The sequence below is a fragment of the Chamaea fasciata genome, unplaced genomic scaffold (assembly GCF_029207755.1).
Source record: "Chamaea fasciata isolate MVZ Bird 193981 ecotype frontalis unplaced genomic scaffold, bChaFas1.0.hap1 SCAF_7, whole genome shotgun sequence".
Lineage (NCBI taxonomy): Eukaryota > Metazoa > Chordata > Aves > Passeriformes > Sylviidae > Chamaea > Chamaea fasciata.
Window position 1 is genome coordinate 38,053,397 of NW_027094092.1, and position 72,089 is coordinate 38,125,485.

The 72,089-nt window shown below is 38.9% G+C and overlaps 1 protein-coding gene across 1 annotated transcript; it reads right to left on the reverse strand.

Annotated features, from left to right (window-relative positions):
• Nucleotides 1–23,820: 23,820 nt before the first annotated feature.
• On the reverse strand, nt 23,821–24,408 carry LOC136291891 (octapeptide-repeat protein T2-like). Its single transcript, XM_066186983.1, has one exon. It carries the CDS (start codon nt 24,406–24,408, stop codon nt 23,821–23,823), a length of 588 nt encoding a protein of 195 aa, XP_066043080.1.
• Nucleotides 24,409–72,089: the final 47,681 nt, after the last annotated feature.

The following is a 72,089-nucleotide window of genomic DNA, read 5'->3' on the forward strand; positions in this document are numbered from 1 at the left end:
GGGGAAGAAATGGAAGAAGAAGGTGCTGCTTCTTTGGATGTTCTGTTTTATATTTAAAGTATCTCTAAACACAGTTGCAGAGCTTAGGTCATGAATTCTGCAATTGGGTGCAAATATAAATGAGAATTGCGATTTACTGAGTGAGCAGAAATAAACATTCTTCATAAGATTGGTTGAAAACTTCTGCCGCAAAATTTCTTCAACATCAGATAAGGCAGACAATGATTAATTTATGTCTTTTTCCCCCCTTTTCATAATTTAGGCTTTCCTTAACAATGTTGAGATTTCTAACCCACATGAGGAATTTGAAAGAGGTGCTTTTTTAGTGATTGAAGTTGTTGAGGCTGGAGTTGAACAAAACTCCAAAATAAGTTGAAGGTTGTAGCTTTGGTTGAACAAAAACCGTAGCTTACTACCAAAATTATACACCCAATAATTCCCACCTGGAAATTGTGGTTTGTTTGTCTACTTTTCTCTCTGAGCTGGATTCCAGTACCTGGATGACTTTCGTAGGGCACACATTTATCAAGGCTGGCAATGATGAATAAGTTGGAAAGGAAACCACCTTGTGCTGAGCTTGGGAAGGTTTGTCCACCGTTGTGGGTGTTTGGAGCAGCTATCCAGCTAGCTCTTTCACCAAACTCGCATGTAAGGGTACAGCTTGGTACCTTTCTGATTTTGTGGATCCTGGCCTCAGGCAGAAGCGTGGCGTCGGCATGGAAGAAAGGAGGACTTCACGTGGGTACAACAGGGTTTTACTTGACTCAGAGGGTCGTCCATGTAGAAGTGAGGTTTTTTTCCTCTGGGTCTCAGTTTAGGTACAGGGGGTGTGGAAAGGGGTAGGGGGCAATCTAGAACCAATTCCAGAAAGGGGGGGCGTGACCCAGAACAAAGGAGTAATCAGTAGAACAGTTCTACACATAAAAAAGAGAAGGGAACAGAGACCCTGCCGAATCACCCCACAGCCTCACCAGAACTTTCCAGGCTCCCGGACGGGATTGCAGAGTGATGGACAGGACTCATAACTCGGGAAAGACCAAAGGGTTTATCATGGGGGTACAGGGAGGAACCATTTTAAAGCAAGGAACAACAGCATACAGAACTTGGCAAAACCCAAAATACACCACAACGCACCATGGTGAGTGGCAACGCAAGTCAGAGGCAAAATATCCAAAACCAAATTTTCTGTATTTAGCCAAAAGTCTTTCACCAAAGTTTCTTCTAACTCTTCCACTGAAATTGAAAAAGTGCTCTGGGGAAAATACAGTTATACAAGTCTCTTTTTCTCATTCCAGTGTTCTACTGGATCTTCCTGCTTCCCAGTCTCTATCAAGATTTCTGTATTTCTTACAGATAAAATGTCTGTGGTCTTCTATTAAAATGTAGAGAAATGTGTAGAAACACTAAAAAAGTGGTTGTGATGTACTCTGCTCTGGCTGCAGGCTGCTGCTGCTATCTGCCAGTTGCCTGGGAGCTGTGGGACCAGCAGGATGCTGCAGCTGGGACCAGCATGTACCACTGACCCAGAGCAAGGTTCCACAACCTGAGAGCTGCTCTATTGTAGCACCAGAAAAAAAGACATAGAACTGCAGAGAAATCTTGGAGAATCTAGCTTATACAATTGTATTTCTCAAAGGAAAGTCTTTCTGCTTACACTGTTTTTGAGGGCTGTTTCTGCTCTTTTTTCTGAACACCAGCCCAACTTTGTGGAAGGATCAACTCCTCCTTGGATCTGGGAGTGTCGTTTAGTGAGAACACCTTTTCTCATCCTCCAAACATCAGTGCAGGATTGCTCTCTTCTGCTTGAGGATACCTTTAGCCATGTGATCCTTTGGTATTTTGCTTGACTTTATCTATTGTGATTTGTTGATTTATGTGTGTTAAGTTTACAAATTGTATTAATTCCATATAAAATATACATAGTGTGGGAAGGGCTAAACTTCCAGTCTATGTTGTGATGTAGGAAAGGAGTATTTTGCCTCTCAGATGACTGATTATGTTCAGAGGGTTCAGTTGTAAATAGGGACAGAGACATGTAATAGGAGAAGGATAATGAAGATGTGATTTTGAATGAACACACATGCTCGCATGTTTCATGATTTAAATAGAGACCGTGTGGTCTGATGCCATAAGACTGGTGGAATATTTTTGTTGTTTTGAATTTCTTTTTCCCATCATTCTGACAGTGACTTACTATATGCTCTTGGGTAAGTCACTTTCTAAATTTCTTTCTCTTTCTACTTTGCATTTGCTATTTGGACTGCAGATTCACCAGGGAAATGGATCATCTCCCCTGACATATTTGTATAGCATTGAACTCAGCAGAACTGTGCTTTAATTAGAGTGCTCAAATATGGATGCAATGCAAATAATAATAATAATTAATTAGACATTTAATCATCACAGTATTTACATAACATTGCCAGCATTTCATGCAGATGTTTTATCCAAATATTTTGTGGGAGTTCACCCATGTATCCTTTTCACAATGCTTATACATCTTCATAAGAGAGAAACAATATTAATTTTTGCTTGTGGTCTAGGGTTATTCTCTCTCTCAACTCTAATGTAATAATGTCCTTTGCAGGTAATAAATTTTTTCCAACCATTAAAAAGACTCTCCTTGGTTGAAGGTTATTACGCATTACACAGTAACTAGTCTGCCCTCCATGACAGTCACTGTCTTCATGAAAGCTCTCTAAGCAACTTACCATGTAGATTTCCACAAAGAATGTCTTGCAGATGCTGAAATGAACAGATTTATTTAGTTGTTTTTTATATATTTTAATCAGCTGATTCTGTATAGCATGAACTTAGTTATAACAAGCTGAGTATGGTGTTATCCCAAAGTTTAATTTTTCCATACTGTTGTTAATTCTGATGAAAAGCCTCAAATTGCCAGATCTCAGGCTGGTGGTCAAACTTGAAAATTATTCCTATATATGGCATCTCTCTGAAAGAAAACAAACAAACAACTTAAAAGATGAAAAGAAATAATGCCTCTACCATAAATGGCAAAGCCTTGTGAAATACAAAGTTATTCATGGCATATTGCCAGGGCAGAAGCAGTTTTGACTATTGATCGAACACTGCTAACAGTATTACCATTCTGTGCCGTGTCCTGGGTCCTACACTACTAGGGGATAGCAAAACAAATTCTGTTTTTGCCAATACAACACAGAAGAAACACTGTTTCTGAACAAGGTTCAGAGGTTGGAAAAGCAACTGGTTTAATTGTTGTACTTTGAGTTTGAACCTAGAAGCTGCCTAGCTGCCCACCTGCTGGAGCAGCAGGGTGTGAGAGCACACACAGACCCACAGGCTTCTTTGCCCTCTCTGCAAATCTATGTGTGGCCTGTAGTTATTTCCCAACGCCTCAGGGTCAGGGGTCAAGGCCATCCTATCTGAAGGGCTAGATCAGGGACTCATATTAAAAACACTGGTTGGCAGAGATTGCTTTGGCCTTTGAGCTGCTCACTTCTGATAGAGGAGTCATTCTTAGCACTACTATCAGAACACATTGTTCTTCTCACTTGGAGCTAACACAGACTTGTGTTAGCAAAGTCTAGATGGAAATGTACAAAAGACAAATTTGCATAATATCAAATCAGGGTTTAATGAGATCGCATCTGCTGTTTGCTCTGTGATGGGAGGTATGTGATTGCATTTCCTACTTCATATGGTGGTTTGAGGGGTTGCTGAAAATGGTTATTTTCTTTAAATTTGGTTCACTTGTGCCTGTTCCTCAGAGTAGCAGTGGGGTAGTGCCTTCCTTTGTCTCTGCACCTGCCACACATTTTCTCCTTCTCTGCAGACCAAATCGATTCCCAGAGTAAAAGAACCTAGTCTTAGTCTTAGCACATTAGTTGTGGTTCCAACCAGTGCATAGGAGTGATATTAATGATGAAGAAGATCTCCTTACTGTTTGTTTTCCCTTTTTTTTTTTTTTAGGTAAGAAGCTGTTGAGAGTAAGCTTCATAGTGTTTCATCCTAGGCAGAGCTTCTCAAGCAATCTGGAAACATTTTAGTCACTAAAATATCATCCCTCACTAATTTTTCCAGCGCTTGCCAGCAGTTCCTTGGGAAACTTGGACAGAAATTTCTTCTTCCTCTGCAAAATCAGGATTCAGTTCTTGCAGGAGCATTGCACATGTTCTTGCAAATTCCTGTGCTTCTAGGTGGTCATGCTTTATCACAACATTTCGGTTAAAAAAAGTAATTTTACTTCATCTGTTAAGATAAGGAATAAATAATACGGGGTCTGTGACCATGGGGACAAATACAGAAGACAAGAGAACACAATTTTAGGTTGTTTTTAAAACAAGCTCTTTTTTGCTGTTGTTTTGTTGCTTCAGCATCTCAGCTACCTTGAAAGCTGGCTGTTAACTTCTCCATGCTACCCCAGAGGGGTGCTAAGCATTCCTAGGGCTATTTCCTCTCTACCGGGGCATCTCTTTGCCTTCCCCATGCCACATGATCTGACTTTCTAAACCCCTCATAACAAGATCACCAGTTACCAGTGGTGGATTGACCTTTTCTCTTCCTCAAGCTTGTTGAAGAAAAAGCTCAATTTGTACATCTTCCCTTGCTCAGCTGTCTTTTCTTGTTAAAAGTTTCTACAAGCAATTATAGAATTTCCTGCATTGTGTGTCTTGAAAAATATTGAGGTTTTAACACTTATTTTTGTTTCAAAAGCATCATTAGAACATGGAATAGGATTCAAGGCACAGTGTCATGTCTAGGAGGATATTTGGGGTAAGAAACAACTATGCACTGTTAGTTATGTGGGGATGAATCAGAGACATGTTCCACAAGAGATCTGTGTTCCATATTCCACTTGGACAATGGGCAGGTCTATGGCATTGAAAGGGATGGCTTCCAGCAAGCATATTTTTGCAATCATAGACAAGGTATTTGGCACTCTAGTTCTCTTAACTTCTGCTGAATAAAAGAAGGCAGTCAAGCGCCTTTATGAAAGCAAGCAAGGGAAAAAGAAACGTCTGTGTCCAAAGCAGAAAATAGCTAGAAATACGAAAGATTAAGGTGATGATTTTGAGGGGATGGTGGGAATTACCATTGTTCAGTAATGCAGAGCTCAGACAGTGGGTGGAACACAGCTGTGGATGCAGAAAAGCAAGAGGTCCAACAGGAGAGGCAGGAGAACTTGGAGCAGCATTTCCCCTTAGAAGAAGCCAAGACCAAGCTTCTTTTGAACAGATTGGTGTCTGAAAAGACAGGCTTGGAAGCATGCCCCAATGAACTATTTTTTTTCTGTTTTTGTTGGATTCTGGGAAGAAGAATTAAATGTACATTCTTTGTGTAAAAAAATAATTGTAGCAAAGAAACACCTGGCTCAGATCATAGGCTTCACCACATAATCAAAACAGTTCAGCAAATCTCAAACATTGTCTTATTACTGCTAGAAAGGGAAACAATAGAATAAACATATATATGGAGGTATGGATTTTCCATTGGAATAGTCCACTGCTTGAAAGGAAACAAAACTTCCTACAGAATTAGCTCCAAATTCATGATGAGTTAGAACAAAGAAAAGACTGAAAAGAAGTTGAAATTCTTTCAATATTTTAAAAAGTAAATAATTCAATATCTCATTTTAAAACTGACTTCAAAGTCAAGATGCTGAAGCTGGGAGTGGGTTTTAAAAATAGGCTTGAAGAGGCAGGTTTTTAAAAACAAAATGTAAAAACTTTCCCCCATGTTTCAGTTCAGCCCTTGAACTAGAAAACCACAATTCTTTTTGGTAGTCTGAATCTGGTTCTCCTGCCCCTGAAAACAATGTGAAACCTTAGCAGGCATTTTTTACCATCTGAAATATGAGTCTACCATGTTTAGGTATATAGCAGTTATTCCTTCTGACATTCACCCCTCTAAAATCAATAGCAAGGCTGTACCAACTTGGCACTCAGTCTCTGCCTTTTTCACCAGCCTGGCAGGAGATTAGCCAAAATAGGTGAGGTCTCATCAGTCTAGAGAGGAGGATAAGACTGAGAGGGGATTTCATTAATGCATGTAAGTATTTCAAAGATGGAAGTCAATAGGATGGTGCCAGACTCTTTTCAGTGGTGCCCAGCAACAGGATGAGAAGCCATGTCAGCAAATGCACAAGATGACCTCCAGAGGTACCTTCCAACCCTAACATCTCTGCGATTCATTTTCTCTGCTCCTGGCTGGTCATTGCCATGCCCAGACCACCCCAAGCCTGGACCGGGGACCCCTTCCTTGACCTGGTGTCTGCCTTCAGCTATGGCATGGGATCCTTTGATTTTCCCTGACCTATGGCTTCAGTTAAGGAAGTTTCCTCCAGCTCCTTTACTTAAAACAAAACTGAAGCTGCTTCTGATTCTGCTTCTTTAAGTGTTTTGCACTATTACAGGGACATATCCAGAACTATCTCGGTGATGTAAGCACTTTCTCTGGGGAGACAAGTGAAGTTAAATTAGGTCTCTTGTGTTATTCAAATTATAGATTTTGTTGTTTTGATGAGTCTAATCTTCTCATCTGCTGTTGAAAAAGCTGTAAGCAATTAAAAACTGATTCTACTAAAACCTCTTATATGCCTGTTAATGTTTTTATTTCAGAACCAGGTAAAAAGAACTTTGTGATAATGTATAGTTTTTATGCTTTTTGGTGTAAAGTGGGCTTTGCTAGTGGTGACAGTCTTTACTAATGACACTACCAGTCAATCATTATAGTCTGGAAGGATTAGTTTGTTCTAAAATGAACTAGAGATTACAAAAATCTCATTTTTTCCTAAAGGTTAATCTAAGATTTCGATCTGAGAAAAATCCATTTACAAGTAAGAGTCAGACTAGCTTTATCCACTGCATCAGAAGTGATCCCAGTGGTGATCATTAAGAAAAGATTGCAAAAAGCAGTAGAACTGGAAAAGATTTGGAGGAATTCTTGCAGAAAAGGAGGCAGACTTCATTCTGAGAGGTGTTAATGGGAGCTTGAGGTTATGGATGCGAGAGGTAAGTATTCCTGTTGAGTATTGTGTCCAGCTTTGGACATGGCACTTCCAGAACAAAGCAGGTCTCTGGAGAGAGAAGCCACAGGATTGTTTTGATAAAGAATTTGCTAAATATTTGCTAAACTGTGGGGAAAGCATGATGTGTCTATATCAATTTATGCTAAATGAAGGGAAATACAAAAGGGAAAAAGATACAATTTTTTCAGTATGTCACAAATGGTTATGAAGAGGATAATGATTCCTTATGTTCCCAGGAGGATAAGGAATTCAGTGGGTTTTCCTCAAATGGGTCAGTGATATCTGCATAAACTTAGAAGTCTGAAGCACAACCTGAGCACTATTTGCAATAGATTTACCTGCTTTTTTAGCTTGTGTGTTGTGTTAATCATGTTATTTTATAGTCTTACTGTTTAATCTTCCTTACTTTGGAAATAACAGTTTACTGATAATTTTGTCAAGTATTTGTACTGTTATTCATAGTATAAGTGTTTGTTCTCACCCAAAACGTGTTGAAAAATTTTCTTAGACTCATCCAGATAACTGACAACTGTGCCATCATTCTCATTTTGGGATGGCACTCATGGAGCTACAAAAACTGGCCATTACTACTGCATGGTGGATGGTGGTTTGTAACACACGATCCAGAGCTTCATGGAGCTATCATTCTCACTCCTTGTATTCAGCTGAGAAGAGGTGCATGCTCAACATCCTGTTGGGCAGAGCATGGGTGTTCAAGAGGTACAGAAGCACTGGTCCTAAATGTTGAGCAATGAGAAATTTGAGAAAAAAAATTTGAAATAAATCCATAGATTTTTGGGGACATCTATGGGACAAGGATTATAACCATTTATGCAAAAAGTAAGATTTTATGTACCTTTGTATTTTGTTAGAAGATAAATCATACATAACATTTCACAGAGTAACATTTTCCATCATAATTCCATGCATTATGGCCATCTTAATTAAAATGTAAAAGAAGAACATTTTATTCACAAAATTAATATGAGAAGGTTGAATTACCTGATATGCTAGAGGATTTTTTTTTTTTTGAGATGAATAATTCCGTGGGAGCAGGCAAAACATAGGCTGCACAAATAATACTGAATGTTAAAGAACTCAGTTAGAAAGGCTAGTATTTGTACAAAAAAACCACTGAAAAAATTGCACATGGCATAAAGCCCCTGGAACAAAAGTACTCCGTTTGTGTCAATGAAAATCTTGTCATTCACTTCAGTGAAGGCAGGTTTTATCTACCATTTCACCTCACATTATCTTATAATATGAAAATAAGATTCTGCTACTAATATAACTAGAGAATTAGAGTTCAAGATAATCTCCTCTGTAAAATGGCAGGCTTTTGTTCAAAATGTCTACAATCATTGGTTTTATCTGACTTATCATCTCTTTTCCTCTCTGATGAATGCAAACTGTTTGGGTAATTTGCTTTGACCAGATCTGTGTCTGGGAGATCTTAAGTGGAAAAACTATTTGCATACTTAAGAATCCTGAGAACAGAGAGTGGCATTATAGTTTGGGATTTGGTGGGGGGTTTTTATCCCCTGTGCTGGGCCAAGAGAGACACTTTACATTTATATGTAGCAATTACCATTCCTAATTTTTGTAATGAAACTGGCTTGTGAAAAATGTAACATTTAAAATGCAGGGTGCCAGGCTAAGCTTCCTGCTGTTTGCTTTCTTAATTTTTAACATACCAGCCCATTAAAGTTTTATCTCAGTTTCTCTCTTCTCTTCTCCTCTGACTGTTTTTACAAAGTATTGTCTCTCAAGAGATGTGGTCTGCAAAGAAAAGGTAGTTCACTGGAACTCCTATGCAGAAATACTAAGGGGTCGCTTCTATATATTGGTTTTTTTTTTTAATCAGTTAGAGAAATGAAGTGTTTCTCTCTCACACAAACACACACTATTGTAATAGAATAGAAATTGCAGCTGCTACCTGGTGCCATTTTTTGGTTGAAAATGTCAGCACCACTAAAGATGATCCCGGAAGAATTACTGCCAAAAAATACATCTACATAAAAATACATGTTGTAACAATACTTACTGAACTGGTTGTACATGTGTGTGTTTTTAACAAAATGCAGAAATCTACTTGCAGGCAGACCTTCATCCAATGGCAAGAGTGATGTGATGAATAAAGCTCACCACTTTGGCTGTATCAATACAGAGAAGTCCATGGAAAACAACTACCCTATCATTGCCTATGGAAAATTTTATTTTTAAAAAATCCAAACAAGCATGTGTTGTTTGCAATTTTTTTTCCTTTGCATTGAATAATCCAAGGGTAATTCAGAGGCTAAAAGAGCAGCAGTGCTAATTGGGAGTATTCTCCCTGCAAAAACTGCAGAGCAGAGAATAATAAACTCAAACTGGAAGTGGCAGAATGATTTCACTGCTAATACTCATGCACATTTCATTACCCTTTTGGACCCCTGGTCACTGGCACAGTGTAAAACCTATGATTAAAAATATAGATTTTTTTTAGCATTTAAAAAATTATTACTGATAAAAACTGAAACAGATGCATTAGCTTCCACTAGTAAGTTCTCAGTTTTTCACAGCACTGTAGTGTTGTTTAAAGAATACAGAAATAAGACACATATTTCTCTCTGTCTTCTAGGGTAGTACGTCTGATTATTTACAAATAGATATTTTAAATAATGTTCTGAACTTGTATTGCTAGTTTTACTGAGGAGTGAGATACTGTATTTCTAGGACTTCTACTTTAGGATGATTCAAAGCAAATGCCAAATTATTACATTTTAGACGATAATCTAGTTAGAAACTCATATAACATTTCCATGATGTGTCAATATTTATAATTAATTTCCATTTTCTGTTATGTAGCATGTGTAATGCCTAATGTGGATTTACGATTTTGACAGTTTTACAGATATTAACCTCCTTTCCTTCTGTGAATTTCAGTAGAAGTGCAGTATTATGCATAATTTTCAGGAGCATTAACTTTTTCGGGTTGCTCAGACTCACAGGAAATAATTTGCTAACTTATCCTATAAAATACAATGGCCTTTTTCAGTGAGAAAAGATCTTATGTCCAGATGCTTTATAATTTATATCTGTTTTTTCAAACTACTGAAGAAGTGCAGCCTGTGGGCAGAGAAGTCTCATTACTTAAAATCTATGCTTCAAGAGAATTTGAAGTTGTACAAATGGATTTTAAGTTTGATAGGAAAATTGATTGGAGATAGTACATTGTGAATACATTAGGTTTATAAAGACAAAACATGCATGAAGGGCAATTACTGCTAGTGTTGCTATATTAGTATGAATGTTAATAGCATGTTTGTTTTTGAAATGGGTTATGCATTCTGGTAAATGTCTGCTTGAATCTAGTCATCTGTGTATCACTTGTCTAAGTACTCTCATTTAAGATGCCATATCCCTTCTTGTAGCAATAAAGGGGTAAAGCAACATTAATATTAAATAATTAGAAAAACAAAAGGGGAATGATTAAACATATTTACATAATTGAAATAACACTGAGTCGCAGTGGGAAATCGGGACAATGTTGTCTCCTTTCAAAGTAATTCATAATTCAGATTTTTAATTATGGCATATTCATTCATTTAAAGATGATTCTGGATGAGAGGGCCACTAATGAAATACAATCATTAGCATCTAAACAAAGTAATTTAGAAAGTCTCCTTTCGGGGAAAAGATTTCTAGAACATCATCAATCACACAAGATATGCAAAAACAAGCAATTAAACCACACACAAGAACTACAACAACCTTATATATTAGTAATGTACACATGAAAACATAACTGATTACAATGATTAGAGTAGGGTAGTGTGGTTAATTTGTATGTTATGTAGTAATTTCATGGAAGAATGTACCAGGACAGACACATCTCACAAAAAATGAATGCCATACCATTGATATATATTTCAAATATATTAATGTCATTCTAGTCAGTGCCAAGTTATCAATAAAAATCCAGTCATGAAAATCTGGAATCATGTTCTTTGAAATGTACAAGTCCCTGACTATGAACCCTGGACTATGGTTTTGGTTTGGGGTTGATTTATTTTGTTTATTTATTTTTTCCTATTTGCATTGTATTTGGTTTTATCAAATTGACAAAATACAGGCTTAGGAAGGTATTTCATGAGAGAAGCAGGTGCTGCATTAGTTTCTCATTAACTACTCAAATCCTGCTCTGGGTTATAGCAACAAGGAGTTCATAGACATAAATGGGTCAGTGATTTACAGGGTCTTTCCATATACACAATTACAATTCATTAAACATGTGCCAGCATTAAATGGATGGAGTAATTCTGCACGATTTTGATGTCTGTGTGCAGTGTCCTGTTAAAGCAACACTAAAAGGCTGGATTTAAACACCTTCTTCTTTGAGTTAAATTATAATCTGGTTGTAAAGCCATACCATTTCTGCCTCTCATGTAAAGAAAAGGCAGAAACAGTGGTGTGTGTGTGCGAGGAGCATCCTGCCGTGGTGAGGCAGGAGCGGCTGGTGTAGCTGTGCTGCCTTTCATAACCACCAGGCTTAGAAGCCAAAATATGTTCTATTGGGTACTCAAAAGATAAAAATACTGGTTAATTTTCAACAGTGCTCCTTCATTTGACTTTACAATTTATAGCAGTGAACATTAATGCAAGAATAGCTTGGTTGAGGAGGAGTTTAAAATTAGAGCACCTCTTCTCATTAGCCCCAGCAGCCTGACCCAGGGTGAACTGAGAAGTAATTTGCTGCCAGATCCTCATTTTGCTTCTGTTATCACTCCTTGTAAATGAAGCGCAGCAATTTATTGTAGCACCTCAAGGAGTCAAGAACATAATGTGTAAAACACATACAAAAAAAATCTTTCTTCACATTCATTAACACCCAGCACATAGAGGCTGTTCACTTTTCACTCTAATGAAGGAGGGGGATCTTAAATATAAAGCTTTCCAGGCAGTGAAGAAGGCCTCTTCAGGTCATTAGACAGAAGCTGAGTTGGACAGAAGAAAGGTCATTGGCAAAAAAGGGAGAATGGCAATATGATGAAAAATAGAAAATGGATAAAAGAAAAGACTTTAGAAAGCTCAGAGAATGGAAAGTACATTTTTGGCATCAGTGATCAACCTTTCTTGTCTTTATGTTCATTTTCTGTTGTCAGTGAAGAAAATAATATCTGGCTTTTATTTAGCTGGGAATTGCTCTTGTGTTTGGTCAATTCTCATTTCATCATCCTTGATCTGACCTTGTGGGAAGCATTAATAGGTCTATTTTTAAGGAACCTTTGTCTGCTGGCTATAAATTCAGCCCTTCATTTTGCTCTTTTTTATTAAAAACATGCAGTTTACCAGATTTTAATGTATTCTGATTATGTAACTGACACTTTCCCCTTAGGGAGATTATTTGTCTCACTAGTCCTGATTAACACTTTGAGTTTATAGCTGTATATTAACACCACATTCAGGAATATTAGGGAACTCCTATATGCAAATTAATTTGTATTGGTAATAGAAACAGAGGAACTTAAAGAGGAGTTGGGGGCACTCCTTGAACATGTGCTGAATGCAGAACATGTGTACTTGGGGGTGGAAGGTACCTAAGCCAAGAGGCATAGAAACTCATGGAAACTACCCTCTTGTTATTTACCAGTGTCAAATGGCAGAATGGTTGAACTCTGCAGTTCTGTAACAGTCACCACTGATGATTTTTTTCTCATAAATTCATATAAACTTGCATTGATTTAACTAGCTTTTGACATGTATTTGGGGATAAAGATACAACAAAGTAGGGCGTTTTTTGTGTGTTACCATTTTTGTTGTTATGGACAAGCAAATATTCTTTCTCTCATAATATATTTTCTTATGTTTGTCCACATCCCATTGCTGGATCTTTGCTTGTACAAGGTAATCTCATAAATTAGAGTGTATATATTTTACAGTAAATGATTTCCCATTTAGTTAACAGCATGAGACCATTATCTTGTGACAAAACTCTGTTCCAGTGAAGACTCTTCATTAAATAAGTAATCACTCTTTACATACAATGAAATTAGTATATAAATATACCATGTTAAAAAGCCATCATTTGACAACAACATGACCTACATCAAATTAATGCTTAGTCTTCTAATCCTTCTGGAAACTGGTCTGCAGTTATTACCCTTGGATATTCATAGACCAAAAACCTCTGATAGAAATCAACTGTCAACATATTCAGTAAATCAAAGAAAAATTAGAGATTATTTTGGAACTCTATGAGGGTTTGGTTTTACTTTCCCGTAAGAAGCCTTATGAATTATGCATGTAAATAATGCTCCAAGACCATTTTATTTGCTGCTAAGCAGGAACAGCAGGTTGCCCTAAACTTCACCACTGTACTCCCAGTTCTGTCAGCTTTGTTGTTCAGCTGCTGTCTTGGTATTAAGTTGTGGTATTCTTTTTAACCCAGACAGCTTGGCAGACAGAGGTTAAGGAATGGTTAGATGAATGGTCAGAAAGGAAGATCATCTACTTTGTCAGCACTGAAAACCATGTTTATGTGAAGAAGGCAGACTTCCACCCCCAGTCCATTCACTAGCAGTTAAAACAATTTGTCTACTTGTTTAAGTGATTGATTTCACCTTACTGCTCATTAACAAGCAGAATATAATTAAAGGGAGAAGACATGGGGTCTTCCAAAATCCTTGAATGTTGAGTAGATTTAAATAAAGTTTCTCCTGAGTCCATGTTCATTTCCACACAGTTGTTAATTGACAGGAATAGCCTGATATTAGTTTGGCCAAAGCTTTCAGCAAAGTTATGTTCATGTACAAGTATTTTGTGGTGTCAGATAAAATACTCCAGAGGTACCGTTTGTTTTCTTCTTGAAAAAAACATATGCATTTTCCAGACAGTCTTGAAATTATAATTGTTACTGGAATTACAGTTTCCTATGGAAAGTCTTCTACATGCCTCTGCTTGTCTGGGACTCAGCTGAGCCCTTTTGTTGCGTTCAAAGGAGTGTGTCCTGGAGCACTGGAGGACAGAGCTCAGGTGGCTGGAGGGAAGAAAGGGAACATTATTTGTGTTGTACCTTAATGTCCAGGATAGCCAGCTGTAATTGGGAAACCATTGCTGTTCAAACCACTCTTTGTGTAGCTCTGGATGTTTACATCACATTCTCTAGGAAGAAAATGGTAACACAACAAGAAATGGTAACACAACAGCAGCAGTACTGATACCTGTTCAATGGTGCAATAGTACTTTTACAAGACATACAACACCCTCTTTTACAATGACATAGAGCCATTACAGACAAACCCAGGGATTTGTAGACCAAATTTGAAGCTGAGGTATTTAGTGAAATATGCACCTATTCAGTCCCTCATGCTGGCTAGCTAACATTTGGCCAGAAAAAAAAAGGTCTTCCCTCCACGACTTTTAGGTCCTGTTTACTCTGTGGTACCTTTGGGATAGAGTCGCACTGCACCTTCTTGCCAGCAGCCAGAAGGCATCACAAATGGATCTTACACTCTGAAGGGAAGGGCTCCTGCCTGATGTTGTGAACACCATGGCAAGTCTAAGTTATTGGAAGACTTTCTAAGTGAAAACCCCTCTTTTTTCTTTCCATCCTAAAATGTAAAAAAGTGAATTGTCATTAAATCAATTGAGTTTTCAAAAATACCCTACGAACAATATGATCTGCGACAACTTTAAAAGGATGGAATATTTATTCGTAACTCAGGCAAGACTGCAGCATTCTTTTATCTGGCATCCAAAACTCAACATTTTACTTCCTTCAACAACTTCCTACTTTTCTAAAGGATAAGACATCTCATGTAACTTTTACCTGAGATATACACTTCATTTCTATAGCTACAAGTATATTATTGAAGCTTAGACAATAATTAACAGTGTTGAATCAGGAACAGCAATATCTCACAGAATATTCACTTATTGAATAGTTCCTTAAAACCAAGGAAACAAAATGTTTGAAAAAGGAGGGACTGACTAGTTTCAAAGTCCTGAACCCTTTGTTCAACAGGTATCCAAATGAAAGATTTTCTCATTTTTTTGAGAATATTCTGAAAATGTCTCAAAATTTCATTTCTGAAATTCCTTGATTATGTTCTGGTCTTTCCTTTCCTGTCCATTTACTTGCAGTTGATGAAGAAAAAGGAAACGGGGAAAATAGAAGGCAAAAAGAAGACAAAACTTACCAACCATAGCCTCTCATTTCTCATAGTATGTTTATATAAAAAGATAACATTTCCAAAGCCCCCCCCCCTTTTTTTTTCTTATAAGAGGTTTGGTCTTTTTAAAGTTCAAAATGCTTGTTAATGAAAACTGCCAGTGAAGTTTTGGAGACAGATTTTTCTCTTATTATCAGTGTAAAAACAATTATTTTGACAGCGTGTTCCAGCCATGTGTATTGTATGTACAGTAAAGATGTGTCTATACACTTGCTTTCATTTTCTTGTACAATCCTTTCTAAGCCTTGCCTCCATTCAAACCTCCTCTTTCTCCACTCTTTTTTCATTCAGTTCAGTTCTTCTATATTTTTAACTCACCTTGAGGTTTAAAATAGTGAAGGCTGTCTTCTGTTTCTCACTGTAGCGTAGAATACAAAGAGCTTTTATGTTGATTGTCACTCTGCGTGGTGGGGAAGGAAGAACAAACTGGGAGAGGTGAGCAAACCAAGGCACAGAATGGGGAAATGGTCCGGCTCCTGCCCTCTGTAATTCGCAGACTATTCTAGACACTAAAATTGTGACAGCTTGATCTTGTGATAAAGATGTTAACAAGAAGAGAAAATGACATTAATTTAATCTATTCTTGCAGGTCATGCTGAAATGAGACTGTGATTATTATAATACAAAATTATAATAATAAATATGGAAGTAATTTCACAATTCTTTACAGATACTATTCACAATCCTTTCACATGCAAATGTCCTGTCCCGTCCTTCACAACAGTGATTTTTGGTGCCATCCAAGGCTCTAATTCAACATTTTCTAATAGTTGATTTCATAATTACTTTATATGGCAAGAACAATGTAAAATACTATTCCAGATTAAGATCTCAAGATGGCTTTACTTTTATATTATTATTTCCCCTGGGCCTTCCCCTCAGGACATTTCTGATTTAGACATTTTTCACATTTTAAGAAGCAAATTAGGCCATCAGTATTCTCAGCTCATAGTACATTAATAACCAAACAGTGTGCAAAAACAAAAGTGTTTTAAAATAAAATATTTAAAGATATTTTTGTATGAAGGAAAGTAGTGATTTAATTTGCTGGTATTTTCAGGAGCCAGACGAACCTGACACATTAATTCCCAAACCCTGAAAAGTTTGTGGGCAAATGGTTATTCAAATCTAAAAGGGATTTGGTATTTAAAAATCCAGCATTTTTAAAGGTTCCTCACTCAGTCGACAAAATACCAAAAATACAAAGAAATACTCTTCCAAGGAGCAATTCAAACGGCAGCATTAAAATGATGGAAAAAAATCTAATCTAATCTAAAATTTTAATTCTAGTCTTATTGTAAAAATGAGACTGTGTCATCACAATGTCTCCCTTTTTTCCAGTCTAGTTTATTTTAGAATGATTTTTACTAAGCAGTATGTGTGATTTACACAGGGAATGGCATAACCCTTACTGAACAAAAGATGCTGAGAGGCACCGGCCAGGCAGGAGTGTTCGTTTGCTGGGCAATGGGCCCTCATGGTGTAGCTTCAGCAGCAGCATCCCCAGCACGTTTTGTTGAGTTTGCACCTTCTGTGTAATCTGGTAGACACAGAGGGTGGAGCTCAGCCTCTGCATTCTGCTTAATAGCCTCAATTACAGGTGGAAAAGCATACAGTATGTAAATCAGTACACACTAGATGCGATATAATTGCAAGGTCAGTGTGGACAATGTTTTGCTGAAGTGCTGCTATAAGTGAATAATTTCAATGATGAAAGTGTATTTTTTCATATTTGAGAGCTAATGTACTGAACTGGTCTTTCAGAAACATTGCTCCAATTGCACTGTAATGTTAGACTGCAGAAAAATAGCCACAGACAGATATTCCCCAACTTCAGCATGAAGCACCCATCTTAGCAGGTAATGTGGCAAGTAGCTACCCATAATTGTACTAGGATTTGAAATACAGTGCATTCAGGGGAGTCATAGGAGAGGACACTGGAGAGATTTGACAGTTGTAAGCAAAGGACACTGAAAGCACTGCAGTAGAGCACTGAAGCACAGTTGGTGGGCACTGGTCTGAGTTCCTCCTTCAAGAGCAAAGTCTCAGGATGCTATATTCATTTTGGAAAGACAACTATGCTTTCCTTTTCTAACTATGCTTTGTTAATTTAAACAATTTAACTGATTTCAAGTAATAATATAAGTAATGTGTGATCCATTCGATTTAGCTTTCAGGTATTATCCGGATTTATTTCAGCTTACAACTTCCACTGACTTATCAATTAAGATCTCACCTGATGTATTAAGGCAGAAATTATTAAGATATTGAATTTAAAATGCTTTTAAACAATTTTTACAGGAGAGTTTCAGAAAGGTCCCCATTTTCCTTTGAAGCATCAATTATTCCTATAACACAATTAAGCAGCAATTTGTTCTTCCATGTCAGTATAAGCAGATGATTCAGTGAACAGTTGCTTACACACTCAAATGCAGAAGCACTAATGATTTTAGCAGGATTTCTTTTGTGAGAGAAATACATATAATGATGAAGAAATACATGTAATGATAGCAGTCAAGATAGAAAACAAAAATCTGGTAGAGTCATAAAAAAGGGGTAAACAAAGAACATTAACTGTATATAAATAAGCCTGTGATCATGTGGCATATTTGAAAGCAACACATCTCGTTATCTGTACCTATCTTCTTTATCATCATTGTTATTTGTGATGTGAAGACTCTGTTTAAATTAATTTACTCTGTTTTCACAGCTCTGATTTATAAAGATATGTTGAATGAAGCCAATTGCTACCCAATAATTTTTGCTGAACAGCAAAGTTACTTTTCCTTAACTTAATTTTTCTGTTCCACATAGACTATTTCCTGTTTCACATAGGTTATTTCTTCTTTATTATGAAATTCAAGAAAGTAAGTATCTGGTTAAAAAGGATGTTTATTGGCAAGGGCCTAATTTACAACACATAAGTACCATTATACATTATTACTCTCACAGTGCAAAAGACTTGAGTTAGCCTTTCAAGTAACACCATTTGTAACTAGATGGAAAAGGTCAGGAAAAAACACAACTCATTTTTTCTATTCAAATGAGGGGTATCTGGAACCATTCCTGCAGGGAAGCAGCAAGTGTGACTTGGGATGGTTATCTTTTTTCCTCTTCCTCCTCTCCATTTTCTTTTCATTCTATTGTAATGACTTTTGCTTATATTTAACTGGCCAGGAGGATGGCAGAGAACCAAGCTCTACAGAAAGGTCTATCAGATGTGTTACATACACTGTGATGAAATAAGTGAATTAAATCTCATAAAAGTAAAAAAAAAATAGGTTCAGTTATAAAAAGTGCGTGGAAAGTTTCTGCCGTTACAGCAAAAGGTGAGGGGGGATTTTTTTATTCTTTACTTTTATTTGTCTTCTTAAAGTAAAGCTCACTGGTTTTCAATACAAGACCAAAATTTTTTAATTTTAAAGAACAAACCCTTTAACCAAAAGAGAAAAATGTGCATAATGAATAGCCATTGTTGTCAGATTAGCTTCCTTTCTGTTTCAACTGTTTGGTCAAGAATAAGTTTATTATGCACTGTGATTACAAACATGAACAGTGACATTTAAGAAAGAAAAAGCTAATTGAGCAAGCTGGTTTTTACACTATGGTCCAAACACAGAAACCCCTTGAAAACATCCTGATGGCATCAATATTCCCCTCTGCATGACAGCAAGACTCTTCCCAGCTCAGGGAAGGTAGTGCTCAGCCTTAAACCCAAGCACCATATTTTGTGCTATTGATATTTTAGTGGCAATCATTTATGCAAAATAAAATTGATTTTTGTGATCTTTTAGAGGTAATGGGAATCACTGGAAGACACAGGGACACAGCTAGAGTCACCAGAAGCCCTGTGGTGGCCATTCAATAAGGAATGTTTCAAAATAGCCACTCGCATGCTGTTACTGCATTACAAAGAGGAAACATCTAAGTGCTCATTTTAGGAATCGATTTGGATGAACAAATGTCAAAAGATGTCTATTCCCTTGCTGATACCAGACTCTTCCAGACAGCAGAAAAGATCTTCTAAAATGACAGTATTATAACAAGAGCAAAACACATTTGCTGTATAAACAAAAGAAATATAATCAAATAGTGGAATTAACACGCTAAGAGGATTTCCGTGAGCAGGTGAATTCTGTGTATAATATAATCAAATTGTCAACATTTTTTCATCTAGTCCTACTTCTATTAATTTCCTGGAAATTTCCCAAGGAGGAATATCCAAGTACTAGGAGAAAGACACACCTCTTTTATAAAAAACTTTCCTTGTGAACATTGAATTTACTGATATCACTGAGTGAAAGTGAGGAATAGCTGGTAATGAAGAAAAGTTGATTCTGTTGTCCTTGTCCATCAGCTTTTGTCTTCTTCAAGTTCAGTGATCCTGTTTGGGGCCAGGGAATCTATTCATGTTCAATTAGGCCCAGCCCAGACATGGGAAAAGAACCAATTCTTGCAGGCATGGCAGGCAGCCAGTTGTGGTGAGGAGGGCAGAAACAAATATTGCAAAATGAGACAAAGAACATCTGTTTGCACAGGGTGGGCAGGCACGTGTAGCGCCTGCAGGATGAAAGCTACCCGCATCTGCATGGTAATTGTAAATGGACCCTGCAGTTCAGCAAGTTAAGTTAACTTTTTGCTGGAAATATTGTTCTTGGTCATTAACTGTCGTCTTACTTCTTGTCCAGATTTTTTTTTTCTTTTCAGATCTTAATCAAGCTTAAAGAATAGCCGTTCCAACTATGCAGCTGCTTTTTCTTTATCTTGCTGTATATTCACAGACTGGTCTTTACAATGTCTGCTACAAAGGGGATAGTAGGACACAATACATTTAACCTGATGTTCTGATAAAAGATGGCACTGGAAAAAAAATAATTCTTTGAAATGGAAGCTGATGAGGCAAAAATAATCTAAATAACATTGCTCCAAATGGTAGAGGTGGACAAACGATGCTAGAGTACATTATTCCACTCCACTGGATGAAGTGACTTTCAAGGACTGATTAGCTCCATGTCTGAGAGGGTTAGCCCCCTGCCTGTTATAACAAGCGCCTATGAAAGGGAGAGCTGATCCGACAGCTGGCTATGCCAACCGTGAAGTTATTTCAATACTTTCTCTTCTAGTGTATTGATTAATCCCATCATCATTTTGAAACCCTATTTTACACTGAATAAATAATTTTCTAATAAAGAGAAGTTAGAAGGCGTAAAACTTTCACATCTTCTCAGTGATGCTATCAGCCACTCTGCAGATTTCACCATTTCTGACTCTCTACAAGCTCTGTGTGCTGAAAATGATGCTTTATCATGACTGAAAAGCTTTATTTTTACAACGAAGCCTTTAATATCCTAGTGACAAACTCACGTCATGAATCATCCATGCTGAAGATGCACTAATTTTACTGTAAACACCAATGTTAAATGTCTGCATTATTTCTATCCTTTCTCCTCATTTTCCCTCTGCTACGACTATTAAGATAAATGTGATACAAATGACTGCTGTCTTTGGGATCACACGACAAATACACCACAATACACAAGGGAAAGCTCCAAAATAACATCTAGCAATTATAGTATCACCTAATTGTTTTGATCATAGAAGAAATTGTGAACAGCCAGTGAGGAAGAAAAAGAGCTCCCATTAGTTAGGGGAAGTTCTCACTTATGCACTTGGAAATGCAAAGATTTGGAAAATACAGAGTTTAATATTCACCGGAATTGCAATAAGGCAAATTATATAGATCACAAGCATTTTAGTTTTGTAGAGCAGTTCCTATTATGACATGTGAAAAACCCTCCTGAAAATGCAATTATCAGGTTACACAAGGGGTGGGGTGCAGCGCGAACCTTCTGTTTCTTCTGAGATATTCAGATGTGTAGGAAGATCTAAAGGTTCCCTGGTCTGGGGGGTGTAAGAATGGAGAGAAATAATGGCTCAGCCCAGTGCTTGGGATGTCCTCCGGCTAAAGATGGGCTTCCTAATTTTATCCCCTGGGTCAGGAGTGTTTCAGGATTTTACCCAGTGACTGTTTAATGTGTCCTTTGCATGTTGATGAAAACAATACTTGCTGCTGAAGGTTTTTTTTGTTTTGTTTTGTTTTGTTTTGTTTTAGTAACACTTTTAAATAAGAAAGCTGAAACTCCCTTCACTCTTCACAGGGAATCAGGGCCTGCTTCATACTGGTGACAGAGCAGGATTTGTATTAGAAATATAAAAGTTTCAACATTTGTAACAGACATTTAAATGCACACATTTTTGACTGACATACATAGTGCTTAGTTCTGTGAAAACTGTTTCATCTATTTAGAACACTTCAATTTGTTTCTTTCCAATTTTCTATGACATCACTAATGTAAAGTAAAACAACTCTTTCTTTGTTTGTATTAAATAAATTAATCATAACACTGAATACCAAAATAGTAGAACGCACTTAAAAGTGTTTCCAAGAAATTAAAATTACTCTTCAAATGTGGAAATTTTTTTCTTCTTCTAGAGAAATCTCTGTGTAGGGTATTTTAAACGTATTTGATTAGCTAAGCAAGATACTACTGACCTGAGACAATGAAAATTTATATGGTATGAGTGTAGAGACATTCCATTAAAGGCTATTTTGAATTTTTTAGATCTTATATTCTTAACTAGGCTTTTTTTGGGCATTAGACACCTAGCTAAATATATATTTTATTTTCTTTAAATTTAATTACAAACACGTTTCACTTGTCCTGTCTTGTACTTCTTAGACTAGAGGAAAGAAGCACTATCACAGTAATAGCCATGACTAGGAAAGAAGAAAAAAAGAGCTGAAAGTTCTAATCAAAACTGTAATCAGAAAGATGACAAATGGTGAAGACTATTAAATTTTCTTTGCTCCCTTGATGAATTTAATAAAGAACTAATCAAAGATCATTAGAGGGCTTTTGTGCTTGGTGTGCATTGTAGCTGGATTGCAATTGGAATTTACGTTTTAGTGGTTATCTACAGTTGAATTGGACCTTTAAATCCAGAAAGAGCTATTTTTAGCATTTTTCTTTGAAAATATTTATTTTAAAATGTCAAATCATTGTATGTTGCTTCTATGTCTTACATGGTAAAACACAGCCTATTTCATTGTGGTTAGAAATTTTAAAACTGATATCAGTGTCAGTGTTTAGTTTGAATTTTCTAGTGATCTTCCTTTTAATTTTTCAAGAAAATTAGAAAAGAGACATTTACTTCCCAGGCAGCTATGTAAGTAATCTGGTTGATAGGACTATTGACAACCTTTAGAATTACATAACAGTATGGAAATTCACCTTTTGCAAATCTTCAGGGTTAACTGAGTGCTCTTAAATTTTAAAGTGTGCTTCTTTGATCTTATTTTCATATTCCCTGTTTGGTGCTGGAATAATAACACTTTGTAGATGCAGAAGATGTTGTAGTCTAAGCCATCTATTTTTTTTCCTTCTGAGCCTCAATATCTGCAGTTTCAGGTTGAATGATGAAAGAGACATTGTACTTTCCTTTGGGTGAAATATAATCATAAGGATGGTTGAATATGCTGCAAGCATGCGTACACTTCGCATACTTAATTTGCAGATGGTGACAGTGATGATATGAAAAAAAATCTTCAAGCTCTTTTTAAAGTAACTCTTTGGAGGGTGCAGTTAGCTGGCAATTTATAGCCAACTGGTTGGTTATGACAGGGTAGAGAATCTGACTTCATGACTTTCATTTCCACACAACTCTTTGTGTCATCTGGGCTGTTCCTGTCTCATTAACTGGAAAGTGCTTACAACAGTGGGCTTACAATACCTGACCTCAACATCTGATCTATTTGGCTGCCACAGAATAGTTTTGTTCTTACTATTGCTGTGGCATTTAGGGAGATTTCTTGCAGTAATGTGAAAATATTACATTAATGAAATAATTAAGAATTGTGAATCTGGTACTACAGAATAGTGTGGGATCTAAAGTGGCTTAATATGACCCTTCAACATTTTTGTGGGAATAACATAGATATGTGAAGCAAAATTACTGTGATGGACACAGGAAGATTTAGTAGGGCACTTTGGCAAGAAATACCAGAAGGCTATAACGAAAGAGAGAAGCATGTTCGCTCCAATGGAATCTACCTCACATCTAGGCACTACATATCACCATATTAGAAATCCTTATTCTTATTAATGGAGTGCTACAGATTGAGTTTTTGGGTTGTGTCTGGAGTTTTTTCGGTTGATTGGTTGGTTGGCTGGGTTTTAAGGTAGAATTTAAAAATATCTGTATGTGAAACAGTTTGAGGAGCCAATTTAGTTTTGATTCAGCCATTTTAGTTTGCCTCAGCCTTGGGTGTCAGGACGGTCGGAGACATGACGGGGAGGGCGTGTACACGTGCCTCTGCAGGGGCAGCCTGGAGTGCGGAAGCCTCGTCTCTGGGGAGACTTCGCCTGCCAACACCTCACATGAAGCAGTCAGTAGGAGACAATACTGTGGAGGGGCTTCTCCCATTAGGTCGAGAAAAGGTCTCCACCGATGGGCGGCAAAGAAAGTTTGGACCGGAGCAGTGGTCTCCTGTCCGCGGGCAGGCTTTGGGAGGGGCCGGGGGTATGACTGCATCACGATTCAGCGCTGCTGCTCGCTGGGGCTCGCTGCCGCTCCTTGGCTGCCTCGCTCCCTCCTTTGCCCCGGGCCCAGCCTGCCTTCTGGCTCTCCTGCCCTCGCTGGTTCCTGCTCGCCCTTGCGCTTGTCTTGTCTCCCGGAGTCCCTGACCGCCTCCCTGCCACTTAGGCCCCGCGTCCTTGCCCGGGCTGCCCGCATTCGTCCCTGTCGATCCAGCCACCCTCGTCGCGACTCTGTCCAGGGTCCTGCACCTCCCTCACCCCGTGTCCGGCGTCGTCGCCGCGGGAGCCGCGCCTGTGAAGCCGCGCCGGCTCGTTCTGTGCCGGGCACGGCGGGCAGCCTGCGCATCCCCCGCCGCCTGCACGCCCACAGCGCTGCCCTGACTCGCTGGTGGTAGCGCCCTCCTTTCCCCTCTCTTTTCCCTCTGTCTCCCCTCTCCCCAGTCCTTTTCCATTTTCCTTCCTTCTTTTCTGTCTCTTCTAGCCCTCTTTCGTCTGGGCAACTCATTTTTCTTCTCATTTTCGTTACCAATAAACGGTTCTCAGATACAATGTTTGCCTCGTTTGGCTTAATTTCCACGTTCCCGGCCATCCATTATTAAAAGAACTCATCGCTGTTCCCCACACTGGAACGCAACAAACAATAATCTTAACAACCAATAATTTTGCTATGCACAAAAAAGAAAAAAAAAAGAGTTTTTAAGTCTTACGCTTACGTTGAAAGGAATGGGCGACTCTCTTTGATAGTGACGATGTCCACAAGATTCTTAATGTACATATTTTGACATGATTATAATTTTGGAATTACATGCAGTGAGACATACAGATATATATTTTTTTTAAAGTATAATTTGTTTAGGTTTTAAAATTTGTTATGGTTTTCCCATTCTGTGTTTAAACACAGGATACATTCCGTGTTTAAACAATAAATTATTAGATTTCTCAATCATAGTTGGTGATAAAACCAGCTTTAGGTGATGCACTGCAAGAAGGCTTTTTAGTTCCCTAGATTGGCAACTTCTAAATAAACTGGGGAACTCTCATAGTGCCTGGTATTTTGATATATTTCCAAGACATTCACTAAGTTATGGAGGTAACAGCACTTCATGAGTGGGTGTAAAATCTGATAAGGGAAGAACTTTATGCGTAACAAATGTCAGCCATCAACCATAATAACCAGGAAAGATCCTGCAAACCATTATGAAAATGGGAAAGGTGCCTGATGTCAGGGGCCTCAGAGGACATAGCAATGGTGAATGAAAATCATTACTTCTCCTATGCAGCAATACTTTATGCAAAGAAGTAAAATATTGACAGTGGGAAAATAATGCCAGGAGGACTGTGGATTCCAGGAACAGTACAAAATTCGGTACTCAAGCCGTGTCAGACACTGCATGTCTTCAGTGCCCCGAGCCAATGCCCATATGGGCATTGCGGCCCGGCCAGGCCTCGCTCTCTGCTGAGGCAGAGCCCCGCCCCCAGATGCTGACCTGTCCATCAATCACACACTGGGTGGGACTAACCCAGCATATGATTGGCAGGGCTGTCCATCAATCACACACTGGGTGGGACTAACCCAGCCCCTAATTGGTCAAGCAATCAGCAGTTCCACCTAGGGGCGGGACCACAAAGATCCAAGGGGCCTACATATATTATTCACTTTTATTTTCTTGGAGAGTTTTCTAAGTGCATCTGAATATGCAGATATTGTTGATGCCAGAACAGGTGTTAAATACACCCTGAATTTGAGATGTTAATAGATTTATTTTAGTTTAGTTTTTTTATAACTGTCATTACTTTTAACCTATTTGGTCTCCTTTTCTCTTCAAGAGGAGTGAAGGACATTACAACTCTCTGTAAAAAATTAAGGGTTTACACAGGAAACTAAGAGATACACCACATAAAAGAAAGTATGCTTATCTTGAAGCAGCAGGAGAGACTCGGTGTATTTGTGTGTGGGGTTTGCCCTCCTGAATCATGTGCATTGCTCCTATAGCAGTTCATCTACACTCCACTCATGTTCCCAGAGCTGTGCCAAGACAGAAGAATGGGGAATAGGAGCTAATGCCGGGAAAGAGGTAAGTCCTTGCAGCAGTGGAAAGGAAGAACAAAACCACAGTACTGGATCTGCATTCAGTGTCAGGTTTGCTTTTGATCTGTTGGAGGCAGAGGTTGAATGCTGCTTTGAGCTCAGGTGGCTGTGTGAAACCTGTCCTCTCAGTCGGGAGACATCCCTCTGGCACTGGGAAGCATCTCACATCCCAGTTGTGGTACCCCCACTGTTGTGTGGGACCCCTATCCTATTCTCACTGTTACATTAGGGCTTTCTCCTCCCTCAGTGAGAGATGGAAAATAGTCCTGTAGCAGAAACATTGCTGCTCCACTCATGCCTGACTTTATATTTCCATCTGGAAATCTCAGAGTGCCTTACCAGGGTCATCCTTACAGATCAAACCTAGATTTAACTGGCAGCAAAACCCCAGTTCTGCCTTACTGTTAGTTTTATGATTGATGATGTTTATTTAATTTTTCATCTGTTGCTGGCCTGGGATTGGATTGCAGTACTTTAAGTATGAGCAGAGCTGTTTATGGATATAGCAGTAAAGGGACTTATTCCCACTCAGTATTTCTTTTCAACTTCTGCAACTTTTTTAATTAGAGAAAATGGAGTGAAAAATGGTAAAATTAGATTTCTAGGCCTGTGTCTTTACACCTAGGTAAAATAAACCGTGGCTAGACAGAGGAGTCCATGTTCAGATTTCCCCCAAAGCACAGAGACAGCAGAGGTGTGAGACAAGGGAGAGGTGGTGGGTGCAGTGTGATAGATTTCTGCCTGTGCTTGGGAAACTGCTGCTGCAGAAGATTGGTCTTGGAGGCAGAGGTGGGATGGCAGCAGGAACTCCCACACAGACTCCTGCAGAGGTTGCTGCTCAGATCACAGTGGCTGGATGTACTCTGGTTCCTGGACTGCATACTCATGGTGTTTTTGTTGCTGGAGCTGGCTGGAGTGGTGTATTTCAGTCACTGCAACATGCCCTTCCTGTTGCTCTGCAGACATACACAAACACGCATGTGTGCACACATGCACACACGCTGCACTCATACACAGAGTGTTTTGTTGTTTTTCTTTTTAAAACACATCTGCATGGAGACATGCCTTTCTTTCTCAGTTCCTCTCCAGTTTGTGTGTCTCCTAGTACTACACAGCAGTAAATAAGTGTCTGTTGTTCAGATATTATTCACCTTTCCCTTTTGTTCTAGACAATTTTGTTGATACAGTGTGAGAAAACAGCTCAAGAGATAGGGTTATAATGTTCATTTCTAAGAGCCATAGTTAAGTGTTACATTTGTACTTCTGACTTGTTATCTTTTATTGCATAATAAAAAGTGAAGAAGCCAAGTACTTTGTTATATAAGTAGAAAATACTTGTGCTCACAATTTAACCCTTCAAACAATATATAGGAATCAAAGCATAATACATGGAGTTTTTCAAATTATTGAAGGCATTGTAGTACAACTGTAGTACATTGTAGCACTCTCTATAGTTCTACAATCTCAGCAAGCTGGTTGTGAACTATATCTTATCGCTTTTATATTTTTAACTGGCTTTTCTTTACACAACAATTTATGGAAGCACAACATGCTCAGCTTGCTCATAAATTAGGCAGCATAACTTGAATAGAAACCATGAAGAGGCTCAAGTCTGAACTGAATATTCTCACTCTATGTGCCAATACATACTTTAATGTGTTAAAAATTACTTTATTTGAGCAGACATTATTAGTGAGCATCTTATGGACACTGAAGGCATTTTTTTCCTTTTTGTCTCCTTAAATACCTCAGTTAAATTGTGCAGAAAAAAAATATATCCTAGCCTATTACATAAACTATGAAGAAAAAAATAGGGAGTCAAAAGAAATACTCCTTTTGAGAACAGAAAGAGTCATGTCTAGTTTTAGTGTAAAATATCTTCTTATGTACAAATCTGGGGTAAAAAATAGAAAGCATTTTTTGAACTTCTGTCCTGTTGGTACCTTTAACCCAACTCATCAGTAATTAGGTATTTACCATTTAAACCATGCCAAAAGTATCTTAAAACTTCTTTTGTGCTCTTATCATTTTTTAAGGAGCACATTTATACACAAATTGCTTGGAATCTCTGTATCAAGGCTTTGATCTCCTCCACTATCAATTGTTGGCTCAGGTACAAGAGGCTGTAAAATATACAAAGCTGTCTGCTCCAGACTCCAGTTGAAATAAAAAAAGGAGTCTGTTTATACACAGCCACTCATTAGCTAAGTCAGTCAATATTTACATATTACAAATATAATGCCTTCTTTGTTAAAGAAATTATTTAATTCAACATCTATGAAACTTCCTTTCAAGGACTAACATTTGCAAATAAATAACTTTTTAGTTCCTTAATTATAATTGCAAGCTGAATACCATCCTTTTCTTCCTTTCTTTTTTTTATCCCAGCTACTAGGTCAGCTTTGATAAAACATTAAAGAGTGGTTTACAAATACAAAAAGCCATTTTTTCTGTGTTTCCATACAATGCATTTTTTTGAAGATGTCCTCAGACTGGACAAACAGCTCTTGTGTGGTGTTACATATGTTTTCCAAGTTTGCTGTTAATGCTATATGCTATAGACATAGTCCACCATCATTCAAGAATTAAAGTTCAAGATTGTAGGACTTGCCAGCTGCCAGCAGCACTGGCAGGTGTCATGCTGAGGGAAGTGCATGTTGATGCATTAGATGGCATATGTCTGTTGGTGACTTGTTTCTTGAAAATTGCTTTCCAACAAATGAGGGCTGGAAGCAACAGTGCCTTTCTCCATTTGTGCCTCGGAAGAGTTTTTTTTGTTCTCCACAGACTTCTATGTCTTCTTATTATTTTAGTACTTGAAATTACACATGAATGTCATGAGTGCAGATGATTATGACAATGAACAAAATAGTAGCAGCATTTCACATAAAGAACAGGGAATGAAGGGGAAAGGATTTCTGACTATATGTGCATACAAGAAAATACAGACACATATGTTCATGTGTTTCCAGATACAGAGAGTGTTAAATCCTGAGCTCTAGTTAGATTTTCAATATTCTTAAAAAAAAAAAAAAAAGTGTTTGGGGGCTTGGGTTTTTTGGTTTTTTGGGGGGGTTTGGTTTTTTTTTTTGCACTAAGGTAAATTCAGACTGCTTTCAGCATGCCAGCATGTGACTAAGAATCCTTTTATTTCCCGTTTGTATATGCACATAAAGAAAAATGTTTTCCTTATAGTAAGTATTTCTAGCAAGTTTCTTATAAAGCCCTGTCATCCTTGTCATCCTTGTAACATTTCTGTGGTTAATTATGTTAGTGACATTTTTGTGTAAGTGTTTCAAAACATTTCAGAGAAGTAAGATTGCAAGTGACATAATTTGCAGATGTCACCTCTGACAATTTTAGAATTTTTAGTGTTTCTTCAGTGGCTCTAGTCATGACTGTTATGTTCAGTATTATTGTACCCAATAGTTGACTGTATATAGCCGTTATTTCCTTAGTGAAAGTCCTTAGCACTATGACACTAAAGCTATGTATGTCCTAAATGGATAAATCAAGAGTGTTTTGTATGGGGAATGCAGACACAGGTTAGGTTTCCCAGTGCAAACAGGCATACTCTACAGAGAAGACTACAACATTAAAGCAGTGTTTTTCATTTTGTACTCCTTAAAAAAGAGAGAAAAAAAATACTCTTAGTCTTGCCTCACTCTGAATCTTCTGTTTGTGGCTATTCCTAGAAATTCCACTGTTGCTGCTAGTGACTGACACTTGAAAGATTTATGATCCACCAGCTTTTCATTTGCTTTTGTAATTCATCCAGTTACTGATATAGAAGCCCAGGAGAGCCACATAAAATTAAACATATGCAGGTGAATTGTTAGAAGGGATGTGACCAAAAGAGCATGGTCTAATTGACTCAGTGTGCTGCTAAGATGTCTGAGGGACTGGGGCAAAACTCCCTCACAAAGGTTTGCTGGCTCCTAACAAGCTGAAGGACTCACTCGTGTGACCTGTAAACACAGTGAGTCCTAATGGCTTGCTCCCCTGGGGTGTCCTGTCCCTGGTCTGGTCCCCCTTCATCAGCCCACTGTCACCTCTCACAGAGCCCGACACAGCCAATGCATGGCTGAGGGTAAAGGATCTTCACTCGCTACTCAGCTTGAAAGGGTGAAGAAGTTTTGGAAGACCAAATGAAATAGGATAAGCAAAAAAATCTCTTGTGTAATGAAGAGAAAGGAGAGGGGAAAAGGGATGGGGGAAAAGAGGATTTTTTTGAGGCTGTATGTAAATCTGCAAAGATTTGGTGTTTGAGACCTCCTGTGAAAAGTGTTGCTTGAAAAAAGAAGGATAAAAACTTTTTGTTGGTGTGAGTGATTACCCCTCTCACTGGAGGCTGTTCCCCCGGGCAGATCACAACACTGAACAGCTCACCCCCCCACCTGCATCATATGTGGGAGCTCCTGTTTAAGCTCCTGAAATGCTCCGCTTCTCTTTTATTCCTTCGTGGATACCTACTGCTAATATTTGATTTCTGCCCGGCCTCAGTGTTGAGTGGTCCTCGCAGAGGCTGAGTGCGGGAAGCCCGAGGCAGCACAGGGAACCAAACCGGGACATTCCTCTCGCCACTTGAGAGGTCGGAGTGGTGGAGCTGACTCACACCTTGTAGCCATCAGGCTCCTGGGGCTGGTGATATTCTGGAGCCTATGTACTTGATTTTAAAGTGGGAGAGAGCTGCAAGATCCTCTCTTCACACAGCATTTCCTTCTTGAAGTGGTGTTACTGTTGGCTCTAAAGAAAGCATGTTCTCATACTAAAGATTACACTAAACCTAGTATGTATTATTTATAGAGTAGCTTCCAGGGAATATTTCCTAATTTGAAGAAAAAGCCTCAGCCCACTTCTAGTGGGTTTTCTAGTCATATTTGACTACTGTGAAATGATTTCCTGTTATTAGCATAAAATTGATCTTTTAGGCTATTGCTCCTTCTGCCTTAAAAATGTGAAAGTACGAGTTTAAGGTGTCTTGTGCAAGAAAACAAAATGATGCACTAAGGATTTTACCTTAATGATCCTGTGTGATTCAGACCTGTTCTGCACGATGAGAACTAATAAAGTTCTTTACATTTTTCATGTTAAAAAAATGTAAATATATTTCGTGCATTATAACTGATTGGTAGCTGGAAAATTTGGGTTATTTCTTGCTATCCATATACACCACATACAGCCTGTACTTTTAATTTGTGTGGACATTGTATCAGAGAATCTCCCCATGTTATCCCAGTTAATCTCATAAAATGTTAATGTAATCCCTTCACAAATATGTAAATGCAGTACTCCTATGGGTCTGGCAAATAATAAACAATGTGTATCTTATCCTGGGCTTTCCTTCTTGTAATTCTCAGCAATAATTTAGTCCTTGTCTTCCACTCTGAAGGATTTAAATGGAATGACCTTTATTCTGGTTTTGTTTGCTCTGTATCTACTAAGCAGCTGCAGTGAAGATGAAGACAAACAGTAGATTAACAGTGGTACCTTTTATAAGGCTGATTAGTCTTAAAATATGCTCAGTGGAAACAAAAAAGCATAAAATGAGGTCTGAGAGGTTTTTACTCTTTTCATTGAAACTGCTTCATTTCTTTCGGTAAGTCACAGATACTGACTTTTCAATCAAGTATTTTCTTGGAGAGCAGTTGTTTTTGCCAGCACAGCCTGTATAATTTTTCAGAAGTGCAAGGTACGTACTTCTAAAATAATTCTACCTTATTTATTCTTCTGGTTCAGATGAGAACTTTGTGGGGAGTTATTAAAAATATTTACTGGTATTTCATATCATCTGTTTTTTGGTGATCATACATATAATCAGCTGTTAAAACCAACACTAGCAGTGCTATGGGTGATAGCCATAATGGGCGCAGCTGGCATTCCTGCAATTTATAAGCACTTTGCAGGAGCACATTTTTAACACGTACAAAGTGTGTGAGAGAGAAGTGGCTCGAGACAATGGGTGAACAACATGGTTTATGGCATGGCTTAACAGCACCTGACAACACCCTGCAGATTTTAGGACTGGATGTGGGAAATAGTTTATCCATCAGTCAACAAGGCAAAATGTACTTACCTGAACTGGTGTCTGTTAAAACCACTGCCTGATAAAATAATACCTCAAATGGGATTTCTTGTGTTACACCTGTCTCCCCAAAAGGCTGTTCTGTCTGCAGCACATGGTCTGCTCCCTTTACTCCTTACTGAAGTGGAGGGAGAGAAAGCTTGCTGATTTAGCCATCTTGCTAAATCACCCACATCCCCTTCCTGAAGCACCTAGACATTCCTTAGATATCTCCTATCAAAATCCTGCCCCAGGCTGACCCTGCTTATCAAGCGCTTGTTGTTCTTTCAGAGATTTGAAAGGATTACAGCAGATTAGCTAACACAGCTCCTTCCCTTATATTGTTTTGTGTGACAGTCAGTTCTATAATAAAAATCAAATAGAAATTTGAAAGCACGTTTTAAGAGTGGGCATACTGCTAATACGCTAAATCTTATGTTTTGGTACAGTTGAATTAAATTTTGCATTTTTTAAATCTGTGGTTATCAACAGCTAGCTATTTCCCCCCCCTTTCTTTTCTGGATTTTTTTAGTTGTAATGAAATTCAATATCTAGTAAAATTCCAGCCTGTGAGAAGACATTTCATCTGATACAAAATATGCATTTGTGTTTGGTATAAACTATGCATAAATACAGTTTTAATCTCTTTTTCATGCCTATTTTGATTTTTAAAACCTATGACTTCATGTACTAGCACCTCATATAGTAGCCACAAGGTATTTGAGCATTAAAAATCGGGTTTCCAAGAAGAACTGAAGTCACATAAGAGCGATCCACACTAAATGTCGGGGGGGTGGGGGCGGGGGGGCGGGGGAGGAGATAAAAGGAGCAAGTAAGGAAGAAAGTAGCTGCTGCAAAGCTAGGATAAAGGCATCAACAAAATGAAATTCCAAGGGAAAGCCCAGCTCCCAAACAAGTCAGAAACCTCAATTAATAAGTTAGCAATAATGCTGAGTTTAAAAGAGGGAAGCCAGTTTAGACAGTAAATTCAAAGGCTGTCTCTGCAATAAGAACTGAAAAAGTGAGATCTTGAGTTGCATGTAGGCAACAACAGAACAATATCACACCAGTTCCCTTTTGAAAAACTAATAAATGATTCCTTTAATTTCTACCTCATATTTGGTTTTGACTCAGTGACATTTCTCCTTACTTATCATGGATGTTTATCTTCCTGGAAAGTTTCATGTGCTTTTTCTGGCATCAGTATCTTTCTTGAGGTCAGGCTGGAAAACAGGAAACAGTCACAAAATTCAATGGCAAGTGTCAAGCCGTGTTTGAATGTGTGTCCAGTGGTGATTTGGAGGTAGCAGGTTTTGATGGCCACCAGACCTCCTACCTGCAGAGCACCAGTGGTTGCCCACACATATGCATGGCCCATACTGGTAAACCCATCCTGCCAGCCACATGGGCACATCCTGGGCTCAACTCTGGGCTTGATGTCTCCCTGCTTGCTGATCTGGTCTCTTGGGAGACCATAGCCCAGTGAGGACATACCCAGAGTCAGAGTTTAGTCCTGTATCTCTTAATGTTGCACAAATGGCCATAATGTACTTTTGTCCCTTTTTTAAGCCAAACTCCTGCTTTTTTTTTTTTTTTTTTTTTTTTTTTTTTTTTTTTTAACATCTTTTATTTTCTTCTCCCCAGTCAAAGGGAGCTCCACCTGCTCTGGAGAACTGGGACTTGGTTTTCATCCTCACTGTCTTCTGTGCCACTGGCCACTGTGTTGTGTTTGCAAGGCACAGAGCTGTGTAGGACCAGGGGCTTAGGATGCTGTATGTCTTCTACTTGCATTAGGAGATTTTAAAGATTTGAGAAATTCTGGAAGGGGAATCACTTCTCTTTATAAATTTAACTGTGTATTTGAGAATTGAAATGTTTTCAGTAAGGTCTGAAATCATCTTTTGGGCTCGAGCAGTTGCCTGGGAGCCAATGGTTAACCACCTGCCTGAATGGGTGAGACGAGTTACACATCATTTTTCATGCACTTCAAGTTGAAGAGACGTGAGACAATTCCTGGTCTGGAAACTGCACAGCCACAGTAGCTGTGTCACTAATAAGCTCTGCTGAGTTGCAGAAACACAGAAGATTTGGCAGTTCTGTCATTTCCCTTGACCTCTGTCTGCAGCAAGTCCCTTTTCTTTCTCTCTGTCACTTGTGACTGTTAGGTACAGAGAACAAACCCTTCTTTTCTTTTTGTTGCCAAGTTATTAATTGATGTTCAGGAGAGGATGGGAGGAAAGGAGCTTTGTCTGGCTCTGAAAAGCACCAGATGTGCTTTTTTGAATTGAGGAGAGGAATTAATTAAAATGAGGTAATAATATTAATCTGTTGACTGCAGTTAAGATTGGCTGTAACAGGAGGGGGAGCTCTCCGCGCATCAGGCAGTGGAAAGGGGGTGGATGGGGAGCTCAGCTCTCCCAAACTAGAGAGGGACTGGGGGCCCTCCTGCGATGCAGCAGTAATGGGGGAGGGATGGCTTGTCACCCGTTTCACGCAAATACCTGTGTGACTCTGCTGGGCTGCTGCTACACTCAACCCAAAGACAGAAGCAGGAATGAATATTCAGTGATGAATGCGGGTGGAAATGCTGACGGAAAGAATGAAGTACAAATTAAGAAGCTTTTGGATTCTTCTAAAAGTGTGTCTGTTTTGATTGCTTTTTCTGTAGATTTTTGCTATGTATTATATTGTTTAACAGAGCAAAAGAAAAACAGAATACATGTTTACTGTGTACTGAGCTGTAAGTACCTTTTTCAGACAGCAGTAATCATCCTTTCCAGCTGAGAAGGCAATACACTTGCAATAGAGCTCTCCAAAAAACAGCAATTGTCCTATATTAGTGTTTCTGAAGCTATCCCTTATGGAAAAGCTCTCCTGAATTTAATAAGGGTAAAATGAACTGGGCTATATAGTAATTTCATAGAGTTAAAAGAGAATTAGGAATTTAGCAGGAATTGTACCTCTGCCATAGACGAGGCTGGTGTTAGTTGATGTGAGGCTGTGTGCAGACTTGCTTCTGCTGTGCAAGTAAATAATCTGTGTGCATGTATGCGAGCATGATAAATCCTGATTTACTCCCCAGACTCAGAGGTGTTTGTCTGCACAGTCCTGGGCATGTGTCCAGAGACCCCCGGAGCAGAGGAGTGAGGACTGCAGGATTGATTGCTGCTGTGTCCAGCAAGCACAGGGGCCAGTTGGAGTCCACAGCAAACTCAGAGTCACTGTACTTCGATGCTTCTTGCAGCTTGTATGAAGTCTGCCAATTTCTCTAGCTTTAATTGCTTAGAAAACTAGAAATGACAGGGGATTTGGAGAGGTAGTACTCATGGGAAGTCATTGTGACATAGATGCCCAAGTAATTTTGTTGTTCTGGAATCCCCACTCTTGAGGTTTGAAAGCAGACAATCTTCATGACACAACAACCTTTTTTTTCCTAAAGGACACACCATTTTCCTGGGACACGTATTAGTTATTAAAAAGTTTCGTATTCATGGCAATTTTTTTTTCACCTTTGCCTCAATTATTTTGGCATTAGTCAAAGAGGTACTCCTTAGATTGTACGTTTGTATTATTCCCCCACAAGGAAATCTGCATCTCCTACCGTTTCTTTTAGATTCCCAATCTTATACATGGATGAGCTGAGCACCTGAGAGGCAAAAACTTCTTTCAGGTGCTGTGCATTCCACCAGCAGTCCCCAGTACAGGAGATACATGGGGTATGGAATAGCTCCAGTCTACAAGTCTCAAAAAACTGTCAGGAAAAAAACCTCACTGAAAAAGGAAGAAAAGGAAAAATGTCATTCTCACTTTACAGACTTGAAGGGGAAAAATGTATGTCCATATGTATTAGAGCCCAAATTAAGCCACTTTGGGCACTTTTTAAGCTGCCTGTGCCAGCAGCTGCAAACCTCTTCTCACTCCGGGTGTGTGAGATAGTGGGCAGTTTAAAACCACAGCATGTGATCCTCAGTGGCTCCCCTAAAGACAGTGAGCACATCCATAGCTGCTTGAGTGCAGGTTCTGGCCTTGCCAGCTTTGAAGGTAAGCTGGGTTGGCTGTCATACTTATTTTCTCTTGCCTTCTTTAAGATTCTTGAATGTTTCTAATAAAATAGTGCTGATTTTCCTGCAAATTCATGGAACTTTGGTGACATCCAGTGACAGGTTCTGCTGGAAGGTGTTTTTTCTCCTGGAATGATGGGAAAGAAATGCTGGTACCCTGCTGATTTCCCTTAATTGGATCAGCAGATGAAGTTGAACAGAGCCTGGAAATCAGACTCCCAAACCATATACTATTGATTGTTTTAAGGCAGTAGGGATTTGCATTAGGTTTTTCAATATTTAATGTGCAATTGCTGTTGAAAAGGTGTTAATTAATTACAGTATAAAGGCAAGAACTTGTGTGGCAATCCATTTAAATAAGACTCTTTGAAGAACTTTCTCCAGGCTTTTTGTGTAATTTTTCTGTCTCTTAAGGAAATTTTCTGAGTGTTGAAGTCAACCCTGTGAGTAGTGCCTGTTATTTTATTTTTTTTTTTCAGATGGCTTAATTAAAATTGGAGTAAAACCTCATTTTCTGGGGAAAAAAAAGAAAATCAGTTGCATATTCTGATAATGGTATAAAATGTAATAAACTGTGGTAGCTTACTTAAAAAAATAGCTGTTCATGGATTAATTTTAAAAAACAAGTTATTGTATTCAACTCCTAGAGTGTAGTGTTTTAAGCTAAATGGAATCTGAGGTTAAATGACATTGCAAGCTGGAGAAATGAATATTTAAAAACTATATTCAAGCCAAATTACCAAATAGTTACTCTTGTATAGTAACATCCAAATCATGGCAATTGTTCTACTAATAAATATGATTTCTGTAGCATTTTCTTTGATTATTCAGTTAACCGCCAGTGCTGTTTTACCTCTTTATAATAATGCCTGCTTTCTTTTAAAAAAAAAGAAAGCAAAAAAAAAAAAAAAAAGAAGTTGGTTATTTCTTTGGTCAGGACCTATTTGCTCCTTTTTTATGTGAGATTTTCAATACTCGGCAATGATGCCGAGCAAAAAAGGTCCATCCACTTCACTTGTGATGCCTCGTGCATTACCTAAAGCACAACAGAACAATGGCAGACAACAGAGCCTTTCTCCCCGCTAACAATGCAGTCACCATGACAACCAGCAGAAGAACGTTTGGCCAGGAAAAGCTGGGAGCTTGGCGGACCAGCCTAATCAAAAAATGGAATAAGATGACAACAATTACACTGATGAGTGAGAGGGAAGCTACAGATGCATTCAGACACCTATGGCACTGCTGGCTGGCTGCATTCAGCATTATTTTTTTGTTTTGTTTTGTTTAGTGTCTTCTGTTTTTTAAGAGCTGGTAAATAGACAAGATCGAATTGTGTAACAGAATGTCAGTGCTCTAGTTAAACTGAAAATTCCTTTTCTTTTGCTGTGCTACTTCAAGCACACTGAAGAGGCTTTAGGAGAGATGAGGTTTTGAAGTGAAATATGTAATAGATACAATATGAGTGTCACAAGACAACTTTATTTAGCTTTAAAAATGTAAACTTGGATTTTCAAATGTGTGGATGCAAATAAATAAGACTGGATTGTGTTATGAATAACCAGCCTCACCTTTCACTTCAATTTTAGAAAACTGGACACATGTCAAGCATTGAATAGAAGTCACGGCTTGTTTTTTTTAAACCAACCCCTTCCGCATATTAGTAATCACTCTAAAATTTATCATGGCATTTTGTGCAGACTTCCCTTCCAATTCCAGGGAAACTTGAACTGCAACTGTACATGTGCCACGAATCAAGCAACAGACATAACGATATACTTCTCTGAAATACCCCAAATTTAGCCTTCTGCTAATAGCCTCCTATTATAAGCTCCCAATTACATGGCAGAAGTTCTGGTATTTTCTTTATAGGAAAGGGATGAAGAGAACTTTTGCTGCTATTGCTGAAAAATGAATCTGTGATTTCTACTCTTGAGAACAGTTTATATGTTTTAGGAACAGGGATGGAGAAGAGTAGCTGCTGTTTTAAAATGCTGAGGTGTTTGGGGATACCCAGGAGGCATTTTAACAGTTTGAAAACAGCAGTGAGCACAAAACTCTGAATAAAAAAAAAACTCTAGGTGGTTTATCTGATAATGGTGCTGTAGAGTTGAGTCATTTGGCCAGTCCTTTATATACTACCCACTGCTGTAGCCAGAACTGCCTCTATTCTCCATCATGCCTTCTTTCACACCCTTGATGGCTCCTTGGAAAATCTTGTGGCCAACTTTAGATAAGATATCATGTGGAATTATTAGTTATTTTATTGCATAAATAAAATCACAATGTAAAAAATGCTTAGGCAAACCCTTGCCCCTGCTTAAAACCCTTTGAACTTGTATAAAGGAGCCTTTGCCCATTGCAAAAACAAAGGCCGGGGGTTCTCCTGTCAGCTGCAAATCTTTGCTTGGCACAGCCATTGGTGTTCATTACTGGTCCTCCACCACATAAGCCAGAGAGATGGCTGCATGCCAGGCATGGGCCATGCACAGCACAGGAAACTGGGGTTAGAATACAAGCTAACAGCAGAGCCAGGCACGGCTTTACATGCAGCGGTCATCACACTCTGGCATCAGCTCCTTATGTTAGCAGTACAAGAGATTTTGGGCTGCTAACTTCTACTATTCTGTCACTCTCTCACTAAATTCCACTCTCCCTCTTGCCCACCAGATTCCAAGCACCAACTTCATATCAGAACTCTGCACTCAGCTAGAGATAGCTCCATAGAGATCCTTAACCCCATATGCTTCTCCTTTTGTACATGTACAAAACCCTTTGCTTCTTGCCCTCTGAGATGACTGCATTTTATTCAGATACTCATGCTGACCATCTCTTTTGTGCAGTCATCTAAAACCTGCCATCACCGCCAAAAAGGCCTTCAGTGCAGTTGAGCTCAGGCTTTTTGGAAGTAAAGTTCCCAGACCAGTAATGAGTTCATATGTCAACATAAAAGCATTAGAGCCCATCATACTCATCTTGGAGCTGTAGATACCAGTGCTACAAAGAGGGATAGAGAGGAAAATTAGGTTAGATTGTTTTCTGGACACCATTTAGATTAAATTGAGTGGGGTATTGAAGAGATTAGAATAAATCTGAGTGATAGCAGTGAATCTTAGCAGAAACTTTGGGAGTAAGACAGAAAGGGGGGAAAATGCAGACATTAAGAGTATAGAGACTGTGTTGAAGACAAATTCAAGTCAGTCCTACCTTGCCTGGAGACTGGGGATAGAGGACACATTAACCCAGAGGATGCTGGAGCATCATGAGGGTTGTACAGAAAGCCACCATGCTTGCCTTGGAATCCTGTTGACCTTGGATCTCTTCTCTTACACCTGTACTACTGTTTCTGCACGGGGCTTTCTCCTGCTTGCCTATCGAGTGCTAAACACTAGAAGTTTTTTTTTCTTTTCCTCTTTATTTTTTCTACTTTTCATGGAAGATCATGCCTCCTTGCTCTTCTTCAGACTCTCCAGCCCATTAAATATCCTCAGACACCCATGAGGGGAGGCACAGAAAGAAGATCCATCATAGGGAAGTTGGACTTCTTTCCACTAGAAATGGGACAGCAAAACTTCCATCTGTCTGTGCATGGCCTCTGAGGTAACTTGAACAGGCTGGTGTATGCTTAAAGCAGCCTATTTAATTTAAAACCACAAATCTTTAAGAGAACTGTAAAGGTAGAAGCAGGTGCCTGCTCAGGAGATGGGTGGCTGAGAGAAGGCCCCAGTATGTGTTGGGTGGTACCAAAATTTAAAGAGAACATGATAATGTGTGCTGATACATCAAATCAGAAGAATAAGAGAGCTCTAATAAACAAAAGAATTGAAAGCATGCAGAAGGAGCAAACCAGACTTATGATCCCCTTGTAAATCCCCTTACTTCAAGTGAACAAGAACTTTCATTGCTTGCACATGGACACAACCCAAGGAAATGCTCCATAGCAAAAAAAAAAAGAAAAAAAAAGAAAAAAAAAAAGGGGGGGGTGGGGAATAAATAATTTATACACTGGAAACCTTTACATGCTGCTGAGGTCAGGCTAGAACTGGTCTGTTCTAGCCCAGGTCTTTTTTTCTGTTTTAGATGCAGGTGTTATGCTTACTCTTTTTCAGTCACACAATCCCTCTCTGACTTGATTTTTATTTTAACTCCTTTCTATAGGGCTCAAAAATTCATATGTCATATGTCAGTCCTTTCAGTAGTTTGGGAAGAAGGTTATCTGATATACCTTCCTTGAACACATTGAGCTCTTTAAATTCTTCTACCAGATAAGATAGAAAATTATATTCTAAACATTTCTAGATATTTTCCTCATTATTCAAGCTGTTTTCATTCCCAACTTCTACATCATTATCCTAGGTGAAATCTAAAATAAAATAATAATTTAGTTTGGGAACCATACAGATATTATTTTTTACCTCATTCTCTTTTCTTTGTTTTTTCTTCCCTTTTTATTCTAGAGAAGAGACAACATTTTGATAGATAGTTTCTACTTCCTTTGGAAAAACATACTGGGTAAAACCCTGACTTTGGTCTTCCCATTGCTTCAAAATCATGAAAATGTTTGCTTTCTCTTTAATATATTGTAAATAAGAGGTTTTTCAAAACATGCTTCTTCATCACACTTGATTTTACCTGAGCAATTTTAACAAAGTGGATTTTTTAGCAGAATGTAATCTTTAAATTGCCGTGGAGGCTTGTGGGGTTCAAACATCTCATTTCTTTTTAGTTTCTCTTTCCCTGGTATTTAGAAATCATCAGAACTGAGAACTTCTGTGAACTCAAGAAGAAACATTTGGTTTAAGTTAGAAATAGAAGGTTGATAGGTGTGTTAGTGAAACAAATGGTAATGTTTACACAGTATATTTATTCTTTCACTTGAATTTTTCCTTCCTGCTTCTTGTGTTTATTCTTTCCTTATAGTAGCCATATTCTGATCTGAGTTGCTTTTTTGGGCTTATCATGTTTGACTTTCCCATCCATAATTAATATTACTCTAATAATCTTTAGTAATTAATATATTCCCTTTCACCACAAGTTGGTCAAGGTTATTTTTATCCACTTGTACACTTATAGCAAGAGGGCAGTCTTGCACCCAGAGCTATCTGGAGAACAGCAAAGGTCTTCCTTCCCCTCACTCTGCTCCCCTCTGTTGTCTGTCCCCCACAGAAGCATAATGACCCAGGGAGGATTTTCTTCTTTTGTACTGTCCCGTGCCATTTCCATTATTAGGACAAAATGCAAGGAGAACTCACCAAACTGCAGCTGGCAGGGGTAATTGCAGACATCTGGAGCATAGTATAAGTCTGTGTTCATCCACTGATATTTGGTTGAATATTGCATTGCATTTCCAGTGTTTGGTAGTTTGCGTTCTTTTAAGTTTATGCCACTCTTACATTTTCTCCTCTTCCTGTCCTGGTCACCCATCATCTTCTCTTCCTTGTTCAAGGTCCTTACTTTTCTTTCCATTGAGCCTCCTGTGACTAATGTGCCTGTAAATAAAATTATGTTTTTATGTTTTCTGGAGAAAAGACAGGACAATTGTCTTAAGTAGCACAAGGAAAGCTGGCAAGCAACTCAACCCTGAATCTGAGAAGTGGTTGACATGCAACAGTAAGAAAAGCAGGCTGGAAACTTTTACTGACCTTTTTTTTTTTTTTTTTCTCTCCTCTAAGTATAAAGATGGATGATTTTCAGCTCAGACAGAATAGTACCCACAAACAGTTGCTCCTTCGGGAGCTAGAGGCAGCAAGTTATGCACTTCCTTGAAAAGACAGTAGCAGGAGTGGTTCCTCTGACCACCTGCTCTGAACAGAGGAGTGGGCTGCTGTGGGGGGTTCTTTAGAGGTGAGCTTTGAGCTGTGGGGAAGTTAAAAGCTAGAGCAGAACAGAGTGCTGAGACTCCTCTCATCGGTACCAAGTAAATACTGCACCGTAAAAAGGATCAGCTCAAGTCACAGGGGTGATGCTGTGGTCCCCAGGACCATGGTGTGAGTCTCCAGGCTTGGTGAGTTTCTGGTAGGAGAAGCTCAGCAAGTAGGCTGGGCCTTGAGTAAGGGACAGCCTAACTCACATCTTCAGGTGGGAATCCTTATGTGACATAAGGATTTTGGCCAGCAGTTATTTCTATTCTAGTTATAATTCCAATGAAGTGTGTATATATGTGATGGCCACAGTTGTAAATCCACTGTCTTTTTTTTTTTTTTTTTTTTTTGAGGAAAATATGGGTCCTGTGATTCTGAAACAGATCTTGGTTGTTTTAGACATTTTAGTGCTTTACTTGAATCATAGCAGAGCAGAAACTGCTTTCTTCCCTCTTAGTTCATCCAAGATCTTCTAATCTATCTTCAGTCCTCACTGCCTCACTAAAAGCTCACAGGACTTCTGCTTGACCAAATCCTGGAAAACTGTATTATTGCTCTTTTTCTGCCATTAGCAATTGCCTCCTCCTTCAGCTCCAGCAGCTGTCATTTACCTAAGTCTCTAGTAATTCACATGAAGAATTGTTCTCAGACAGACTTTTCATTGAGGTCTCACCAAGTTTTGTGTCAGACCCTTTTGCTTCTCTCTCACAGGCAGGTTCTCTCCTGACAGATATTAAAGGTACTCTGACCACAGCTGCCTGCAAGTGCTGTGGCTCATAATGCTGGGAAGGAGTGAGTCACAGTGTCACCACAAAGCAGGTGACATACAAACTCCTTTTAAGCAGTACATGGTTGTTGTCTGAAGGAAGAAAACAAACCAATCAACCAAAACAAGCAACCCCTCCACCCCTTCTTTCTGTAGAATCTAACAATTCATTAATATCTTGGCAACAACAAACAACATTTAGAGTTTCCTCTGTTTTCATTGAAGTAAATAACAAAATGCACTGAGAGCAATGGTTTTAAATCAGGCTCTGACAGGAGACATCTCTTTACTCAGTGCAAAACTGGGAATATTTCTCTCCAAAACATATAAAACCTTAAATAAAATCTCATATAACAAAACAGTGATTTTAACTCTGAATTGTTTTCCAATATCTGGCTATAGAGACATATAGTCACTAGTGTTGCATTCTTAAATTGAAGTTAAAAAAGATAGATAAAGAAGTAATGTCTAAATGGGTGTCAGTGGAAAATGGGATTATTTAAGGAGACTCATCTCCTAGGTGAATAAAAATAAGATATTCAGGTAATTTTCAAAATGCAAAGCTATCTTATACAATGGAGACAGCTAAAAAGTACCATTTGCTAGCCTGCAGAGAATGATTTGTAGTCATCAGGATCCTGCAGGTAATTGAGCATATCTGCATCAGCATATTCTGCATTATTGCAAGAATATTATTGTAATGAAGCGGTGCGAATGTATGACTGTAATTGCCCTCTAGTGCACAGCCCTGGAACTGATCCCAGCTGTGGCATAGGACTGCACTGCTCACGAAAGGAAAAAGATCCTGAAAAAAGTCTGCAATGGGGGGAGAGAAACCCAAACCTTAGCAGCAGAAGGAAACTCTGAGTAGCCATGGATGTGATAAGGGAGGGATTCCAGCCAGTGCACCAAAACCGTCCTGTTGTCTGAACCAATGCATGGTAAGTAGAGATGACTGGCTTCAAAACCTCAGGGCTCCTCCAAACCCAAATGCTAACACAGACATGGCCATTAGGAACCTAGATAATCATGGACCTCTTGTTCTGCATCACTTCCAGCTGTTTGTGCAGGATCATGTTTCATGGGAGGCTCAGGGTGCAGTTCCATAACACTTTAGTAAAATCTGATATTTCTGTTAGTGCTGACAAAAAAATTAAATATTCTGAAAGTGCTGATTCTTTCCTCAGATGGGCAAGAGAATGAGTCCTGTATTCCACATGCAAATCACAAGCAAAATCCTCTCTGTGCTAGTAAGCAAACCTTGAACGAAAGTTCACAAGGGAGTTCATTCCACCAGACTCCGTGTTGGATATTTTCTTTACTTCTCACCATGTAAAATTTAATGACATTGCAGAGTGCAGTATCTTGACTTTTTATGTGAATGAATTATTTGACAACTTGTCTAGTTCACATATGTGTCTCATTAGCAGTTTGTTCACAGATATGAGCCCTCTGTTGATTCTGTTACTGTATCTAGTGTTCTAGTTTATGTGTTTCAATACACTTCCGTATAACAACCTGGGTTCAAATTGTTAAATACTGTTAAGGTCTTTCCTGTATAGGATGATGTCTGGGATCCTTTTAGTCAGTGTTAAAATTCCTACGGACTTTCCCAGAATTTTGGCCATATCAGTTTCTGTGTATGGCATGCCTTCACTATTTGTCTTTATCTAAGACCTCATCAAAGTTTTAAATTTGCCAAAGCTGTGTCTGAGATTTGTATTCTTATTATGAAGATCTACATATTTTCCAGTCATCAACTTAAATGAAAAAAGTCAATTTCTGCAGATAATTTTCCTGGTTTTCTCACCATTGTCCTTCCTTTCAGAAATAAAAAATACGTTTCCAGTGCTGTAGACCCTTTCCACAACAGCGTCTAAGAAGTGGCCTCTGTGACCAGACATTTGCAGCAAAACTGTGTTGCTACATTTAAATTGCCAAGACTCAGTAGACAGCAAGTTAATAGAGTTCTATTATAGTTGTGATACATGAATTCTGCATTGTTATGGTAATGACATTTTTCTTTCTTCCCTTTGAAGTAGCAGAGTAAATACAAAGAGTATCACATTGGTCTTGGAATGGTAACTCCTTTGCCTTCACTCTGCATAACTGCAGAAGAAATCAGAATTACATATGAAAAAATTAAAACATCATATAGCTCATTCAGTGTTCCTGCTAACTTAACAAAGGTCAAAGTTAACCAAAGTATCTGTATGCATTAACTTCAAAATACGTAAAGGGAAGTATAAATAATACTTTACCTGGCCAGCAGTCATGACATCCAGAAATCTGGTCTTCTAATTCAAGGATGGCCTTGGGTCAGGATCCAGATCAGCACAACTGTGCTCTGAAAGCATCATGGTGGTTTACAGTGGTAGTAAAAATATAATATTGTTTCTTCATATAGTCATCATAAAATATTACAGCTGACCAGATGGTGGAGCAATTACATTTCCATAGTTCTAAATGGCTATTTAGCTTATCCACTCATGAACTGTTAATTAAATTGGAAAAGATATAATTTACCTTCAAAGAGAGGCCATAACTTTAGAAGACATGCTTAAACAAAGACACAAAAATGTTAGTAAACCAGAGATCCATTTCCTTCACCTCCCCACATAAACTAATAATCAACAAACAAAAAAGCCTTTGACAATAGGCCGGTGACATAAACAGATGAAAGGTAGGAAACTCAGGGAGCTGAGCTGTGCTGAGACCACGTGTGGTCAGTTGTTTGTTGCAAAAGATCTGAACCCCTCCAGCTGTGTGGGTGAACACATGTTGCACTGAGGATCCCTCACAAACACACAGAAAGATGGGTGAAAGCAGCCCCCTCCTCCAGAACAAGAGAGCACTGACACAACACCCTGTGTGTCAGGTCATGTTTGTCTTAATCCAGCTGCAACACGGACACTTTGTGGGTTCAGCTTTATGCAACAGCTAATCAATGTGCTATTAAATTCTCTTTCAAGTTAGGGTTTAATTTAGCCAAACAGATATGCAATTCAAAATCCTTGCCTATTAGGGTAATGATATATTCTTATTTGGTTATAAAGTGAATTTTGTGTCATTGCCTTGATACAGGTACACTAGAGCTAATTCATTAATAAACAAGGCAATCTTGGGCTGAAGTGAAGAAGGCAGGGAAGGTTTTAAGGAAGAAGCAATATCTTTTATTGGACAATCTAAGTTTAATGGAAAAAAAACCAGAAAACACTTCTTTACTACTAAAACAGATGAGCAGAAAATGGTTTAATATAGCTTAATGCATTTTCTTTAAATCTCTCTCTTCAGTTTATTCAGCTTTCCTGGGTGTCTCTGTGTAGGCTAACCTTAGGCTTCTGGAGACAGATCTGCCAAGTTCCCACTCAGCCCCCAGATGAAGGTATTTGATCCACAGTATCCCTGCTTTGAAGGGGTAAAGCACAGGTTCCTGCACCCCAAAGCCACGGTGTGCCCTGTGGTTCCAAAGGAGAAGGAGGATGTACATGCTCGCTGCTGTCGTCTGTGCTGTGCCCTCTGTCCCTTTTCCCCTCTCCTGATGAATCATGATCCTATTTCTGCTGAAGAGCTGTAACTGCCCTAAGCTTGTCTGGGCTTCTCTTTGCCCATGGGCCAGGAAAGCTTTTATTGTCCATTAGCTTAAAAATACCCAAGGCCTGAACAAGAAAATGGAAAGAAAAGAAAATGAGGAAGGGAGATGTATGTCTCACCCACCGTACAATGACTTCAGGCACCAGAAGACCTCTGTAGATAACATGACCTTGGTAACCTGGGTTTGTTGAGACAAAAAAGACTTCAGTAATTGGAGTTTGAGATGTCATTTGAAAACAACATACCAAATGATTTCATAATTTACCTACAGGGATTGTCCAATACACATTGTTGATGATTTCTATTCATCTGATTTTCAGTTATTTTTAAGTCTTCCTCCTGTTAAATGTAAAATATTTGTGAGAGCTACAAAGGGACCCAGACACACCCCACTATAACTGCAACATTGATGTTTAGGAGGAATCATCCAAGTTTGTGATTAACACTTTTTCTTTTTCAAATAATTCCTGAAGTGTCTCAAAGTACCCTTTGACAGTGCTTTAAATATATATGAAATTATATATTAGAAATAATATTCCTATCTATTATGGAATATCTATAACTTGAATTCTCTCTTATAAGGACCACCCTTTAAGTCTTGTCCCCTCTTTCTAATGGGAAGCTCACTTCATGCCTGGCCTTGCTAAGGGCTCTGCTGCGCCATCACTTTTACTCACGGAGCACCCTTCCTGTGCCTGGCTGGAGAGGAGATGGCAGCATGGCTTTCTAAGTCCAGAGAGCAAGAACACTGCTCTCTCTGAGGACAGGCAAAATACTTGACTCCCTGAGATATCTCCAGGGCAGTCATTGTAAGAAAATAAAATGGCAAATGATGAGGTAAAGCATGTTGGTTTTTTTTTTTCTTTCTGTGGCAATTTCTGAATGCAAACCCAGGGGAAGAACTCCTCTTCACAGTTCCTGGCTCCTCAGCTAGAACCTCACTAAGGTTATTTCCTGATGATTCCTCAGACTTTCTTTGTCATTTCCCGACTCCTGCATCCCTTCCTTTTAGTGCTGTGGCTGTTCTATAAAGGTATCTCAGGCAGTTTAAACTCTGCTGTGGATGGCACTACAAGCATGTAGTGAACCAAGCGCCCACATTCATATCCAAAGTCCTGGACAGTCTTGTACAGCCTGTTCTTAATCTGTTTTTACATCCATGGCTTCAGTCCTCCATTCATGAAAGCTACCACATAATGTAGGTATGAAGAACTAAACTTCTTAAAAGCATTAGATTTCGTTTTTGTTTTCAATGAAAAATAAGGGACAAAAGTAGAACTAGCTGGTGCCTCTTTTTTTGAGCCCGGTCTGTAATACTCCACTAAAGGAAAAGAGAGCCTGAGCTCCAAGAGAAAAGCCAGCTCAAGCCTTGACACCAAGGAAGGACAAGTGATTTGGTTTCTATTTTAAAACTTTGTTTATAGTGAGGAACAAGTGTATTTGGTCTAGCTGTTTATTACAGAAAGTGCATCTTTAAGTGGGAACTATACAAAACATACTAGTGCTCAAAAATCCCAAATTTAGGAGAACTATAGTTAGCATTGGACAGAAATACTTAAGGACACAATTTGCAGGTATCAGCCTCACTTTTCTTCATCCAAATTACTTCACGGTGAATCACTTCAGGAAGACTTTGATAGACATTTTTTGTTCAGTAGTTTTTGCTTTGATTTGGCATTTAGTGAAGTAGGGTATCCACATGACTGTGTGTGCTTTGAAGAGAACAACTGAAACCACTGTAGAGAGAGAGTCTGTGGGTATGACCTTTAGCAATATGTTAACAGTTCCACTTGCAGACTATTTGCAGGAATCAGTTTTCCTTTCCTTCACTTCAAAGCTGGATGCTGAATAATATGACTCTTCAATTCTTCTGACTGGTTTTTCTGTTCATTGGAGATTGACTCATTTCCTGTATTTGAATAAGACGGTAAAAGTGGATAGAAAATATTCTTTTGCAATTGTAATCAGAATAGCTCTCAGTGTTGATATTAATAGTGAATTCTAAGACTCTGCCTGATAGCAGCTGAGTTTATGGTTTTATGGGCTAGATTTTGCTCTCATTTATCAAATTTTAAAACCAGAGTAACTCTCAGAGGTCAAAAGAGTAAATTTCTGCAAAACCACCAGAGGTCTGCCTCTTGCTATGTTGCTTCAGTGGGGAAGGGGGGGGGGGGGCGACATCATCAGTCTGGATTATGAGTTGTTGCATAGCTGAATCAGACATTCTCTAAACTGAAACTTCTTCCTTTTTGGATCAATTAGTATAAAGAGATCCATTACTTGACTGCTCTTCTGACTCAGGTAGACCTTATTTAAACTCTATCACCTCTAACAGCTTTTACTTGTCATCTTTTGCGCTGTAGTCTATACAATGTTCTCCAAACCACCAAAGCATGAAAACTTGCAGAATTCAAAAGAGAGCTAAGAAAACAACAGGAAGAAATAGGTATCTTTTATCAGTGTGGCATGTGGCCCTTGGTATTTTAAAGAGGCTGTTGAGCAAGAACTCTTTTGGAATGCAGTTTGTCTGTTAATTCTTGATTTTGCCAGCTGCTCTGTTGCTTCAGACTTTGCAGAAGTGTGTTCATATCAATATGTGCCTGTTTGAAGCAGTGTGGGAGTATCTTGCACTGAATCATGTTTTGCTGGTTAGACTTCAGAGGCTGAACTGCAGTGTATAATTGCCATTTGTCTCTTTTGTTAATTCCGGTCAGAACTGTTCCTTTGGCACACCTGCCCTTAGCACACAGGAGAAAAACTTCAAGCCAATAACACATTGGAATTTCATGGTCATGCCATGCCAGTTGTTTCCTCTTTTGATACAAAGATCTATCATGGCATCTTCAGCTTAAAGAAGGAGGAGAAAGCACAAGCGTGCCTCTGCTCAGACCAAAAGACCAAAGCTGGCAGAGGAGAGCAAACCCTGCCTGAAGGCTGGGCCAACCACTGCAATGCACATTTGTAGTTACTCTTTGGTCTCAGAGAAGTTAGGCATTAAATGCAGGCCTTCAAATTTTTACATCACTGCCCCAATTCTGCACCAACTCAAAGATACCTTTAGTATCTACTTTGTGGGCTAAGGAATGTGAGCTACACTGGTGATCTGCTTGTTTTCTAGAATGCATGTTTCCCATGTTTCAAAGATTGCCACGCCACATTATAAACCAACCTTCTAGGAAAGACAGGGGTGAAAAAAACCCCCAAATTAAACAAGTTCCTAGAAATCTTATTACTAGATTCATTAAAGCCAGCACTTAAGTGACTTTCCTTATCTCAGTATCTTACCCAGACATGTCTTTTTAAGGTTCCTAGGGATGCAAGAATGTTCTGCAAGCTCCTGTTTGGTCTCAGTGATCTGAAGGAACCACAGAAATTACAGTTTAGATGCAGTTCAGCGTTCTTCTGTACTCCTGGACATTGCATATGAGCAGATTTGATGCATGGTTACAGTCTGTTTACTCAAGTTCAATTTGGAAGCAATGCCATGCAAAGTCTGCATGTGTTTAACCTGGTGCTGCGACCAGATCCAAATCATATCAGTCCTGTGCTTAGACCAACAGGACAGACACAGCAATTTAGACACGGGTCTCGTGTCCAAGGTTTTGCACATCCTACCCCTGGTGTCTGCATTCCCAGTGGATTTTGGAATCCTTCATGAGGGAGCAAGTTTTAGGGAAAACAGAAAAAGTATACTGCATGTATGGGCCAAGATTTACAAAGGTTACCTTTGATTAAGTTTTGGGCCAGACATAGACATCAAATCATAGGAAATACATTTATGGGACTCAGATTCACAGAGGCTCCTACAAGGTGCCAGAGAGATGACACTTTCTGTGTACCCAGTAGACCAATTACATGCCACAGTCCACTGACACCTTCTGAGAGAAAGGAGGGGAAAGGCAATTTGGTGTCGAGGTCCTGTTGGAGAGTCCACAAAGGTCAGGGAAGTTCAAGGTTGTCTATTGACACACTTCAGGCAGTGTGGATGACATACCATCTTCATGCCAACTCAGTTTCTCAGCTGGATATCTGGCTCCTGGGCCTTCTACGTGATCCTGAGAGTGCTTTTGGCAAGGCCAATGCCAATATGACTGCCTCAAATCCTTAGCCCGGTGCTGGGCCCACTGCCTGCTCTTGCAGCCCTAACATCCACCATTCATCTGGCTGAGGGCCCTGCTCCTTTTTGGGAGGAATTCTGCCTGGAACAATGAGCATGCACGACACATGCCAAATAATAATGAGCTACTTGATTACCTAAATGGAACTGTGGGAAGTGGGGCTGATGGACCTAGCTGAATGCCAGATCATTATTGAAGCTGGGTTTAAAAATGACACGATTTCAGTGTGTCATCTCTTGGCAGACTGCCTGCTCAGATGACCCTTGCAAGGGATCTCACTGGGGGCTGCTGTAGATTGGAGAGCTGTCGATTCATGTGAGGAGGTCTACAAGGCAGAACTATTTTATTAATGGAGTGTTTGGCTCTTTTGGAGGTTGTGAGAGAACAAGGAGGCTTCGCCAGTGCTCATCTCACCTTGTGTGAGCAGGGGCAATTGGAATTGGTCCAATGCCTGCAGGAGCTTGTAGTCATGGCAGAGAACAGTTAATGTGATGCTTTTCAACATGTCTTGAGGGGATGGGGAGTTTCTTGCCCAAAAAGAAAATGCCATTATTTGGTTTTTGGGTGTCATATATAAATATCAAATTAAACTTAATTCAGGAAAAATTTGCATGCTAAAATAGTTTTGGCATGTACAACAAAATGCACCGATGGACATCATCTTACATGGAGCAAATCAGGTGCAGTCATTTTTAAATGATGTTTGTCTCCTTTGGTCTTGACTGTGAATGCAGTTATATTTCCAAATATGTACTTGCTGATGTTTTCATTTCTTCAGTGCTGATGACATAAAAGATCTTTGCACTGGGTATGCTGTTTGCTGAGGAAAATTCCACTTGAACTCCAGAGGAATCTGAAGAATTCTGACAGAAAGTTTGAGGGGGCAGGATTTTACTTTGCACTCTCTCTTGACTTCGATCTGCTCCCTTTGAAAACATCCATAAAGCTAACATTGATTTAAATGGATGTGTAAGTAAATTGATCCTGGTTGTTCTGGGAAGCCCAGCCCTGAAAATCCTGAGTTATCAGAACTACTGATTTTATTTCTACTCTTACACTGTGCCTTAAAATTCAAAAAGAAAGACCTGCCTTATTAGATTCTCATTATTATGAATTAAATTCATTTATTATAGTCTTTTTTAATGAGCAATGTTGCTTCCCTTAGATTTGTAAAGACTGGAGAAAGTAATGCTTTCAAGAGATTGCACCCAGCAAAAAGAAAGGAAACACAGTGCTAGTGTTGAAATAACTTTTTAAAACATTTTGGGACAGGTCTTGACAGTTAATTTTATATGCCTTTTAAGCAGCAGTACATAAATAGACACCACATTAGTTTAACATAAAAATTTGAGTTAAATGTTTAAATTATTTAAATAATTTTTACCCAACAAATAATTTTTCTGCCTGAAATTTCATCTGTTGGATAAGTTAAAAAATATTTGCTATCTGTTTGAATCGCATTTTGGAATTTCCTGAAAAATAAAAAATTATGTTCCTAACAGTTGTAATATGGGGGAGATGTTTTGCTTAGCATTGCAGAATGAAAGAGTTGTTTTACTTGCAGAGCTGTGCTCTAACAGGTTTTGTTATAACATGGTCGAATACAAGTTCTTTTCACCCTGTGGAAGAAGTAATGTTGCTCTTGTTTTTAAGGCAGGGACGTGCATTTTGAAGAAAAGGGTTGATATAACTGAGCTCTTAGTGAGGGAGTTTGCAGCTGGTAAGTTTTTGGATGAATCGATGGGGAAAAACTAAGTAGAAGGTGGAGCCCTGATGTTAAGCATTAGTGACATTGCTACTGAGAGAAGAGGGGGGGTTTGTCTGTTCGTCCTTGAAAAAGAGCCTGAAGTTGAAAGGAGTTACAAGAAAAAATCTGAAAAATCTGTCTACATTAAGAAAGTCTGTCTACTGTAAGAGTGTAAAGAGGTACCATCTTTTCCAGTTTACCAGAAGTAGATGAAGACCAGGCATGACTATGATCTGTCATCTCCTCGGAGAAATGATTTCTGATAGCCCAGAGCTCTTGACTTTGCAGACCAAGACAACAGTGGCTAGGAAATATTCAGGCTAAAAAAAAAGAGGTAGTTTTATGACAACGCTAATTAACTTTCAGAACAATTTGCCAAGAGATAGAGTAGATTTTCTGTAATGTGAAATCACTGAACAAGAGATTCTCTAAGACAATCCACAGGAATTACCAGCTGGAAACCTCTGTCCAGTATCACACACAACATGGATTAAGTCAGTCCCTTCTGGCTGTAAATCTGTGCGTATATATTTTAGATAGAGATGAGAAAAAAAGAGGAGGACAGAAAGATGCAGAAGTTGACAGTAGAATTATATGGTTACTGCAGATTTCGTGCTTTAATATTCAGTCTTTGATTATATTCTTTCAGGACTGATCTTTAAAAGGCTCAGGCCTTTAAAATTAAACTAAATCAAAAGATAATGTAGCTGAAGGGATCTGCCATAAAATATATTTTGTACAAAAGGCACAACCACAGGCACTGGGGCTGGGGAGCGAAAGTGGAGAATTTCTGAATTGGGATCGGGCAGCCAATCTGCTTATCTTTGCTGGTTTTTTTTTAATCTACAGATTCCAAAGGGAACGGATTATATTTATATAGACGTATAGAAAGAGGCTTTTGCTCTAAACAGCTCCTAATGCAGGTGAAAAACATGTATTGATTACTTAAAGAAAGTTAAAATAAAAGCAATTTTTCCCCCATTTCCACACATTGCAGCTTTTGGCCTATCCACTCATAGCTAAAAAAGCATTCTTTCCTGATAATCAAGCTTCAGCTGTCTGAATTTCAGGCCGAGCCTCTCATCTTGAGCTTTGCTGAAGAGCTTCTTTAATTAACCATTATACCACAGATGTTATTGATTTTTTTTTTATTTTTTTTCAAATCTGGTTGAAACATCATTGTGCTGGATCGTCGCCAAGACGAAGGCCTGAATTTTTTGTGCACTGCTTTTACTCCTTCTGCATACCTTATTAGTCTCCACGTCTGTTAAGTGCAACCCTTACTATTGACTCAGAAAATATCATTGATTTTTAGCCTTGCAGCCGTGATCTAAGGGCTCCTAATTTGGAATGTGGAAACCAGAGTTCAGCGAGAAGCTATATTACGGTACACTTCCTACAAGTAAGACCTTTCACTCTCTTTACCTTTTTTTTTTTGCCAGACTTTTGATGTGGTATAAAGTTCTTGGAATTGTTCTTTTTTTCAAGAGAATTAGAGCAACATTTCCAAGATGTGTGCTTACATGTGTATAAATAAACATATGTTTATATATATTTTAAAAAAAAGATAAAAGAGTAAATAAAAGATCTGATCTGTAAAGGTTCTGGTCACTACACTTTATAATGAATTCAGTCAGGCTGTGGCAGCTTAGTTCCTTTCCAAACCTGTTTGCTCACCTTTAGCAGCATAAGTATAATTCTGTGAGAGAATTTTTGCTGCTCAGATTTCAATATTTTGGTGGCACTGTTTTAAATTGCTTTAAGTGACTGTATTTTTTTTCTTTTAGTCTGTCATTAAGATACTCATGTGAGTTATTACAACTGTAACATCTTTGGTCAATCTAATTCTTGAATTTCAGGACTCAGTTAAATCTTTGCTGGGGGGAAGGGTTTATGCTTTAGCTTGAGGGAGAAGCTATGTCCAAGCCTTGAGTAATCTCAGCCTTCCTAACAACAGCACATTCCTTTCAAAAGACGTCTTCCTCTGATGGTGAATTCAAGAACTAAAAGTACGACAATAGGTTCCTAAATTCTGATAAGATTTCTCTGAGTTTAGTGATACGTTATTTAAACATAATTTGAAGCTTTTAAAATACTGTAATGGCACCTCTTGACCTTTCCAAAATCACATGGAGCGAGAGATGGTGAAAAATGTTTATTTACTCTGCAGTAGAAGCTAAATCCCTGTTCCTTCTTAGAACCGGTAGTTCTTTTATACTGGGTAACTCATGCATGGCACTTCCATTCTTCAAACAAGAGCTAGACAGTCCTACTTGAACTGCAGAAACAATGACCTGCAGTCTATCCTATGCCTGAGTGATAAACAACAATGCAGACCTCTTGACAAGCTCTGGCATCAAGCGTGGAGTCTTGCAGCTCAACATGTCTGCTGAACAGAAGTTAGAAAAAGAAAAGATCATCTTGTAAACAATTAATTAATGTTTGTCATGAATTATCATTTTTACTTCCTTCTCAAGAGGCTCAAAGGGAATAAAAAGGCATTTTTGCAGGTGGTGGCATTCAAAGTAAGGGCAATCAAATGTTTGAGAGCAGTGGCACAGCACTTTGAGTCTCTAAGGGTGAATGGTGCTAGGATTAGAGCACAGCAGGGGGTTGAGGGTTTCAGGTGTGAAGCTTAATGTTTGTGATCAGCAAAAAAAAGTCTTGAATTTATCTAAACTGCTCTTCTGCTAACAGTACTTCTAGCACATAAATGTTCTGAAAGTGACAAGTGTTCTCATTGCTCTTCTAATGCAAACATGATCTGCATTTGAAAGATGCATCCCTTTTGCCTAAATTAGAATGTGCATCACAAAGAGCGTAAGATGATGACCCAAAAACAGTTCTTTACACACACACACACACACACACACACACACACACACACACACACACAGAGTCTCTTACTCTCTCGCTTTCACCCCCCCCCCTCCCCTTTCAATTCAAGATACAGCCACCAAAATGCAAACTTCCACTCCTTTTTACACAACTACAAGAGCTGCCACTCTGTCCATTATTCTGCCTGCACCGCAGGTTTGTAATTAGGATGCTTTACCACCGGTGCTTCAGTTCTTATCTAGCATCATTCACACAGAGTTTCGTGTCTTTGCAGCGCTGTGCCGAGCAGCTCAATTTTATTTCGGTCAAGAAGTTTTCAGGGATTTTATGCTGTGACATCCTTACGCATGCACACTCTTACCTCCTCCTCCTGCTCGTATTGCTGAGCACCACAGCATGATAGGAGTCCTAACAATAAGTTAAAGCTCTTCTGTGGGTATTAGTGGGTTTAGGACTTGTGTAGGACATTTGCTAACCCTGGGGGGGGGGGAAGTCTCAATAAATAAGACTAATAAACGGATGGTACAGATTATTTTTCTGTCCCTTCTGGGACCTTCTATTTTGGCCTTTTAGCAAATATTTTCCCTCTATTTAGCAGTAAATAAAATCTCCATAATCTGCAGAAAGAATCTGTCCCTAAGAGAAAAAGCGTTGGGCAACATAGGGAAGAAATAAAAGCAGGGAACAAAAAAGCCATCAAATATATGCATAAATGTAGGAAAACCTTAATGAATCCTCTATTTTTGCTTCAAATGTTTTCATGATGCCATATGCTGTCACAATTTGATATCCAGAGGGAATATGCTGCCTTGTAGAATTTGAGAACTATTGAGGCAGATTGCACTGTAACCATAAAGATAACTATATGTATGCATGTATAAAATCCTACACCTCAACTGAAAACTCAGAAGAGAGTTTATTTGCTTTACAATCCTAAAATGGCTCTGGAAGATCAGGTGAATCAGCTTTCAGTTCAGAAGCTTGTCTATTTGTAAAATAAGATTTTTAATTGGTGTAGAAGCCAAATGTCTGGGGATTTTGATCTTTGCCTTTAATGAATAAAATAATTTCATGAGCTACTGTGAGATATAAAAGAAGGAGGGATATAGTAAAATTGCTGCTTTTTTTTTCCCCCAGTCTCTCACATAAACTGATATGAACTGACAATAATTGATTAGTACATGTTTTCGTCAGCTAACATCTTAAGTTCAAGGACTGGATTTCTATTCACCCTGAGGTTGTTTCACCTCTCTTTGGCTGGGTGTCAGGGACTCCATGACACAGCACTTTCTCAGCAGAAAAATCTCTATTTGTCAAAACAAATTAGTTCTAATCCGTGCTGCGGAAATATCTGTTTCCATGCAGTGGTGGCAGGAGAAAGCATCTCCTCTCCAGTTCAGCCCGGGGTGATGCTCTGTGGCAGTAACCAATCAGAGCTCTCACTCCACTTGATTTAGGCAAGGGTCTGGACATGGTCTTTACTATTCCAGTAAGTCTCTAAATCCCTCTTTTGAGTGCCCATCAGCTGGCTGGAGGGAGTCTCTCTCTGTCTCTCTGTTTTGGAGTTGTTCCTTTTTGGCTCATCCCTGACCCTCACTCGAGGAGGGGGCTGATCCCAAGGAACCATTTGTGTTTTCTCATTCTTCCTTTCTTATTCTTTCTCGTTGGCTTGCTTTATGGAGAAATAACTAAATAAGAAAGAAAGGTCTCCCAGAATCCAAGTAAATGATGGGGAGTTTGTAGCTCAGGAAAAGTTTTCTGACCAGCTTAGAGAAAGTCCCACACCGTTTTGAATAGAGAACCCATGACTTGTACCCCCGCTTTAAAGACCCTTTCACACCATTAAAGTGACTCAAGGGGTCCCAGAAATGACAGGGATCTGGTCCAAAGTGTTTCTGCCAGATTTCTCTTTTCTGGCTGCTTGTTAAGGTGGAGGCAGGAAATAAAAAATACCAGAAAGTGCTGCGGGGCTGTTTGTTTGCTTGCTTTTCCCCTCTATTGCACTGCCCCTCCTCTTCTGATTTCAAACTCTTCTAAAATAGATCATCCTCCCACTTAAGAGGGACTGATTTTGGGGGGGGTGGGGGCGGGGTAGGGTGGGGGGGGGGTGGACTGAACCGGGACCTTTCCTCTCCGTTGGTCAGGCCCCGTGTCAAAACACTCCCGACTCCTGGGAAGTCAGCTCTGCTGAATCCCGAGACTCGCCAGTGTCAGTCAGCTGCTGTTTGAACTAAGTCCTGACCGCAAAATCAAAAGTGGGTCCAAAGAAAGCTGTAAACAGTGTGCAATGAGCCATTTGAAGGCAGCTGATGCCTCATTTGGGGTGACATGTTGTGGCTGATGAGTGTGGATGATGTGGGGTTTTCGATAAGTGCCTCATCAGTATCCTCATCATGATCGTGTTGCTCAGCCACGGCGTGTGCCCTGACTTGATTGTAATTGCCTGAATCTGCTCCTGCTGCTCAGGAGCGCACAGTAATATGCAATAAAACAGCAAGAAGTGAATGTTAACCATCTGAGTTCTGACATGGCTGCTTGCAGTTCAAGTTTTCCATTAAGGACAAAAAAATCTATATAGACATACAAATCTGGATATATAATTGCATGTTTAGAATAATTATTGTTTGTATATGCAATAAACTCATTTTATAAATAATGCATGATGGTCATATACAGATACATAGATTGATGTGTCTGTATACATCCTGCCCTGACACCTGTCCATACTGTATACAAATGAACATCACATGCTGTTGGTGTGTAGGTAAAGAGCAGAGGGATGAAAAGCATCAGGACCATACTTTGATTCAAATTTGTAGAAAACTAAGGAGAACCTGTAACTAAATCTATGCATAGTCTTTATAAATCTTAATAACACGTGTGCATACAGATAAGTAATTAATTTTTAGATGCAGTTAATCTACTCATGTAAATGTATGTGTGTGTGTGTAATTGTGCAGGTGTGTCTGGGTGGGGTAAGGTACACATGCATATGTGCTTTGTATCACTAAACTAGTCTTTGGAGAGAACACAATTTATTTTCACAAGTTGTCTGGTTTGGATTAATTTCATAGCATCACTGGTTGGGAAAAGAACACCAAAACAGCCAACAACCCCCCACCCCTGAAAAAAAAACCAAACCCAAACCCAAAAACCAAACAAAACCAAACAACCAAAAACCACCAACACAAAAAAAGAAACCCAAACAAAAAAAAACCACCCTAACAAAAACCCCACCAAACCCCCCCCCCCCCCCCCCCAATCCCCCAAAGAAAGCCAAAAACCAAAACAAAAACCAACCACAATCCCCAAACTTCCTGAACGCTCTGCCTGTGAGTCTGACAGTGCAAAGTACTGAGAAATTTTGCCTGGGGGAAGCCTTTCAGATCTGAGACTTTTTGTAAGGTGGGAACTGTCATTACCCTGTTGGGGTCCCACTGCATAAGAGGGGTTCCAAGGCAGTGTGTTCATGCCCATCAGTGGCACGAATGTTGCTCTTGAATTTAAAATTATTCTCAGCTTTACTTATAGGTCAGACAAGTAATAAACCAAGGACATTATGTTGTATAACTGTGGTCTCTGGTGTCTCAGAGTGTAATACTACACCCTGGCAGCCAGTAGCTTTGGGGTTCCTGTACACAGCTGGGCTTTTTTCAACACAGTTTAGCGAACGTTTAAATAATAAAATTTACACAAGCAAACTCTGTTTGCATTCAGTTAATGCTTGATGGATTGAACATGTGGGTTTTCCTCATCACAACTGTGTTATTTAAGCATCTCAGTAAAAGTGCAGAAAAATGTTTTGGAAATGTTATTTGCAGCTGTGGTTCCTACTGTGCATCACCCTGCATGCTCTGTGGCTGCAAACGGAGGGTGCTACTGTAACGTAGAGGTCCTACTACACTGAGATAGAAAGAACAGTGTTAAAGTGAAGGTGGATAGGAGGGAGGTTGTTAGTTGCAGACCAAAATCAAGGTTTTTTTAAACCCTTTAAAAATAGTTCATTTTCCACAATTCAAGTAAAAATTGCAATATGTTGGAAATGTCCTTAAAATCTTCATTATAGAAAACAAATCTATACAGATTAAACACTCTAAGTCTGACCATTTGAGAGGTAAGACAATCATTATAATTATGAATACTTCTGTTGTCATGTGTGATCAAGTGGTTTCGCTGTTGTAGCTTAAATATATTAACTTTAACCCTTTTTAATTACGGATTTAGCACAATGGTGACAGAATCCCTCCTAGAATCCTGCATTCTCCATGGGCCTCTCTTTATGCTCAAAATATGTAGACAAATAGAGAGAAATTCCAAGGAGGATAGAAAACATGACTGAGAAGTTGGAAGGGTGTTTTTGTGAGGACTGATTAGAAGAATGAAATGGGGAGCTGTAGTTAAATGGGATTAAAAGCAACTAATCTGCACAGTTTCTGTAGTTTCAGGGGATGAAATTCATAATTTCTCTTCAATTAACTATGCTTCATTCTCCAAACTTCTATGTAAGATATCTGACTACTGCTTTAGTTGTTAAAAAATAACTTCTACTATCACAAATTATGTTTTTTTATAATTCTTGGAAAAGAACCTGTGTTCGTTCAAAAGAGCAAAATGATAACAAAGGGATGGGTTATGACTGGGTACAAGCATCCAGGGTGTTCAAATGAGGAGTGGCATTTCTTGACTTGGTAAATATTGATTCTGACTATCAGAAGAGAGAATTTTTTAAAGCTAACGATAGCTGGGCACAAGCCCAGATTTCCTCTCATTAGCAGCTACACGTAGCAAAACAGTTTTTTGGAAGGGAGACTGGAATCTCCCTTGCAAAAAACACAAACTACAAGTCTGGATTAAGAACTGGGACAAGATTTAGCAATGAGAACAACCTGACAGCCATGAGTTACACAGGAATTCTTGCATTTAGTAATTTTTCTTCTCTTAATTTCTTTTTATGATTTTTTTAAAATAAAATATACATTGCTCACGTGCACACAGACAGCATTGCATGTGATTTATTATTATCATTAGAAATTACCTTGAGAAAAATTTCATTGTGAGTTTTTGCAGGAACTTTCTAGACGTTCAGAAAAAGGCAGCATATGTCTTGAGAGGATTTTTTGCTAATTTAAATTAACCCCCCCAAAATTAAAATTACTCAGAAGCAACAGATTTATATAAGCACAAACCAGAATTAATGAAATTATGAATTTGACCCCACATCTTGGATCTTCCTGAAATCTAAATAGCCAACAAATACAAGCAAGATGCAGCGTGCTGGGAACTGGATATTTTGTTAACAATACAGGATTAATGCATCTTCTCAAGAGAAATTTGCTTATGAAATGGAAGAAAATTCTTTCAGATTGCACTTTCTACTTAAAACCCATCACAACAATTTTTTTTTCTCAAGGTTAGCGTAGCATCAGGACTCCTTTGCATAAAAGAAACACTCCTTAATAAAAAGATAGAAAGATGAGTACAGAAAACCAAATAAACAAATGCAAAACCCCACCCAGGATGATAACCTAAGATTTAGTATAAACCAATTGTAAAAATGATATTTCTAGCCCTTGTGTTTATAAACAAAGGTACTGGTCCAGATATTTTATCTGCCTTTTTTCAAACTCCTGTCTAGTCCTGTTTGTGCCAGCTGGGATCAAGCAATTTGGTACGTTTGGATGCTACCTCTAACTCCAGCCTTGTGCTCTGACCCTGTCCAGTATAGAAATGTTAATGTAGCACTTCTTGATCAAATTACCAAATAAATCCTGCCAGATCCATGCTGGGCTGCAAATTCATCCTTTCCTCCCCACTGTAATCCTCTGTTCCTGCAACGCAGACAATACTACCCCCAATTTTGTTTTCCTCCGCACGAGCTAAATTCCCAGAAGGGGGGAAGAAACTGTCCAATGGGCTAGATATGCTTACCAGATTGCCAGCGTTGAAACAAAGGAAATTTCCCAAGATCTTGATTTTGCTCAAGGCAATATAGCAATGACCATACAAGGAGTTAATTGTCAGTAACGGGGAATTTAATGCTGGGTAGGAAGAATGACATCAGATAAAAATATGATTGCTCAATATTAATGTTAGAAGTTATTCACATCTCCTCATGAGTTGAAAAGGGTATTTGACTCATTAAAAACCCCCTATTTTTAAATGAACAGTAAATTCAAAATTAATCTTGGAATCAAATTCTTAGTTATTCAGAATTACACCTTTCTCACAGTATATGTGAAGGTTGCAAGGAAAAAATGTGGGCATGCTGCACCTCCAGACACTGTTTGAACAGCTTAACTCCTGCTCTGGAATGACTGCTAAAGTCAACCCAGAAGAGAGTGATTTGTGGCCCATCTCCACCAAAGGGGTTTTAAGCTTTCCCCCTTTACTAGGCCTTGTTTTTCCTCTCTGAGCACAAGCCTGCTGCACACCTGAATCTGATTCCTTGCCACCACACAGAAGGCAACTCTCAGAGCAGCAGCAGGGCTTAGGGGGCTTTACCACCCACCCCCTTGCCCACTTTCTGTACACAGGCCAAATGTTATCTCCATATTATATCCTCCAGCAATATCCATGCCCCTCTCAGGGTACTGCTGGCATTGTCCCCAGGCAGGGGCCCTGTGCTCAGACCAGGGAGCAGAGCTCAGCTTGCACTGCCATGCACAGCACAAGGCTCCGTGCAGCTGCACTCCAGGTGAACTTTTCTCTTGTTAAATGATGGCAAGGGAAGGGATTATTTTTGCCTCACCGTGGCGAGTGTTCCGCCTTCACCCTGAACACATGTCCCAAATATTTCCATGTTCTCAAGATAAGTTCAGAGATAAGGGGTTATTTAACTCTGCCAAACTGTGGCGTTTGTTCTACACAATGTATAACTGGCAAATATTTATGCGATTAACATCTGAATTCAAGCATACTTTACTAGTACAAAGATATGATTAGTCTTACCAGAATATGAATTTTTTAATGGACGTGGCTCCCACTTCCCAGCAAAGATTTAATAGCTGAGTCCTGCAGAGAAGTCTCCATTTACTGAACTTTCATAGCTTTAAAAATATCCTAGGGTACGTTTTCTAGCACGCAGCATGGCACAACACAGAATTTAAATGAAATACAGTGTTCAAAATGAACTACAAAGTGCATATTGCCACTACCCTGATCCTTTCCATTCTTTTTAGCCAAAATCATATAAATGATTGTACTTACAATGGGCATGACTCTGGTGGTTGAAAGCAGCATAATTTCTTTTCAGCCTGATGATCTGGAACAGGGGGCTATGAGGCTCTGAGCACACCTTAGGGCACCTCCTCAGCCTTCTGCACTGCAGTGGAAATCTGCTGACATGTCCAGCATGCAGGGACAAGGCATGGAGGCAGACAGGCTCACACAACTCTTTTAGAGCCTCCTCAATCCTGATGCACTCTGGTAGACAGGGCAGTGGCAATGACACAGGCCCTTGCCTTTTGCCCCAACATGTACATCTGTGGCTTCTGCTGAGATCCAGCTCAATGTAGGTGACTCTGACCCCTACCATGTGTCCCTAAGAACCTGGGCTCCCAGTACACTAGCTCTGGTAAAAGTTCCTGAGCTGCAGGAGTCAGCCATTGGGATTTCCTATGAACTCCCAGTTTGGTTCTTAACCAAATGTACCTTTTCTACCTTCACACCATTGTCCTGAGATCAGAAAGTGGCCCCCAAGCTACATACAAGAGGGCAGAAATCAATTTGCATGTCAGTGTGTTTGGAGACAGATAAATGAAAATAAAATAGCAGAATCATCTCAAATTGCAAAGCCCACCCCCTTCTTCCATTTCTTTAAACAGTTAAGTAGACTCAAAATGCAAAACACAAAAAAACCTAAAGTTGATTTTGGGAAGAAAATCCAAACAAACCGAAACATACATAATGTGTTATGTCCCTAATGATGATGACAGTCAATGGCCACAGGAATTGCCTTCCATGTGCTATTGAGGATTCACACTATGAATCTGATACAAGTAGCTGGGTGTGCAATAACTGCAGAATCAGCATCTTGTTTTGAAAGGACTCCTGCAAACCCTGCAGGAACATTTCAGTACTAGATGGTGTTGCTATGGGCACCAAAAGGAAGCTTAATATAAGAGAAACTGTCTTAGGAATTCATGGGGGATGGGTGTAAACAGTTTACGTACATAAGAACCGGAATGTCCCTGGCACTAAAAAGCAAATAGCTTTTGGGTTTTTGGTTTTTTTGGTTTTTTTTTTTTTAATGTTCTGCTAACAACATTTTACTGTAGATCTTTTCAGAGGGACAATATAAGTCGGTACCTTTTTGTAGAAGTTGCTTAAAGTGAAGTATAGGTAATCAAGTTCTGTGAGGTATGTCTGCATCCTGTGTGGCAGGAGCATGATGAAATGTAGACGCTACAGACGTAATTTCTCTGTAGAAACAGATGTTAAAATGGGAACAGAAAATGAGGGCAACTGAAGAACTGCGGTTCCCTCTAGTATTCAGGAAAGAGGATGCCACTCTGCATTTAAGTGCAGTTCAAACTTTATTCAAGAATCCCATTGGCAGGGGACAGTCAGATGTTTTAATTCATGGCTAGATTTCTCCCATTCTGGATCTCTCTCTGCCAGTGTAGGCTACCTAAGTGGATGAAAAGGAAAAAAATGTAACTGTCCTAGAATAACAGCAAGTATATCTCAGGACAGACAAAGAGAATGCAAAATTAAATTCTTGATGTGAAAAGAATGGGACAATGAGCCTGTCTCCCCAAGATACCTTCGGAGAGGTTCCATTTCAGTGCTTTCTTTCTTGCTTGCTTGCACTATTTTTCATTGATGCATACCAAAGAAACCCTGAAAGCCTTTTATTATTTCTTATTTTCTTTTTACTATGTGGTATAATTTTTTTTAATATTATTTTCCTGCCAATGTTAAAGCATTTCCCATTTTTCTAGTTTGCTTCTGACACCTGTGATCAACAATGCTTCCTGCTGAATCACTTCTTTCATCTATTCAGCTTCTGTTTTTTCCCTTATCTCCTCTCCCCCCTTCACCAGTTTACCTTTCATTAACCCTCAGGGTTCCAAACATATTGTCTCTCTCCCAAAGATACATATTTTTATTCAGACACAGTAATTTTTGCTCGCTAGCTTCAGTTTCCATAATTCTCTAATAGAGTAGCTGTGTGTGGTACATACCTTTTACAGCACAGTGAACAATAAACCCAGACACTAATTTATACTCATGCATTGTACACTGTTCCCCCTCACCTTTTCCCCCTCTGAACTGACAGTCACATAAAATCTCATTCTTCTCTAATGGAGGAAATATTGTTCATTCCACATTTAAAAATCTGGTTGACTAGCAGTTTCATTTGACCAACAAAATAATTATTTTCTAAAAGTCACTTTAGCTGATTGTGATGTATTTAAAATCCTGTTTTAACTTGCAAAAGAATAGTGGTACAATAAGCTCAGTTTCTGCTACTTTAAGATATATGGGAGGTTTCTAGGAAACAAGATCTCTTTTATCTACACTAATATATTTATGGCTTGTTTTCAGCCATACAACTGCCTTTAATTTACTGAGGATGAAAAATAAAAAAAACCCAAGAGATTTACTGCCTGAATTTTAGTTACAACTTTTGTGCTTGAAACTGGTGAAAGCAGCTGGAAATACATCCAGCTACTTGTGTAGAAAACCCTCTCTGCTATCCCTCCAATTACCTGTGTAACCAGCTCCAATCATGAAGTCAGATAAAATTTATAGAAAGTTTTTCAAAATGTGTGTTGTGTAGCATGACATGAGAATGTTGGTTCAGATGCACACAGAGAAGGCTTATTGCTCATCCTGGTGAATACCATACACGTGTCAATAAATTTACATAGGTATCTCTAAGAAAAAATAAGATAATATGTGGGACACTATGTAAAAATCTTCAGAATTCATCATGGATGTAAAAGGAAAACATTTTGGAAAACACATTTCTTCCTTGCTCTTCTGTGTGTTATTAACATTGGCTCTAAGTAGAGGTTATTCAAGAGCCATAGAAAGGTTTGCTTTGTTAATACACTAATGGGTGTGTTTGTTGGAATCAGGTGAAAGTTTCTATGTGTGAATATCTCAAAATCAAAACTTACAGATGGATGATTAGATGTTTAAAAAACACAAATGATTCTTTCTTTTTTCAACTTAGGCAACATTTCTCTTGATTTTACTACATAACTAATCATTATCATCTGACCCTGCAAAAAAAATTCCGTAGAAAACTGAATACTACTTTTATATTTTTAAATAAAATGTTTATACTGGTTTATGGTAAACTTTCCCAAAATTCAGTAAAATTCTAGCATAATTCAACACAGTCTTTGAGCTAAAGCAAATTACATCCAAGAACATTCTCATGGATATTAAAAAAAATTACTTTCACTAAAAATTTCAAGTTTGTGACAGGAGCAATATAAATACCTAAGTTACATTTTGTTGAAGGGGTCCTTGCTAAATTAATCCTCAGAGACACTCAGTCCTTCATAACTTAATCACTCCTTCATCTTATTACTTCACAAGGTTAGTTTTCTATTACAGAGGAACTTACTGCTGTATCAAAGGCTTAATTGAGCTCCTTTTAAAAAATCATGATTGTCACTACAAAATCATGCATCCACAGTAAGTGTGTTTATAGAGAACTTACAGCTTTAAATTTCACTTAGGAAAAAAGCCTTATACTTTCCTTCAGGTTCTGAATGCAGATTTACTATAAAATAAGTGAATAATAATACCAGGTTATTTTGGAAAGTGTTCTTTCATGCAATCCCTGCATTTAGCACAATCCCAAAATGGCAGCCCAACAGGTGGTCCTTTCATAGCCTTCAGCCCAAACAATCGGGACAAAAAGGACACCAAGAATCGAATGTTCTTCAGGATTTAAAAAGCTGTTCACTTCCCTTTGTTCATTTTCAGATTTAGCCATGTTCATTATTGTTGAGCCACAAATGCAGGACATTCTTTTTTGACATTTTGCCATAAATAGACACTGACTGGGGCTGACTAGCCAGCTAGCTGCTTTGTCACATGCAAGCGGAAACTACTTCACAAAGCAAATGCATTCCTGTTGCCTCAATGGCCCCGGCAAGCACCGGTTGTGACATGCGGCAAATCTGGCAAAGTCTAGGTTAACAAAAGTATGGGTGACAAAGGCTGAAGTTTCTCTTCCTATATTTTCCTCCACAGTAAGTATTTAATTCTGGCCTAATGAATTTGCCTGGAAGACTGGGTGTCACGTTGACAGCCTCTTGAATGTCTGAAAATATACTTTTGCTTTGTGGGCTCTCTTTGGAGGGAACGATTAGTTAACTGGCAATGACAGACTTCAGGGGTGAAATCTAAGATGAAATACTTGTTTCTCAGTATTTTGAAAGTTGTGAAAGTTTCTCGTTACAGTGATCTCAATCTCAACATCCGTAACAAAAGATGGGCCCAGTCCTGTGGGTCTTTAATGATGCGAGGGACCCTTACAGCTGCCTTCACTGTGCTGCAGGGAATTACACAAGTAATGGGCATAGAAGCACTGATCAAGCTTCTCCCTTCGTGTGTATGAATAAGTGTGTAAAACGCATTTTGTAGAAAAGGCAGAGATATAATCTGTTCAAGAATAGTAAATTAATTTATCTTCAATTTTTTTAATTGCCAAGTTAGATCCTCTCCTGCTGCTGTCTATTTTAAATGGAGTACACACTGCAGTGTGGTTTTTTGTTTGTTTTGTTGTGGGGGGTTTTTTTGTCTTCCCTCTCTCTCCCCCCCCCACCCCCCCTTTTTTTTTTTGTCATCTCCTGCCAAATTCAAAACTTCCAGGGTCTTCTGCTGCTGTTATCTTGGAGATTTTCCAGTGCTTATCTGAATCCAGGGCTTCTGATGCATGCCAGAAAGTGGATAAGATCTGTGCTTGTAGCAGCCCTGGTGTGTGGAATGAAAGTTTCATACTAGACCCTTGTTAACCTGTTGGATTGCAATTAGAGACTGATAACCTGTTACTTTTAATATTAAGTTTTTGGTGAAAAAAGTGACTTGCTTCAAACTCTCTTATGAAAAGATATGTTGCAGATAAAAAGAAAAGATTAATACATTTTATGTTTAAAACATCTATGTGCAGAATTGCATATAAAAGTTAAAAAATTGATCACTGCTGATAACAATTCCAGTACAGGCAAGGAAACACGTCTCTCAAGCCCTACTGCTGCCAAAGGCAACAGCACAGTCTAGAAAAAAGCACCCTTTAGGTACAGACACGGTCTTGACTGTGTTAGTAAGGTAGCAGCTCTGCTGACCAGTGAATTTTTCCTCTTCAGTTCAAAAACCTAAAATCAGCAGTGGGAAAATCTCAGTTAAATGGATTAGTTAATGAAGCCGATGTTCAGTGCCGTTTGTCATCTGCATGTTTGTTTTGTGGCTTACCTGAGCTCACTGCATGTGGAGAAATAAGTAAATAAATGAATTAAAGGACAAAGGCTCTTAACCTGAAGATGCTTGGGCAAACCTCCTCATTGCGGGCCTCCTCTTCCAGGGAAAATGTCCACTGGGGTGTTTTCCTTGCAAACCTTTGCGTCTGAGGGCTGAGTCCTTGTGGTCTTCCTCCAAAGGAAGAGGCTCCTGACCTTCTTTGTGGTACAAAAGCCAAATTGTTCAAAATTCCAATGCATCCATGTAAAATCCATAACACTCATAGATTTCAGGGGGAAATCAGTTAGTTATATGTTTAGGCAATGATCAGTCAAAATTATTATTGGGTGCTAAATGATGAATAAGCATTGTCAGAGGATTTTGGCTTATTTCAACCACAAAGTACACACAGACCAGAAATGTCAGCTTGTAAAAAAACACAGTAAAATGAACAAAAGAGGGACTTGATACTCTTTCCAGTCTTATCTTTTTTTTAAATTCTATTCTAATCTGTCATTCTAATTTTTCCTAACAACTGTTTTAAATCAAGATTAATAAAAATATTTTTATAAAACAATTGCATACAAAATGTAAGTTTCAAGTTAAAACTCTGAGAAAAAAGTAATTCTCTTTGTGTGGGAGTGTGATTTAAGGGACGAAAAGTAGGAGTCACAGGATGCAGAGGAACTTCACTAGAATTTATCAAACAGCACTGGAAGTCAATTAATGAGGAGGTAGAAGCAGGGAAGCATTCAGCTTTACCTCTCTCCAGACAGCAATAAATCTCTTGCAAATTTAGCTGTCAGAAATGATTGCTTTGTTTTCGACAAGTGGCATTACTTCCTCTTATACTGGAATTAAAATTGATTGAAATTGATTCATGACTTTTCAATATTTCCCACACCCCTTCATTCCTTTCAATTTGAAAACATTATTTCTGTGAAACAAGCGCAGATAAAAACAGCTTATATGTTTCTGGATTTTGTTTTTGTTTCTTTCTTTGAGATATCTAAGTATCAAGATGAGAGAGAGACTGGTAATTCATTTTCCTTCCAAGAAATGCTTTCAGAAACAACGTCTTCCTGAGGGAATGTGTTTTTCAAATTGTTTTTTACTGATTTTTCTGGGTCAAAAAATAGGAACAGAATAATTATAAATTCATAAGCAGCCACACAGAATGGTTCAAATCAGAACAGAAGTTTTGCTATGCTGTTTGGAAGGCTTTCCCATTTGAAGTTTAGCTTCTGCTTTCAGGCCCACCTGGATGAAGGGCAGTGAACAAGCAGTGATGCCATGTGGTGGGACTGGCCCAAGGAATGGGGCCAAGGAGGAAAAGAAGCCTGTTCCAGGCAGGGACCCATGAGGGAAAGCAGAGTGCGCTGGTGCGTCAAGGAGCTTGCGATGACATTTTGTGCTGAAATTGCCTGCACACATAGCTCTTCCTGCACTTCTTTGGTTTCAGCTGCTATAAAACTCTGCTTGTTTGGATTCAGCTGCAGGACCAGTTTACCTAAAATCTTGCAGCAACAGACTACAGTAAAATTTAGGTGTCTTTACTCAGTAGCATTGCTAAGAAAAGATCATATTGAGAAATCTGCTTATTGTTGTTCCCAGGTACCATTTTAAGTGCAGGACCTAAATGAAAGGACCATTTTAAGTGCAGGACCTAAATGCATCCTGAACATTTTGTGATCTATCATGACACCAACCTTGTAAGACAGCTGGTTTTTCTGATCCCCCATTTGCCTACAGGGAACTGAGGGATAAAACATGGAAAGATCAATTGGCTTGCACAGAGCTTCACCAGTAACGTGAGGATGGGGAAAGCACTGGATCAGTCCCTGCTAAATCTAAACAGAGAGTTGTAACTATGATAACATCTTTTCTCCCAGAATATAGATGTTTGTATTTAATCTAATTGAATTCTTTGTTTTGCATCGTTGCTAATCCTATGTATTTCAGGCCTTTGCTGACTTCAGCGGTAGAACCCCACATGACCACTGGGTGTGTTGCTTTAAAACTGAGACCAGCATGTCACCCTTATAATGGCACACTGGCAGCAGTCCAAGGACTTCCCTTATCCCAGTGGGCTTTTTCATACGTTCCAAGCAGTGAATAATGAGAAGATCACCAAAAGCTTGGCAGAAAAGTGGAGGACAAGGGCTGTAATCTGAGCAAGGGAGAGTGGGTGGGAAAGGGACCCATGATTGCATACCTACCTTGTCAAGAATGGGAGTGACTAAAATAAATACAAAGCAGCTGGAGTTACAGGGAGCATTCTGGGATAGGGTGGGAAGGATGGCAGTATTTCTCTCTTGCCATGAAGGTATGCCATGTTCTTGATGATTATTACCCGCTAAACCTGTTTTTCTGAATCTTGCTGTGCTAAATTTTTTCCCTCAGAAGGACACAAGGAAGTAAAATTCACTGTTGCTACACAGTAGTTTTTGGATGACTGACACATTGAAAGGATATAACAAATATTTTGTAATTAATGAAGTCTATGGAGTTACAAAAATGACTATACAATCTCCATAAAAACTAGATTGTGAAGCCAATTCCTTTCTTAATTAATCCTCCAAGAACCCTGAACCCTTGTTATGAGCTTCAACATTGATATTACTTGAGAGAAAATTGGTTCCTGAAGCCTCTAGCCGTTGCAGGCAGAATCATGGAGCTCTGTGTCGCTAGGAGTCAGAAACACCTTTTTCTGAGAGGTTCTGAGGGACTAATAGTCTGGGTTTCTTCTGCACAGAAACAGCTCTCCTCTATGCATTTAATGACCTGATAACCTTTAGACTTCTTGGTGCCTGTGCAACCTGCAGCAGCAGCAACCTGCCAGAGTCACGTAACCAGAATTGGTTCCTTCCTCTCCTGTCAGACTGCTTTTCTTTGTTTTCATCTCCTCTGTGCTAACAGCCCTTCTGTGTAGCATCCTGCAAGGTCAATCTCTGGCACTCTCCTTTGGCACATCTTGTAATACCCTGGTCTCTTCTCTACCAGTATAGCTATCTGTGCTGTGTAAGTGTCTTCTCTTCTGCAGCTCCAATACCTGGAACAACCTTACTTTGTCTCTTGTTGACTCTCTGTCTTGTTTCAAATTGCATTTGAAATAGCTTTTCACCTTTGCTATATCTATTTTTTCTGTTCACTTCTTGCTTGACTTGTAATTGCATCACAGGCCCTCAGTGAAACACTTTGGCACAGCTAAAAGACAAGTCCATATACATGTCCTCTATTAAAGGGGAATTCACAGGCCGGAGGAGTTTTCATTTGATACATGCTGTTGTAAAACCAAAATGGAGATTAAATACTCCTGCAAGTTTGAGCTTGGAACTCAGCCTTTGATGCACCCCTCAACCTGTGCTGGAGGGTGTTTCTCCGTGGGTAAGAAGCAATTAGCATCAGCAAACATTTCACATTCCAATTATTAAATATTCTCTATTTTGCAGTATTTTTCCTCCTTTGCTGTTTGGTACATATACTAATGAAGAACTATGAGAGTGAGAGGAGAAGGTCCCTCATCCCCACAGTGTAAGAAATGGTATTGTCATAAGCCAATGCAACTTGTCAATGAAGGTTTTTCCAGTGCACTGAGGAATTCCTGTGCTGTCTCACATTAAACCGTGGTAGATAATTTGGGAAGTGTGATGTTGCACCCTGCCACTGAAGTTAGAGGCAGTAGAATCTGCTTAGCTGTGTAATCTGAACAGGCTGCCTTCCCTCAATGGTAGTTTAGTCTGTATTGAACAGATGGCTCTTTCTACTTTCCTCTTCCATTTTATGATGCTATGCTTGTGACAACAAATTCAGAAAAATTAATGCACATATGAGGGCAACAATCCATTTAATTTTCTTTCTTTCACGAGTTTTGTGCAAAGTAGTTCAAGATTTGAGCTTGTTTGATACTACATACCCTCTTGACCAGAGCAGCATCTGGTTAGCTTAAGCAAACATGAGATGTACAAAACTACTGGCATAAAGTGTGCCTCTCATTACTGTGACAGACATCTCTGCAACCCTGCAGGCATCTTGCATTCTTGCTGATATGCACACAGGTTACACGCATGAAGCTCCAATTATGTAGTTAGTTACTACATAGTGGAGGTTAGAGTACTAGGAAATTAAGGGAAGTTTCTTCATTATTTAAATAATTTAGATGACTCAGGATCTGGGTTGACAACAATTCTTCTGTATAAAGGTAACTACAGTGTGGGACTTTCATACTACTCCCGATATACTCAGAAAACTCAGAAACAAAACAGAGCAAGAGACAGGTTTACAGACCAGAGCTTGGTGAAGACTTGCTCGTGCTATGTGTTTTCAGTAAGAGATCAGAGTCTTTGATGGGAAAGGCTATCCAGCCTGCACTGGCCTTGATGACTCAAGGGGAAGTGACAGTTTCCATTAAATGCAAAATTCTGTATGTATGAAATAATGTAGCATATTCATGTACAGCTGTATAAGAGACTACATATTAGAGGGTTATTAGAATTATCACAGAACAGGCTACAAAGGCATAGCTTTTTTTCCTCTCACAAGCATTAGTAGGTGTATAATTCTAGTTTTGAGCCAAATGAGTTTGTGGCAATTGATTTAGCCCGGCTGTTGCTAAAAAACTTGATAACAGCATATTGTAGAACTTGTGAAATAGTTCATAATTAAGTAAGAAATGTTATTATATTTATGTATAAACAACTTATTTGTATTCA

Coding starts and splice junctions, on each gene's coding strand:
- LOC136291891 (XM_066186983.1), bottom strand. CDS start 24,408: ATGGCCGGGAACGTGGAAATTAAGCCAAACGAGGCAAACATTGTATCT.